Here is a 72,089-nt window from a genome sequence, read left to right on the forward strand (position 1 = left end):
GTTTGTTTTCTTTTACCTTTATTGTAACCTGGTTCAGTTCCCTTAACCACATTGGGAATGGGGACATGATAGGGGATGGGATTGTTCCGTGTAGGCGGAAAAGGAGCCTGGAAAGATGGCTGAGGTGACTTGCTAGAAGTGCTAGCCTTAACCTTGGGATTTGGCTTTTTCCTGGAAACCAGCAGCCAAGGCCCAAAAGAGTCCGGCACGGCTTCCCTTGGCGAGCTAACTCGGTCCGAGGAAGAAGGTTCAGATGAGCTAGGAGATGGGGAAAAGATAGGCACTTGGGTAGAGTGGCTTCCATGCTCATGGTTGACATGTTTAGTGGGCTCTCTAATGGTTTGAGGGCATGCATCCTTCTTCTGCCCAAGCCGACCATAGGAGAAGCAAAGGGAGTGAATGCCTTCATAGGTGATTGGCTGACGGAACTTGCCAATAATGACATTCTTAGCAAGAGGTTTATCAAGACTTACTTGAACACCAAGTCTAGCAAAGCAGCCCCGGGCGTTGGACGCAGTGTGTCCATCAATTCTTAGGACAAGTCCAATCTTTGATCCAATCTTTTTGAGAATAACCGAGTCATAATATTCAATAAGGAGTCCAGAAAGGCGAATCCATATAGCTACTTGGAAGAGGTTGGCCGAGGAGGCTTTGAACTCGGGTTCCCAGGATTTAATGGCTAGGAAATGCTGGCCAATAAACCAGGGGCCATCCTTGAGTACGTGATCCAAGTCTGCATCCAGTTTGAAACGTGCAAGAAAGTAGTCATGGCCAAGGTCTACCAAGTCTAATCCTCCTACAAGGCCCCACAGTTCTCTGACTCTTTGTGAAAGGAAAAGATAGCCAACAGTCTTGCCAAAAGTCTTAATAATGAGAGCTTTGGACCATTGGGATCTGATGCAGATTTTTTCGTCCTTCGTGAGAGCAAGAACCACTTCTCCTTCATCCACATTCTCTTCCTCAGTATCCGATTCAACATCTTCTTGCATCTGTTCAACGAGGTTAAAAGCAACTTCGTAAGCTCCGGGTAACTGTCCGGCAAGCTTAGCCTTGTAGCTGGGGGCTTGGAATGGGGAGTTAGGCAATGGAGAGGTGTGTCCATCCTTAATCTTTTTAGTACTACGGTGAAGGGCGTCCTCTTCTTCTTCAATGGAGGAAGGGGAAGGTTGAGAGCTTTCTTTCATTTCTTCATATTCGTACATGTGCAATTCAATTTAATATTATTTGGCATCAATTGTCCCTAGTGTTGGGTCTCTTTTTCTTTTCTGTTTTTTCCTAGTTAATAAATAAACTTTTTTCCACACGAAAGACTGACAAATCATGATGTGGGGCGCAATTTTTATGTATTTATTTGATAAATTGACCATTACAATGAGAGTTTAAATCTTAAAAATCTCTATTGAAAATATTAAAAAATATTTGATCCGGAGTTTTTTTATTGTTCAACGATGAGCTCCGTATGGACCGTATCTGAGTTGTTTTGCTTTTGCACAGTACCAAAGCGGTTGGTCCTCATATTTTGAAACTGCACAGCACCGTGCTATCAATGGACTAGGCTGGTGCAGTCGATTGGATGATTTGGACCACAGAAGTTGCTTGGGACTAAATGGACTAAATGGACTTTTTATAACCTAAACGGATTGGGTCTGATATTAAATAATATAAATGCATATTTTACAGAAAATTAAGTTTGTATCTAATTTGGTCTTTTTCTTTTTTCTTTTTTTTTTTGAGTATCTAATTTGGTCTTAAGCTTTGAATCAAGATTGGATTTGATTTTTTTTTTTTTTAACCCAAGCTTTGTGTCAATATTTGGACATTTTGTCATTAGTATATTATTTTTAAAATCTGATTTATTATTCCCTTACAAAAACTGTTTATTATTGAAACTTTGATATTGTGACTAACGATATAAAGGTAAAAATACAATAAGAGAGATAAAGGAATTGAAACAATTTTGCTATATCTATATATAATACTAGTCATTAACCATGCAATGCCCACAGTATCTAAATAAAAATGACTTGAAAATGAAGGAAGATAAATAATTCAGTTCAAAATAAAGGTTCAAATAAAAAATTGGAAAAAAATACTATTAGTTTTATTTCTTTGAAATTGAACATATAAATAGAACTGAACACATAGGCTAGGACAATGAAAATGATATTAAATAAATAATGAAGGAAAATAAATATTTTTGGTTAAAAATAAAGGTTCAAATAAAAAATTGGACAAAAATACTATTAATTTATTTCTTTGAAATGAACATATAAATAGAACTGAACATATAGGCTAGGACAATAAAAATGATATTAAATATTATCTACGCAATATCAAAATTCATCCTAAATCAAAGTGACAACATACCAACTTATTCACAACTCCTACCTTAAATTTGAAGAACTAAAATATCTATTTCACAGCATTATGGAGAATGATGAAAGCCCTTAATATGAGCGAGGAAATCGCAAACTTTTGCAGACCAAGAACTGAGAGTAATTTGACAGAATTGTAAACTAAGGCTTTCTTCGTATGTAAAATATATCATCCAAAGTATAAAGTGTGTCAGTCTAGTGGAACCATAGAACATGAAAGTACATGTTCTTGTCACTAAGATATAAAGAGCTTAATTAACTTTGTGACTAATCAACAATAGCATGGTGTGGAAATTTTTTACAATAGGAGTCGTTGGCAGGAAGAAAGTTAAATAGATCCAATTGATGTATCTGACCATAAAGTAACAACTTGAGAATCTGGTTCAGAGCGTTAAAACATTAAATAAATTATCAAATTCCCTTTATATATATAATAATGGTGTGCTACCCCAGTGCCCCATCAACAGTGATAAGGCCTCACCTATTCCGCACATATTGTGAGAGTCCTGTGTCCATTGGAGGAATTCCTAGAATTGCATATACATATGTAGCACTAAAAAAAGAGTCTTGTGTCAACCTTTTTTTTTTTTTTTTTGATAACCTTCAATATATATTTCAAAAACAATTAGAAAAAGACAAAGCAAGGGCATCTTCCTTACAAGCAGAAGCCACAGAGGCTGGAAGATTGCCCGGACAAGAAGAAAAGAAGAACAGGACATCAGTGTGTACTTTGCTGCTTCATGAGCAGCAGCGTTTCCACTTCTTTTAACCCAAAAAAACAAACAAGAAACAAAGGATTTAGCCCACAACCAAATGTCAGACACCAGAGAGGAGATAGCCCATTGGGGGCAGCCCGAGTGGTCAAGGATAGAGTCAATACTGAGTTTTGAATCACTTTCCATAATGATCTCCCTCCAATTTTCGCCTCTGGCTAGATGAAGAGCCCATAAAATAGCTTCAGTTTCAGCTACAATTGGTGATCTCTTTGGCAACAACTTGGACCAGGCCTTCAGTACATAACCATGCTCATTTCTAGCAACCGCCACAATAGCTGAGTTGTTTTGAGCGATAGCTGCATCCACATTGATTTTGATAAAACCCAGGGGAGGTGGGGACCATTGGATCACTGGTTGTGTCGTTAACGAAGCTTGAGGCTTGGAGAACACATTAGCACATTCCTTAAACTTTGCCTCGATTCTACCAACAGTTGCCTGAATGTCAACGGGACCTTTTTGGTGGATGACGGCATTACAGATACACCATGTCTCCTCCAAAGTGAAAGCCATTTTAAGAGATACCAACCAAAGATCATGTGGTTGACATAAGGAAGCTGGTGGTTCAAGGATTAGCTTGGTGATGTCCCAGAGCTAATTGGACTTCCTCTGACTCGAATCCCTAGCAAGCTGCGAACCAAAGAGCCTTGGCAGCCAGGCATCTAAAGAAAAGGTGAGATGCAAATTCAACCTCCTGGTCACAAAGAACACACCGTGGTTCAGGAATATCCAAACGGCTCATCAAATTTTCCCTTGTGGGGAGTACATTAGTAGCAACTCTCCACAAAAACTTTTTAATTCTTTCAGGGCCTTTTATCTTCCAGAGTTTTGACCAATTAATTCCAGTGGTAGCCTGGGAGAGGGTGCTAGGCAGAAGCTTTTTATATGCAGATTTGACTGAGAAAAGTCCTTTTGAGTCCAAGATCCACATGAGCTTGTCAGGGCTTGGCTTAGCAGGGATTGGAATGGAGAGAATAGCATTAGCCGATATGGGGTTGAAAGTATCCAGGACAATGGATGTTCTCCAGGCACGGTGGTCTTGCTCAATAAGTTGAGCTACTTTCATTTCCGATTGAACAATTGACTCATCTTTTGGGGAGGGGGTGAAACCATCAATCCAGGGAACCCAAGGGTCCAGCCATACATCAACTGACTCCCCATCTCCAATAATGAAACATGCTCCCTTCTGCACCACTTCCCTAGCTTTCTCAATGGCTTTCCAAATTGGTGATGCGTATCTAGCAGCTTCCGTCCTCAACCAATCCTCTTTTACCTTATATTTTGCTCTAAGGATCCTCATACATAGGCTATCTCTTTTAGATGCCATCATCCAAGCCAACTTCGCCAGTAAGGCAGAATTTAAGGATTTGGTTTTTTTGAAACCCAAGCCACCAACACTACTTGGGCAGCATAAACTATCCCAAGATTTCCAAGCCAAAAATCTGCCTTCAAGTTTGTTTGGTTTCCACCAAAACCTTCTTGTAAGGCCATCCATTTTATCGCACACCTTATTTGGAATAGGGAAAGAGGACATAGTGTAGATCGGTATTGATAGTGCCACTGAGTTTATTAAAGTCCTTCTCCCTGCCCATGAAAGGCATTTGCTTCTCCATCCCGCAAGCTTTGCTTCAATCTTATCCTCAAGGTAAGCAAAGTCCTTTGAAGGTGCTCTTGACAAGAACATGGGCGCTCCTAGGTAGACCGCTTCCTTTTTTAGGTTTCTTACTTGGAGGATGCCTTTGATGGACCTGCGAGTTTGGCTTTGGGTATGTTTGGAGAAAAATACACCCGACTTGCTTCTATTGATGGCTTGGCCCGACCACCTACAGTACTTCTCCAAAGTTCTCACTAGACTTTCTGCATCTTTTCTAGAGGCTTTTGAGAACAAGACGACATCATCGGCATACATATCGTGAGAAATAGTAGGACCACTGATACTAGTCTTTATGCCAGCAACATTTTTCAGCCTGAGTTCATACTCTATGAGTCTGGATAACACTTCTTGCCCCAATATGAAAAGGTAAGGGGATAGCAGATCTCCTTGCCTCAGCCCCCTACCTAGTTTGAAGCATTCGGATTTGCCTCCATTTACAACCACTTCAAAGGAAACTGAGGATACACAAGCCATAATCCATCTAGTGAAGGTTTCGTTGAATCCAAAGTGAAGGAGGATGGCAGTCAAGAACTTCCAATTAACTCTATCATAACCTTTTGGAGGTCAAGCTTGATCACCATGAGTCCTGGCTTTGTCTTACGAGTTTTGAAGCTGTGGAGGATTTCCTGGACAATGATTTGATTTTCCGCTATCCACCTATTTGGTATGAAGGCCGATTGAGATAGGGAGATCAATTTATCTAGTAGTGGCTGAAGCTTCCCTACCAATAGCTTAGATATGATTTTGTAGACCACGTTACAGAGGCTGATTGGTCTGTAATGATTGACAGGTGAGGGGTTAGATAATTTTGGGATAAGGACAATTAAGGAAGAGTTTACCTCTTTTGGCATTGAACCCACGGTGAAGAATGAAGTAACTGCCTTAATGACGTTTTTTCCCATAGTCGACCAAAGTTGTTTGTAGAACAGAGCCGGGAATCCATCAGGACCAAGGGCCTTGCATTTGGAACAAGACATCTTTGATTTCCTCCGGGGTTGGGATGCATATTAGTCCCTCATTTTCTTCTTCAGTGATGCAAGGCAACACCAAATGATCAAGGTGCTCAGGGAAATAAACCTCCTCTTCTTTGAATAGATTTATGAAATTTTCCCAGAATTTGTCTTTGATTTGGCCTGACTCATGGATCCATGTTCCTTCCTCATTTTTTATGGCATCTTTATTGTTTCTTCTCCTGTGAATGATGGTGGACAGATGAAAAAACTTTGAGTTTTTATCACCCAGTTTGAGCCATAATTCTCTGGACTTTTGTCTCCATACCACTTCACTTCTAAGGAGCCATTCCGAGAGCTCGGTTTGAAGATCTTTTTCAAGAAATCCATTTTCAAGTGAAGGACTTCCTTGATCTTCTTTAGAAGAGAGTTTATTCTATCCTGGCAGCGTCTGAAAACCTCCTTATTCCATTTGCGAAGTGCCTCTCTGGTTACCGCTTGCTTTTTGTACAATTTAACAAACTCCGAGCCCGATACCTTTCCCTTCCAAGCTTCTTTAATAACAGCACTACATCTTTCATCCCTCAACCAAACCGCCTCGAACCTGAATGGTTTGTGAGCAAACCTTTCACAAGGGTTTGTATCCATCAGGATTGGGGCGTGGTCTGACTTGATAGCACCTAAATGCGTAATGGTTGCCCTTGGGTAAGCCAGTCTCTATGAAATGCTTGCCACTCCCCTGTCTAGCCTCCTTTTGATTGAAGCTTTTCCCCATTTACCTCTGGCCCATGTGTACTTATTTCTTGAGTACCCCAAATCCACTGCATTGAACTCAAACAGCAGTTCTTTAAGATAATTTGTAGCTGAAGGACCTCCCTTGTTACCTCCCAATTGCTCTTCTTCATTAACAATGTAGTTAAAATCTCTCATAATAGCCCACGGTCCCTGGTGAGATTCAAGAAGAGCAAAAAGATTCCCCCATGCTTTCTTCTTCTCTGAATAATATGGTGGTCCATAGAAGCCCACTAACATCCAGTCGACACACTGGTCAGAGACCTTAACTGCAATTAAATCCTTATTGAACTCCACAACTTTTAAATCTATTCCAAATTTCCACATAAGGCATAAACCACTTGCATTACCATTTGCCTCAACAACACAAGATTCATCAAACTTTAAATTTTTTTTAAAAAACTCCATCCTATATACATCAGCTTTAGTTTCAGAGAGGAAGACCACCTTAGTCCTTGCCCCTTTTATTTGAGCCCCCAAGGCTCGAACTGTCGAGGCGTTGCAGATACCTCGACAATTCCAACCCAAGATTCTCATGGTGAATTTGGAGGCATGATAAGGCCCACCTCCTCGGCCGTAGAAACAGAGTTAGAGAAAACACAATCAAATACCATAGGGGTGGAATGGAGAAAAGGCTTAGAATGGAGTTCACCATGATTTACAACTTCTCTCCTTTCTTCCAAAATAAAAGATTCCAATCCTGAACACGGAATAAAAGACACTAAGATTGGGTCGAAGTATACCTGCTCTGTACCCATGACTGCTTTCTTCAGCTTCTTTGAGAATTGTTCAAGCTCCGGTCCAGATATTTTCCTCTTCAGCTTTGCGGACTGATTTTCTGGAAAAAAAATTGGGCAGCTTTGCGATTTGTTTTCCAAATGGAGCTTTTTTGCTGGTAGCGGTGAAGGAGTTTTGGTTTTGGGGATTTTGACCACTTAGATCAGAGTGATCAGTATCAGAAGGGTGTTGTTGGTTAGAGTTTATTTTTGGGCTAGCTGGGTTTAGGCCATGAATTAATTGGTCCTTGTTTGAAGGTGGGTCCTCAGATGGGCCTTATTGCTGTGAAGAGAAAGGCTTAGAAGAGTTGGATCCAATTTGAAGCCCAATTGTCACCGATGTCAACAAAATTAGATTCCTATTCACATAGCTATCCAGGCCCACCTCATACTGGGAGGATAAGTGCTGCGACTCAGACGCCAGCTGTGATAACTCCATTCTTGAATTTCCGGGTTCAGTCCTTGCATTGTCCTTTCTAACAGTATTCACGTTATCCACAGGTGTGCACATGTCAGTCTCCAGGACAAGACCACAATCGTGGTTGCACTTTGCCCTTTGCCAGCTGTTTTGGCTGTCGGTTTACTGCCGATATGGCTTAGGCGAGCTAACCGAGTCTGGAGTTGCACTTTGGGCGACGATTTCATCAGGGACATCATCATTTTCTACTCTGAGCCAAAGGCTTGCTGCCTTGAAACTTTTTCCAGATGGGTTATTAAGATGAAACATCTCGGCCGAGCAGTTCTTTTGGTCATGTCCAATAGAATCGCAACGGTAGCAAAGATCTGCAATTTTTTCATATTTTAAACCAATCCATAAATCACTTCTGTTTGGTCGAGGAAGGAAAACCCCTAGAGATAAAGGTTTGGCTATGTCCACTTCAACTCTAATTCTAATAAATTTTTTCCATGCTCCTCCAGGTTCACTTGTCAGGTCCACTTCCAAGACCAAACCCACTCTAGCCCCAATCCTTCTAAGATTCTCCTATGTTTTCCAGAGGGGAGGTAGTCCATGAACTTGAACCCAGATTGAGGATGTTGAGAAATCTACTTCCTGCCAAGTGAGATTTGGACTCCACCTCTTGAGCACTAGATGACCGCCTTTGATGGACCAAGGTCTCCTCGTGTAGACTTTGTGAATGTCTACTTCATGGTGAAAGATGAACATAAACACTTCTTTACTGAGTCTTTTGGTTTCCATTGGGTACACAGGCTTCCAATCCTTTTCAGTGATATCTTTTACCATATTGTAGCTGATGTTTTTGGGGGTTATAATTTTGGCTAGAAGGATAAGTTCCGAAGGAAGGTTTGTATTTTGGTTTGGAGGGAGCTCTAATTTATTTTCATTGCATGAGCATTTCTCTGTCCTAGCCACCAGATCTGAGACCTGCATGAAGGAGACTCCGACCTTTGGGATGGGAAAGGTTCTAAAAGGTAATCTACTAAAAAGGAAACTTGAAGGTGAGAGGGTAGAAGAAAGAGGACGGCAGGTGGAGGCGGAAAGGAGACTAGCTCCGATGAGAGGGGAAAAGGAGAAGAAGTACTATACTAGTACAGAGAGAAAGGAGACTAGCTTCGGAATTTTTATATTTTGATTATTGTCTTGTGTCCACCTATGATAACCCACCAGGTTTTCTCTATAACCACCACAAGGGAAAAACGTTAGCTTTCCAGAAGCCACTCTTTCTTTCGGATACTAATAGTGAGCTCCGGGTGAGGATTATGATTATCCTATGAAAAGATGAACAAATGAAAATCAATAAGCTTATTTTTATGTATTGAACACTATTTTGCAACAAAAACCTCATACACTCATAAGCTAGGAAGCACGAACATGGGTACACGTATGGGTACAACACGGCGTGACAGCAATTTAAAAAAAAAATACAGGTACCATAGGGGTCATACATATATTAATTAATTATTAAATATATTTATAATTTTATATGTGATTAAACATTTATTTTACATATAATATTAAACAAATATCAATTTAAGAGAAATAATGAATATTTATTTAATTAAAGTCTAAGAGTCTTGAAGTCAACACTATATATATAATTGGGTTCAAGTTACACCTAATGTAACTAAGCAATGTTACACCATCCAATAACTTGTTATAGAATTCATATTTTGAAAATCCACCGTTAAATTACATGTTTTATATGTTCTTAACATTTATACAAATTTTCACGTCAATTAGATGTTGTTTACCATTCAATCCATAAACTCATCTTTTATGCATTTAAACAATTGATTGATGACATAACTATTAATCTTTGATCACTTTGAAATTTTGTAAGTATGGAGAATGTATAAAGATAATGTAATCTAACAGTGGATTTGTCAAAATTCGCATCCAATTAAAAAATATTGAGTGGTGTAACATTACTTAAAGTTACACCTAGTGTAACTTTAAAGGTGTGTTTGGTAGACTGTAATAGACACTGTAATGTAATGGCTATTCCTTTGGTTTAGCTATTCAATAGTTTGGTTATATTTTTATTATAGAGAATAGCCATTCCTTATGAATAGCTATTCTTTAAAATGAAGAATAATTATTCCTCTCTAAAAGGGTTGAAATAACTATTCCTTAGTAGATGTAATAATTTCTAACATTAATATATTTCCAAATAAATAAACTTTCCATATCCACCTAACAATTATGGAAATAAAAAATCATCAAAAAATAACTCATCTCTCTAAAATTTAAAATATATTATATTCTAGGAAATATAATTTTATGAATTAGATATTTCCTAAAATAGATCATAAGTTTTATTCTAATGTTACAACTTTTATTCCCAGTAATAAAGATTATCATTCCTATTGTAATCCACATTCAGTCTACCAAACGTACCGTAAGTAATATTACACCACCCAATAACTTGTTATAGAATTTATATTTTGAAAATCTCACCGTTGCGTGTAATATTGAGTGTTGGATTGCTTTGTCATGGTCTCCTTTTCTATACATTTGATTTATTGTTACTTGCTTTTTATGGTAACAAACTTACCCATGAAGCCTATGCAGATGACCTTCCCTTTTGACGAACGTGGTTGTTATACTTCAACTAAATCATCATCATTTTTTTACCCCCTTCTATACTATACAATCTCTTCTTCCCTTTTAAAGTCTCTTATGATTAGGCTTGCAAAAGAGCCAAAAATTTATTCCTCACCTCTTCTGGCACACTATGACAAGGCTCACAATTACCCCCCCCCCCACCCCCAAACAACGAATAATTTTGCAATAATTACATTGAACCCACCTTGTAGCACTATTTATTTCAACTGCATGCTCCCATCCTAGGTCTGACCTATTTCCAACTACATTTTTGAACTTAAATCTTCTTTCTAGCAAAAGAAGACATTGTAGATTTGTATTGGACATTGGGGGGGGGGGGGAACCTTAACAACATTTACTAAATTTACTTTAAGAAAAAAAAAAATTTAGATTACAGCTTAGTCTTTAGAGTGAGCTAAGTAGCTAACAACAACCAGGGCTGTCCACGGGTCGGGTGGGTCAGGTTTGTGCCCAACCGGCAACCGACTCGTAAGAGGGTCGAGTTTCATAGGTCGGTTTTCCGTCAAGTGGGCATCGGTTTCAAGTGAAGCCAAAACCCACAAGAAACCACTAAAAAATGGCGAAAATCGGCAAGATGTCGCCCGATCTATCCAAGATCTGATGAGATCTAGCTGAATTTGGCAGAGATTTCGTCAAATTCGATGATTTTCCCCGAAATCGTGCTAAGAATCGCCGAATCTGGTGTATTTATGCCAAATCTGATTGTTTTGGTCACTGAAATCTGCCAAATCAAGTTGAAAAACTCGTCGGAAAGCTTGAGAATTTGCCAAAATTTGATGTCTTCGAGCAGGTTGTGTTTCATGGGTTTTGAAATAGGGAACTCGAAATTGACCTGTCGACATCGGGTTTCGGAGCTCAGGACCCACATTCGACCGCCGAAGCAGTCAAATTGAGTGGCAGCGGGTCGAGTACGAGCGAGTTAGGTAGGTGGGTTGGACAGCCCTAACAACAACAGCTACACATAATTATAAGATGTAGTAGTATAGTGTTTCTCTCTCAAAAAAACACAACCAGAAACCCTAATTTGAAACAACAATTTTAAATCTCGTACATCAGATTCACAATGGGCTAAAAATGATAACACTTTTATATCGGATCGAGTCATAATCCAAATCAAACACAAACTAGGCTCCACATAGCCTAACAAAATAAACCCCCACATTCTCATAAATCAATATTACTTTTAAGCATGAAAAGAAGAAAGAGTTAAGGTGCTTTAAAGGAGTAAGTTCCCAAGAAAAGGAAAAAGAACGAAAATGAGAAATAACCATGTTGAGATCCCATTCCAAGGGTTAATGACAGAACCAAGAAAAATGGAGAAAATGGTAATTGTAGGCTTTTCGACACCAGTATAAAAAGAAAGGACAAGCAATTAGAAGGAAAAAGCACTTTCACTCTAAAGAGAAATAGAAAGTTAAGCCTAAGATCCTTCGAGAGAAGCACGATAGAAATAGAAAATTCATTTTGTAGTAGAAACGCTTGAGAGCTCCACATTGATCTAGAATCCCAAATTTCACAAGTCTTGTTTTGTCCTAAGACCTACTTAATTCTATGAAGTTTGGGATTCAAGAGCTTTGTGGCTTTCCCCATGGGAACGTGTATCTAAAGTCCCTCCACACACACACACGCACACGCACAAACATTATTGTGCCTTGAGTTTGATTTAGACAGATTGGTTCAATAGAATGATTTTATTTGGTCGCTGTGAAACCAAGCCCATTCTCCATTACTCAATATCTCTTCTTCAACTCCCAATAGGCTCATTGCTCTATATTGGACTTGGGCCTAAGGAACTATAAAAAAGGGGCCCACAGTTTCCATTAATGAAGTTTGCACCGTCAGTCTTGTTGTCAATGGAATATTTACCAGACGAAATATGAGTTTTCACTTATTTTTGAATTCGAGTAGCATTACCTGTTATTCTTTAAAAATAAATAAATAAAGAGGATAAAATATTAGCAGACTACATGTAATTAGAATGAAAATCTGCCAATTGTTTTAGGGTGTCTATAATTCTAAATCGACTTATATATTTGAAAGATAAAAATTCTAATTCAACAAATTTAACACAAACATACATGCCAATGGATTCAATAATTTACCATTTTATTTTTATGAAATTACGGCGAATAATTCACATCATACTAGTTTAAAATTCAATCCTACGGCCTTGTCCCACCTGACCTGGTCTGACACAAATTATTTTACAAAATATTGATATGGCCAACCTCTTATTGGTTTTCATCTGAGCCCACTATTAATATCACTTTTTCATTTACTAATAATTATTTACCACATCAACAGTTTGTAAAAAATTTTGTAAAATTGTTTGTATCTCTAACATTATTTTTATTTCTTTCATTCGTATTAGCCTCCCCTGCTAAAACAATCAAGTATAACAATTATGGGGCGAATATTCACAACTTACATATTTTAGGACAAATGAATCGTGAAGTACGTATGATGCTCTATTTATACTTCAGTTCCAAGTGATCAGATCACTTCATAAAACACTGCCTAATAATCAATTTGAATACTTTCTACTTTCTTGCACTATAAAGCACCTTCTATAGTTTGCATCCAAAATGAACTGTTATCATCAAATTCTACTCCACATCCAGTGAATAGATTACAAACGAGAGATGCAGAGAGGGAGAGGAGGAGAAGGATATATATCTTGCATAATTGGTTGTATCCTACAAATTTATTTTCCAATTCTTGTCACAAATCAAATTTTCAACAACGCGACTTTAAAAAGAATGAGTGCCTCAAGACTGAAGCAGAATGCATGCGCAGAACACATACATTTGTGATCATAAAAGGTAAAATTTCAGTCTCCCATTCATTCTTTTATACAAATCACTGTCATTTGAGTGACAGAAAGTAATCCTTCAGTGGAATTTTTTTAGCCCTTCCAATAATATTGGAACGTTGTTCATTATCCTTTGAAAGCACTAGATTTGATGCCAACTTATATCGAAAACGTTCCGACTCGCCCTCCTACAAATAATTAGACATGTAATTAAGAAGTTTAAACAAATTATGTGAAAACTTGTAATTACTTCCAAGAAATATATTACCAGAAAGGGCAAATGGGAGTTGAAAATATTTGTACATATGTGTTTAATAACATACATGCCACAATCATACCTGAAATATGAAAAAGGTTAAAATTGTAAAATTTGAAACATGCCCACAACACTTATCCATATATACTAGTATAATTAACACTTGCCCATTATTTTGTCTAGGATTTGAGGCGGGTGACTTCAATGCAAATTTGGTTATACTATCAGTATATTTGTCTTTCTCCAAATAACTCAATAACTTATCAAAGCCTGTTACCTATTGCAAAGTTGAAATTCAACACAAATCTTTAGTACAAAACTTAACAAAATCAAATAACAAAATTATTATTGAGTAGAAAGATAAAGACACAATACCACAGTTTTCACGTCTTTTGTTCGAATGTCTTGCTTAGTTGTGCTTGGCAAAGAGTCCAATATATATATACATTTATTTGGTCTTAATTCAACAACACATAAGTACCAGTGACTATCATTGTCATTCATAGGGATAAAAATCTACAAGTACAAATGAACAATGTATTAGCATGTATTAGTGTAATATACATATGTGTGTTAAGTAAAATTACCTGTTTACAATTCACCAATTTTGACATATATTTGTCATTGTCCCTAAATGACTTTTTAAACCATGAAAGTGTGGGATTGCCATCTTCATACATCATTCTTTGCTACAAACATATATAAAAAGAAAAAAAAAATTAAGGTATTAATTAAACACTATAAGAACAACCCAAAACATATAAAAAAGAAAAAAAAATGTATTAATTAAACAATATAAGCACAACCTAAAATATAACGCAACTTACTGAAAAACGCGTTGGCAAATACCATACATGTATTTTTGAAAACCTTTTCTCTTTCGTCATTTTGCAAATGACCAAGTTAATAATCTAAAATACAACATAATTGTTATAATTAGTGTATAATTAAAAAAACACAAATATATAAAAATGTATTTAAATTTCATACACTAACCTCATCAGTTATCCATTGGTTAGGGAGCAAGGCATTGAAAGCCGCACGTTCACCAAACTCATATTTCATGTCAACAAGAACTTCCCTAAACATTATTCATTGATGTTATTAAGTTAGATCTTATCCAATAAATTCATTAATATTAACTTCTATAAATAAAAAATAAAAAAATAAAAAAAGACAGAAAAAAGAGACAAACCTCCCATCTAAATCCTCATTGAAAATGTAATTACATATGATCTTCTCAATTTCAGTATATGGTTCGAACACATTCATAATCTCCTCATCAACCAGTCCAAATTCCTAAAAAATTATAGTATATAAAAATTAACATATATAAATATGTTGTATTTGCATGCCTATATATTAATGTACACATCAATGGACTCATCTACAACGTATTTTTTATTTTTATTTTTTCCACTTTTACAAATTTGAAACTATAGCTTGTAATGTGACAATTGAGTTATGTTTTAGCAATCTAGTAAGTTTAGGCTTACCAGAAGGCGTAACACATGATGCACTAATTTGATCGTCATAAGGGAAAGTTAATTGTAGCAAATCCATATCCTATGCAATAAATAACCCAAAAAAAAAAAAAATCGTGTAGCTAAAAACATTCTAAACACATTTCAAATAAATAAATAACAAATAGTATATATCACTTACCATGTTGTGAGAGGAGTGTTTTGTTGCCAGGTATTTGATTGGATTGGGTTAGCCCAACAATGTGAACATTGTGGTCTCTCTCCAATGTGTCTTGGATTGGAGATGGTGACACTGTCTTGGATTCCTTTTTAATGTGTACTATATCATTTTGGTTCATTTTGTCTTGTATTGAAGATGTAGACTTTATCTTAGATTCTTTTTTAATAAGTATTGTATTATCTTGATCCATTGTGACTTGGATTATAGATTGAGATACTATCTTCACTTCTTTTTTAACATCTACAATATCATTTTGATCTAGGTCATTGGTATGTAAAGTACGTTCCCTTACTACATTGCTAAACTTGAAAACAATATCATTCTTAAAGATTGCAATGTCTTTAATGGCTTAATGCAAGATTAACTAAAAAGACTGCTTCTACTCAACTATAAGGGGATCCAAATCTCAGTTCTCCTTATAAATGATAGTAAGTAATTCTGGTCAACTATGAGGTTCGTGACAGTTATTTGTTCAATTCTAATATGCTTGCATTCAAATAGTTAATAGCAAAAGAATTTGCTGCTATGGGACTAAACACCTCAATATAAAAAATATAGGTAAAAATTATAAAACTTATGAGTGTTGAATATGTTTAATCTAAACCTTAAACTTTCAAAATGTTTCATTTAAACATCAATTTTTTTTTAAAAAAAAGGTTTTATTTAAAAAATCTATCACAAATTATGTTAACCCATCATTAAGAATTATGTGACCATCTGCTTTAATTTAACTGAATTTTATTTCAAATTTGAAGGTTTAAAGGAAATATTTTGAAAGTATAACATTTAAATGACACATGTCCAAAACTTTAGAAAGGTCTAAATAAAAGTATATGAAAGATAAAACTATTAGGGGTAATAAAAACTATTTGAATCTATATGGTTTAAATGAAATTATTTGATGTTTAATTCTTTAATAAAATTTCGCTTACCTTTTTCTCAAAAAAAAAAAAAAAAAAAAAAAAGAAATTATTTGAAATCATTAGGTTTAAATGAAAAGAGTAAACATTCAGTCAGGCGCTGTAGAGTAAAACTAGTGTTTTACGCCGGTTAATAGGAGACTGCCACGTCATCTCTTTTAGTATTTTTTTTTTCTCTCTCATTCTATTCACTCCCTCTTTCTAAACATCTCTCTGTCCCTCACTCTCTCTAACTCAAGTCTCTAACTCTCTCTCTCTGTTTCTCAGTCTCTAACTCACTTACTTAAATCCCTCTCTAAGGAGTCCAAACAAAGACCAAATTGAGAAAGAAGCCCAACAACCCTCAAACCGAAGCTTGCCCGAACCTCCACCACACCACACACCGAGTTCGCCGGAGTTGTGCGTGGAGCTTGGAAACATACTGGAACAGAGACCGAATTAAGAAAGACCCACAGCCCTCAGACAAAAGCTTCCTCCCTCTTCCATCTTTGCTTGCCCAAACCTCCACCTCAGACTCTCACCTCTCTCACAAACCCAAGACAACCCATACAGCCACCATCATCCAACCACCCAACCACCATCATCAAGCCACACAACAACCCAGCCACTATCCCATTCAACCAAGCTACCATCAATGAAATTCACATACCCATGCAAAAATCCAAAGATCCAATCACCATCATCAAGCCACACAACAAAAATCCAAAGATCCAAAACAAAAACAAACCAAACTCATTCTCTCTGTAACCCCAAAAAACCCAAAACCATGACTCCCACTCTCTCCCCCTCCTTCTCCTCATTTCCCTTCTTCTCATCTCAACCTCAACCAGCTCCTTCGACTCGGACCGAGTCTCAGAGCTCCAATCCCGATCCAAAATTGGCATAATCCACCTCGACGACCACTCCGTCTCTTGCTACCTCACCTCCACAAAAACCCCAAGACACTACTACCTCCTCATCTTCTTCGACGCCACCGAGCTCCACGACAAGTCGAACTGAGAAGCTTGAGTTAGAGATTGAGAAACAGAGAAAGAGTTCAGAGAGAGTGAGGGACAGAGAGATGTTCAGAAAGAGCAAGGGAGTGAATAGAATGAGAGAGAAAAAAATATTAAAGGAGAGATGATGTGGCAGCCTCCTATTGGCTGGCATAAAACACTGGTTTTACACCACTGACCGAATGTTTACTCAAATGAAAATTACCTAAAGCTTGTGTAATTTTTTTTTTTTTTTTTGAGAATCAGCTTGTCTAATAAATGAGTGTTCTGAATGGTATATGAGTGTGTCCAATATATTAGAGAGATCTTTTTTATGAATTGATTACAATAGGAACAATACATTTTTCTTTTCATTTTTCTTTCCTAATACATACAATAGGAATTTTCTTTACATTTTTCTTTCCTAATAATTTTTTTTTTTTTTTTTGTTTCCATAATAAATTAAAAGGAATATTGTTGACGTGAAAAGTATTAAGGAGAAAAAAATGCTCATAAAGGATATAAGGTTTTAATTAATATCACAATCCTATCATTTTTTTTATTAGGAAAGTTTAACGTAATTTTCATTTTTTTTTTTTTTTTTTTTTTGAGGAAACCATGTAAAAAACTTTTATTCAAATAAGCCTAATAAATCGGCTTGAAGTACATCATGAAATTGTGGGGGAATATCTTCCATCCAAACTAACAAATCTGGAATGCCAACGGCATGTCTAGCTAGATTATGAGCTAAAACGATACAATCCCTCTTAGCATGAGAGTAATGTAATTCTTCAAAATGTTGAGATAACTGTATGGCCTCCTCAATGAGCAAACCCATTGGTATTAGCAGCCTTTCTTCCTCCATTAACCCTTTAATAACAGTCAAGGAGTCACCCTCTAGTACAACCCGTTTCACCCCCACTTCCAAAGCAAACAAAAGAGCCCAGGCCACAGCTTTTGCCTCAATATCCTCACTGCATAACTCCTGGTGTACCGGTTTTGAGCATGATGCAATCACTGATCCTTGGTGATCTGTTATAACAACTCCAATGCCAGACTTTTTATCATGTGGGAAGACGGCACCATCGAAATTAATTTTGAATAGCTCCAATGGTGGTGGCTTCCAATGAATTCTGGTACGACGAATCTGCTGCACTGGAGTAGCAGTAGGCACTTGTCGAGCATGGTATTCAGCTAACCAAGACTTCTAGATGTTAGGAATTTGGTGAAGTGAGTCCGCTGGTTGGTTGAGGCGAACCCGATTCCGCTGGTTCCAGATTATCCAAGCTGTAACTGCGAAGAGCTCTATTTGATGGTTGTTTTTTATTAACCACGATAACAGCTCTTTGAAAGTCACGAACTGAACTGAAAACCGGAAGCTCCATAGCTCCATATTCGACCACACTGAATCTAACTCTGGGCAAGACCACAGGGCGTGCATTGAATCTTCAGAATGGGCGTGGCATCTAACACATAAAGAATCCATTGAGATGGTTCGACAGAACAGTGCACTCTTCGTCGGCATAGCTTCACGGCATGCACGCCATAACAGCGTTTTCACCTTGGGAGGAACTCGCATTGACCAAACTCCATTCCACAGCTGCTTCTCGTCATTTGTGGATACTTGTGGTTTAGCAGACAACTCTTCTTTCATTTTTAAAAATCTATATCCGGTCTTGCAACTATATTGGCCATTGCTCGAGTGAGGCCAAAACAGAACATCCTCTGAAGCTTCACTGCTTAAAGGAATAGTCTTGATCAGCTTTGCTTCCTCCGTATTAAACAGTCTGTATAACATCTCATCATTCCACAGCCTCCTACTTGGGTCGATAAGGATATCCACTTTAGAATTCTCAAATTCTGTCAAGGGAAAGGATAATACATGTGGAGGGTGCTTTCTTGACAGCCAATGATCTTGCCAAATTCTGATTTTTTCTCCATCACCAACTCCCACCTAGCCCCCCTTTGAATAACATCCCTCCCTATAAGTATACTCCTCCAAGCATATGATCCCATCCTTGAATCCTTGGCCTCCATAATGGTTGAATTTGGAAAAAACTGAGCCTTGAACACTTTGTAGAATAGGGAGTTATGATTATGCAAAAGCCGCCAAGCTTGCTTTGCTAGTAAGGAGTCATTGAATTTTGCTAAATCTCTAAAGCCCATGCCACCCACTCCTTTGGCCTTAGTCAAGTAATCCCACTTAACCCAATGGATCTTCCTACGATCTCCTCGTTGTCCCCACCAAAATTTTTTAATCATGGTCTCAATCTCATTGCATAGACCTATTGGAATTTTGAAGCACCCCATGGTGTATGTAGGGATGGCTTGGATGACTGATTTTATCAATACCTCCCTACCGGCATGTGAAAGTAACTTCCCTTCCCATCCTTGAAGTTTTCTCCACACCCACTCCTTAATGTAATTGAAGCTTGCTTTTTTCCTTTTCCCCACAAAAGATAGGAGACCCAAGTATTTCTCATATTGCATAATTTCTGGTACACCCCACGCCTCTTTAATTTGCTCCTTTAAAGCTCCATCAGTTGCTTTGCTGAAGAACAGTGCTGTCTTGCTTCCATTTATTTTTTAACCGGAAGTAACTTCATAGGCATTCAACATCTCCAATACTTTGCCACATTCCTCCATTGTTGCCCTGCAAAAAAGGAGACTATCATTTGCATAAAGCAAATGTGTTAGTTTTGGGCCTCTTCTACAAAGGGAGAAACCATGAATATCCCCATTCCCTTCTGCTTTTTTGAGCAACCCATTCAACCCTTTAGTGCAAAGCAAAAAAAGAAAAGGGGAAATGGGGTCGCCTTACCTAATACCCCTTGTAGGGTGAATCATTCCACAAGGTTCTCCATTCACCAACATTGAGTAAGTAATAGTTTTTACACAACATAATCAGATTTATCCATCCTTTATTGAACCCCATCCTCCTCATTATGCCTTCCAAAAAAGGTTATTCCACCCTATCATATATCTTACTCATATCAAGTTTAACTGTCATATAACCATGCAAGCCAGATTTATATCGTTGCAAACAATGTAAAGTCTCAAATGCCACCATTATATTATCAGAGATAAGTCTATCTTTGGTAAAGGCAGATTGGTGTTCTGTGATGATTGAAGGTAAAACTTTTTTTAAACGGTTAGCTAAAACTTTAAAAAAAATTTTATACAACACGTTACACAAGCTAATAGGGTGAAATTGGTGGGCATATTCAGGGGAGTGTGTTTTGGGGATCAATGTGATAAAAGTATGATTAATAGATTGGGGCAAAGTACCTGAGTTTAGCCACATGAGGATGGAGGTGGTAGCATCATGACTAACTGTTCCCCAAAAGTGTTGGTAGAATAAAGGTGGCATTCCGTCTAGACCAGGAGCTTTAAGGGGAGCCATTTGTTGCAAAGCCACTTCTACTTCATGTGCTTCAAATTTTTGGCTTAAAAGGACATTCATCTCATCAGTAATCACCCTAAGCACACACCCCCACACTTGTGAAGACTCCAAATGACCCATAGAATTGAATAGTGAGTGGTAGTAGCTTACAAGAATTTCTGTAAAGTCTTCCGGGTTGGTTTCCCATGAACCCTCTTCATCTCTCATGCCTTCAATCAAATTTTTCCGGTATCTTTTCGTGGCACAACTATGAAAGTACCTCAAATTTTTATCCCCTTGTCTTGCCCATAAAATTCTTGATTTTTGTGCCCACATTGTAGCCTCCTTATCACGCCACTCTTCAATTTCTTTTTTTAATTCTCTAACCCTAGTATTGTCACCCCTTAGAATGGCCTCCTCCTCGGCCTTAGGTAGAAGTTTTTTCAATTTTTCCAACTCCCTTCTTACATTCCCATACACATTTTTATCCAACCAACTCAAATCCCTACCACATTTTTCAACTCTACCTACAATCCCTTCCAAAGATTCGTTTTCACACCTATTCCACACGGCTTCGACAATATTAGAACAACCCGGATTTGACAACCACGTAATTTTCATTTAGTTTAAAGTTTATGCCTTACAATTTTGCATATTTCATTTGTACCTTAAATGGGGTATATTTCATTGAATAATGCTAAAGATATAAACTATTTTATAGAAAATTTTACAAACTGTTAATGTAATGAGTGATTATTGATAAATGAAAAAGTGATATTAATAATGGACCTAGATGAAAATCAATAAGAGGTTGGCTACATCAACATTTTGTAAAAATATTGTAAGATAGTTTATACCTGTAGCATTACTCTATTTCACTATACCTTAGTTGGAAGTGGAATTGGCTCAGGACACAAAGTTGCACTACAATTTGCAAGCATGAGTTCCTTGTCAACATTAGAGAGATCGTGTTTCTGCAAGTGGAAGCAGTGCCAACACAAACATCATTTCTTAAATGAAATATAGAGAAATATAGAGAGTGAATCAAATGATAGATTGAGATTGTGCCTCTTGAGGTTCCAAAGTCCCCGACCAAACATGTAAAGTATCACCAGTTTGAAGTGGCTCGGGACCGGAAGTTGAACCAGGATTTTCAAGCATGGGTATTGGATTGGCAATAGAGCGGTCATTGTCCTTGTTAGATGTGCTGAAGTTAAATAGAATGAAATGGGAGTTAAGGAATGCATAGAAGGCATATATAAAAGGAATTTAAATTCTTAATGAATGAAAATCGTACTTACATCCTTATAAGATTGTCCAACCAGTCCTTCCCACAAAACAATGCCTCTATAATGTCAGGATCCAAATCATTGAAGATTGGATCGAGTGTCATTGTTTCAATACAGAAAGCAGAATTTGATGTAGAGGTTGACATTGGAATTGCCAAGATATCACGAGCCATCGTCCAAAGAGTTGGAGAATCTTGACTCTTGGTATGCCACCAACCCAGTATGTCAAATTCTTCATCAGGTTGAAGAGGCCCTTGTAAATATTTTTCGAGTTCTGTTCTCTGTCTTTTCGATTTTTTCCAATAATCTAGTATATTGCAAGGATCATCACCATCTGAGGAAGAGCTATTATCATTATTAATGAAGGAAGAAGATGACCTCTGACTCGTAAGGTTTTCGGCATATAAATCAAACATATAGCCAAGCGTTATCCGATGCTCGGAAGTGTCCTCAAAGTCCTCCACAAAGTCCAATTTTGTTCGTGGGTCAAAAACTGCTACAATTGCGCAAACATAACATATGTCTTCAAAGTAGCAATCCAATTTCTGTATCATCTTATATGTAATGTCACTTCCTTGCCATTGATTCAAACTACCATAAATATCAAAAATCTTACAAAAATACACATTTGTACTAAGACATTTGCTTCCAAAAAAACTGCATATGGCATCATAGAAAACAGTCAAACATTTGTGCGCGACTTTTGCCTTATCCCATTCCTCCACAGATAAATTCATAGGGAAGACACAATCACTACTCTGTTGGTCAACAAATGCGTCCCCCTGCCTTCTTAACTCCAATGCAATTCGAAGCATGAAAAAGGTGGAATCCCACCTTACAGGAACACCTTCTGAAGTAATGTCCTTGCCTCCTAAATTTAATTTCTTTACAACCTCTTCAAACTTTTGTTTTCCAATTGTTGTTACACTCATGTATTTGATATCCTTCCTTATCTTATGAAGAATATAATCTATCTCATCCAATCCAACCTTAACAAGGAGATTTATTACATGTGTAATGCAAGGGATGTGAAATATTTGCTTTCTGAAAGGATTGCAATTACCTTGATCACCAAGCCATCTATCTAAGATTTTTACCATTTGATTATTTGCATAAGAACTTTCAACGGTTATAGAAGCCAATTTCTTGTCAATGTTCCACTCCAGAAGCACACCTTTTACTATCTCAAAAAGGGTTTCTCCTGTATAATTGTACTCCACATTTTTTATGGCAATATTCTTCTTCTTCAGTTTTGGACCATCTTCAATAAATTGCAAAGTAAAAGAACAATACTTGCTTTTTTTTCCACAATCTGTCCAAAAATTAAGTATTAAACTGAAGCTCAAGACCTTATCAAACTGTTTGCGGAGTTTTTCCTTTTCTTCTCTGTAGAAACGAAGAATCTTATCCTTTAAAGTGTCTTGTGAAGGAAGTTTGAACGTTGGTTGCAAATTCTTCATAAAAATTATAAATTCCTCATGCTCAACCATATTCAACGGATATCCATTCTTAATAATCATTCTTACCAAATCCAAGCCACTCCTTTCTTCATCAAACACAAAATTCCCATTGGTGACAGTTGGATTTTCTGAACCACCAGTTTCTTTTTGTGATCTTTTACATTTTGAGGAATTCAAGTGATTTTTCAAGTGTGTGGTCCCGTCTTTGCTTAACCCTGAAAAGCACTTCCCACAATGTTTACATTTGGCCTGAACCTTCCCATTTTGATCTGTTTCCTTTATGAAGTGGTTCCAAACATCCGATGTTGACTTTCTCTTTTTAGAAGAATTCGGGGGTGCTGAAGTTACCTTATATGATGCTGAGATCTCTGGACGTTTCATTTTGTTTACTTCCTATCAAGACATACAAAAGTAATAGAACAAATGGTCAAACATATTTAAACTAATTTAAGCTTAGAAGATGGACATTTAAAATGTCCAAAATGTACTAATAAAGATTTGCATGTCACAATAATGAAGGACAAGCTAAAGAGCGAGAGGCAGATAGGTAAATAAAGCATAGTGAAATTTTCATAATTGTAAAACATAAAAATAATTTAAGTAATAATATTGTTGGAACTAAATTGTTATGCCTCGTTGAACTCTCTAAAGAGTAAGTTTCTCTGTGATAGACTGATAGTTTAGTAACCATTTTTTTTAAAAAAAATAATTGTACAGTTACAATAATGGGAGGAAAATTTGAACCCTAGATGTCTTCGTTAGAAACACTAAGTACTAATTGAGTTATAAAGGTCTCTTAACATGGTTTAGTAACATTGGTTCTTATAAATATGCAAAATAGCATCTGTAAATGAAGTTTAAAGCAACCAAATAAATATTAATTGAAAGAGTTACGCATTTAGCTTTGAAAGATATTAGTTTTTTTTTTTTTTTTTTTGAGAAAAAAAGATATTAGTTATTGATTACAATAAATTGGAACTAAATAACTTCGTAATCAGTCAAACCACTACCAAAAAAAAATTAATTTAGGAGTAAGTAAAAATATTTGGTAGTAGATAATGAGCCATTTTAATAACCTTCTTTTGTGTGTATTTTAAGCTTTAGGAAGGACACATTTGACATGTCCCAACTGGTCCTGGAAAAAAAGCAATACTAAATTTATATTGTCCGCTATTTCATATATGATTACAGGTCCAGCCATGATTTTATGAATTGATCACAACACAGGGGAACCAAAATGGCGTAGAAGTTTGCGGTCCAAGTAATAGATCAGTGTTAGTGATAATAATAAGTAACTACATGCTCGCTAAATCAATGATTCAATTATTGGAATTAAGAATGCTTTTACATAACAGAAAATATTTAATCGATAATGATACTAAATGGTAAAGTCACTTTTTTTTTTTTACAAGATAGAAATTCTACTCTAACTTAATTTAGATGTATATGTGTGTAAAATTTTTTCTTAAAGACTTAAACCGGCCCTCCCCCCACCCCCCTCCAAACTTTTTCTTAAAGACTTAAACCAGCCCTCCCCCCAACAAGAATTTTGTATTTGTAAAGTAACTATCATACCAAGAGTGTGCAGTAGTGTAAAGTCATCTTGCTAATGGTGAAAAAATAAATAATAATAAAAAATGCTACCATAACAATTTTTTAGGTGGAACTAGACACTGAAAACATCCAAATCCCAAAATTTTAAAATTTTAATTTTGGATCCCTAAAAAAGATAATCACAGCATTATGCCAAAGGAATAGTTAAAATGCACAAGTTATTTGCTTCTTTCTTAGCGAAGATTTTCTTATCTGGGATTTGTTTATATTTTATTAGTAAAAATGGATTTTATTTTTTTGGTTGCTTTGTTTAGAAGGGTTGCTAATCACAAATATGGATTTGATTATTTTAATTTTTGAGTTTTTTGGGTTAACTTTAAATTTTAAGGCTCATTTTTTTTTTTTTTTTTTTGGACGGGATCATGTATGATTTTTTTTTAACAAAAAGTTTCAAATTTAAATAGATTAGTATATACTAGTTAATTTTTTTAGTGGGGCCATCCCTAGATAAAAAGAACCCAAAACAGAATAGTGCAAAACTCTCGTTCTCCCAAACACCCAAAAATATCAATAAGAAAAGGATTACAATTTTTGTTATAAAAGGCTTACCAACTAACATAAATTGCATGATGTAATATATATATATATATATATATCATTGGTGTTACGCTAATAATATATTAAATAAATTACTTAAGACATGATATAATAAAATTTGTAATATCCTAAAAGAAAAGCAAAACAAAAAATGTCAAAAATCAAAACAAACAAAAAGCTAATCTTTTAGTTTCATTTTGCAAACAATCAACCTGCAGTCGAAAAGAAAGAAATGCAATTGAAACAATCATCAAATACCTTTAAACTCAGTGCGAAAGAGAGCCTTAAATTTGGAGGTAGTGATTTCTACTCGGACACTTCAGTCAGGGATGTGCTTGATTGACTTTTACGTGCTCCTGAAAATACCAATTATGTGTACTTAATACCACTTGTTTTCTAAAATAGTAAAATGTGAGCAAATAAATAAATTGTATAATCTTTAAACAATAAATATTTCATGGCCACTTTTTTTAAAGATAAGCTATCTTTTTTTTTTTTTTTTTCTAAGAAACAAGATAGGCTACCTTTAAAATTACTAGTCACATGTTCTTTTTTAAATAAGTAAGCTACCTTTAAAAATACAAACCAATTCATGTACTTTTTTTTTCTTTTTTTATGTATAATAGTTACAATGTGGGGGGAAGATTCAAATTTTGGATGTTATAGACACACCTGGAAATGCCAATGAGTTGAAGTACAACGTTCTGGACAATTGGCACCAATCACATGTACTTAAAAACACTCCTTCAACTAATAATAGAATTCGGGCAAATAAATCAATTTATAAATTATTTGAAATAGAGTATTTAGCTGTAGCTCTTTAAAAACATATTTATTTTTTATTGACACTTGTCTCATACAAGTTTTTTATTTTTTTGAGAAACAGACAAACACACACACAAAGGAGAGAGAAAATAGTTTTAACACAAAAATATACCACAAACTCCACTCAAAAACTATAATAACTTTTAAGGAAGGTTGAGACATGTTATATTACACACAATACACTTTTTTAATCAATATGTGATAATTACCAATTATTTTTTTGAGAAACAAACACACACATATTTGCTAACCTAATTCAAAAAAATTAAAATTGTTACACACTTTAGACCTACTTCCAACTCCAAAACTTACACATCACATTCAAATTTTATTTTATTTTATTTATTTTTGACTTATGCTCTAGAAAACTTTTATGTTTGGGTTCCAAGAGGCGGTACAACTTAGGAACACTAATTCAAAAAAAAAATTAAAATTAAAATAAAATTGTTACACACTTAGACCTAAGTTCTCAACAAAAAAGAAAAAGGAAAAAAGGCATGAGCTCTAATAGATTGGGTGTTTGATAATATTGTTCTAGTAACGTTGTTTATATTTTTTTAAAATACATGTGGGTGAAAAAATATGTAGAAATTCATGTAATGTTGTTTAAACACTGAAACCGTTGTTCAAAATACCCAACCAAACACCCCCAACTCCAAAACTTACTACATCACATTAAAAAAAAAAAAAAAAATTATAATTATAAGCTTATAGTCTAAAAAAATTGGGAAAAATTACACTTTACCCCCTCTAAATTATATTTTTATACTAACTCCCAAGTGAATATACACTTACTTTGTAACCCACCGTGTAGTTAGCTCATGTGCAACTGTGCAAGTCACTTGACAATTTAGTGACATGTGCAAGTCACATGACAATTTGCAAGACCAAATTGCCCCGTATTCACTATCTCATAAACTGATTTGGTCCACTGTTGTACATCTTTCCCATGAAACTTCTCATCAACCAAAAAAAGGTAAGAATATTTACAACTGAAAAAATGAACGAACACCACAAGGGCAAACTCGTTTTAATTTAATACTACTTTCTTCACTGTACAATAACCATAGCTCCTTCCAAGTTTCAACAACTCCAAATGCAAAGATTAATAACAAACAAAAAGCATCTATAACAGCTTGGAGGTTATTAATAGGGGTATAAGGTGGCGGGTTGGAAATGGGAAGATGATTCATATATGGGAGGACAAGTGGCTACCTACTCCTACAACCTACAAGGTTTGCTCCCCCCCACAAGATATTGGTGATTTCCCAATGGTGTCTTCGCTAATTGATGAAGAAACGAGGCACTGGAAAGTGGACATGGTCAGGAGGTTCTTCCTTCCTTTTGAGGCTAACACCATCTTAAACATCTCTCTCAGCTATAATTTGCCAGAAGATAGTATAATCTGGATGGGGAACAAACGAGGCGTATTTTCTGTCAAAAGTGCATATTATGTTGCTCTTTCAGTGGTGGAGAAGGCTGAGGAGGGTGAGAGCTCAAGTGGAGATAGTAGGACTCGCCTATGGAAGAAAATGTGGCAACTCCAGCTTCCGGCCAAGATCAGAATTTTTGCTTGGAAGGCTTGCTTGGATGGGCTGCCTACGAGGCTTAATCTAGCAAAGCGAGGTGTAAAGGTGGGGGCCAAATGTCCACTATGTGAGAAAGCAATGGAAAGTACCAGCCATGCATTAATTTATTGTGCTAAGATATGGGAAGTTTGGTGGAATTGGCAAGATTGTCCAATTAATTTGTTGGCTGGGAATATGTGCCTTGTGGATTTAGCCTTAAAAATTTTGGATGCATTTTGGATGCTGGATCTCCTCTGGATCTTGAAACTTTCTTTGTCACTGCGTGGGCCATTTGGTTTAATAGGAATCAAGCGGTTCATGAGGCTAAATGCAGTCCCCACTCTCATATATGGAATCTTGCAGTGTGCACTCAAGAGGACTATAAGAATGCCATACTGTATAGTCATCTTAAGCAGCAGGCCCCAAATGTTGGTTGGGCGGCACCTCCTCCGGGTTTTTATAAGATAAATGTAGATGGTGCCACTGCGGGTTTTGAGGGTCGATCCACTGTGGGTGTGGTTGTTAGAGACAGTAGGGGGATGCTTGTAGCTGCGGCCTGCAAAGTTTTGAATGGAAATTATAGTGCTGCTGTTACAGAAGCCTTTGCAGTGTTTGAAGGAGTTAGGTTGGCCATGGAGTTAGAGCTTCAGCAAGTCATTGTGGAATCTGATTCGGCTGGGGTGGTTGAGGCTTTTAATGAGAGCAACTGCAATGATGAGTTTGGGATGGTTATTCAAGGATCTCTGGAGCTGGTTCGGTCCTTTAGGATCTGGAAGGTGAGATATCTGAAAAGGGAAGACTGAGCGGCACATGAGCTTGCTCAGTTTGCTAAGGCAGCAGGTTCTTCGCAGCAGTGGACAGGAGTGGAGCCGCCTATGATCCGGCAAGTGTTGCTGTTAGATAGGGCCAAAAGTTGAGTTTGTATTGTTCTGTTTATTTTTGTCCCTGTTGCTGTGTTTTCTGTTGTACTCCAATTTCAGATTAATGAAATGCAAGCACAGTTTCAAAAAAAAAAATAACAAACAAAAAGCCTAACTCCCATTTAATTTGTCACATCTTACAAACATCCTCTTTCTCTAATTTTAGCTCTCCTTTTTGAATTTTTTGTCTACTGTGTCCCCAAAAAAAAAAAAAACTTGATTAATTTCCCAAAGAACAAAGAAAATATCAAAGAATTCAAGACTGGGTTTTCTTGAGCATATTTTAAAAGGAATTTCGTTTCCTTTCCTTCTTAATTCTTACAAACACATATGCCTCTCCACACCATAAATTACTATTTTCTTCTTTAAACAGTCTGGTTAAAATTCTTTTTTCATTGAAAACCTTTCTGGGTATTTTGCCATAGAGGCAAACAGAGCTTTAACAAGCACTTACATCACCCAAGCCCACAAATTAATTAAAACTCATATCAAATATCAATTTTAAATTTAAAAATCTAAGCCAATTAATGGTAAAAATTCAAGCTTTGAAATTTTAGTAATGATAAAAGCAAAACACAAAAATAAAACCTAGAAGACATACAGGAGAAAGAAGAGAACAAAAGAAGAAAGACATGAGTACAGAGTAATTCATATTCATTAACCTGAAATATAATAAAATAAAACAAATATATCGTATATTTGGCCAACAACAGCCACGGAAGGGTCGTACTTTGACTTGAATTGGGAAGATAGAAACCTCTGTAGTTGATGAAAGCCAGAGACGGTAGGAGGAAGAAGACGCTAGACACTGAGAGGGAAGTGAGAGACACTGAATATCACGCGAGGGAGTTTTGAGAAACTGTTTTCTATATTTTTTTTTTTTTCTGCGTTAAAATGCTTATGAAGATACAGATAAAAAGAAAACTTTTGATGAAAAAAAAAAAAAAAACCAAAGAAACTTACATTTGTTTGGTTACGGAACACAAGAACTTGTTTGAGCTCCCTTGAGGCACACCCACTCCACCACCAGCACCACCGCTCTTCAAAAAGAAAACATAAAATTAAAATTGTAACATTTTTACGCCTAAGATCTGAAATTAAAAGTCGAAAACTTACCATAAGAAACAATATTTAGAGAAACTTTTTTCTATTGTGTTCTGCATTTTCATGAGTATAGAGAGTAGAAAGCAACACCACGGCCTTCGGTAGACAGGCGATACGGGGCTCCCACGTTGTCTCCGCCACCAGTCACCGCTCAATCTGCCACCAACACCACCGCTCTTCAGAAGACAGGCCTCGTGTTTTAATTTGCTCTGCTTCTGTCTTCTCAAAGATATATTTATTTTGCAGACATAAACAAAGAATAAACTTGTATTGGTTGTTCTTCTCCGACTCCTAGAATATTTATTATTTATTTCCTTGTTTTATTTGGATTAGTTGTTCCACATCATAAACTCTTAAACGATCTTGACCGTCTAAATAAAAGGAAAAGGAAAGGAGGAAAAGGAAAAGGAAGTAATAAAAAGTGAAAGCTGAATGGTATTTTCAAAAGAAAAAAGAATTACATCCGGCTCAATTGTCAATATATCCGACTCAAATGTCAACATATCCGACTCACTCCGATTACTCAAAATAATTCTTTTAAAAATAAATCCGACTCAATTTGATCTAAATTATATAGGTAGGATAGGACTCATCAATACAAATTTGCAGTGTCCCTAGTGGCCTTGTCATCTTCCCCTCCTTTTCAAAAAGAAAGCCTGGTGGGTCCCCAGAGTACACGGTTTCTTTAACTGAGCTACAATTAATTTTCCACATGACTCGTGTCATCTTCTGTGTCCCCCTAAGGCGAGAAAGTATGTGGACACTACCTACACGTCAGCACCGACTATCCCATTGGGCATGTTTGGTAAGCGCACGTTTTGGACAAAAAATATTCACTTTTGCAGCCACTTGCATTTCGGAGCGGATTATATCCGAAAACCAATCTGACCACTTTTGTGTAATGTGTAAAATTAACCAGTAGATTCATTCTCATTCAACCAAAACATAATAATAAAATTAAAAAAAATTAATAATAACCGGTTCATAGCGGACCCTAGATCCTATTGTCATAGACTCAGATTCGAAGGAATTATATCAGAGGAAATTGTCTGTTTTAGAAGATATTTTAAATATTATTTGTCACTTCTTTTCTTTTCTTTCTTTCTTATTTTATTTTATTTTTTTCTGATAAACAAAGGAGTAGCATATATTAACTAATTAAAGCAGAATTAGAATAAAAGGGTTCACAATAATTATCCACAGTGTCGGGTCAAAATGGCTATATATCACTGTTAAAGGAAATATGTATGAATCTACTACGATTTGTAAAATATTTAACAATTTATCACTTTTTTAAAACTCGATTTTGTGGAAATCGAGTTTTTCATGGTGCTTAAGTTTATGGAACTCAAGTATCATGAAAATTTTTTTAAAGCCTTTGAAGTAGAGTTCCATGAATTCAAGTTAGATTAAAAAATTTCAAAAATTTTTTATGGTACTCGAGTTTCATGAACTCGAGTACCATGAAAAACTCGATTTTCAGAAAATTGAGTTAAAAAAAAGTGGTAAATTACAAAATATTTTTAAAAAAGTGGTATTTGGCCATTTTTACCCGCAATGTCATAATAAAGTAAAATATAAACATCTATAGGAGGACTATTAAAAACAACTAATTCCTGTTGAAAATTCATTCATTTCTAGCAGAAGCATATATGCACATAGGTTCACCTCACGAAAGCGATGTTGTTTGTTTGAACAGGTTCTTGCAATCCAAGATAGGAACATGCATGATGTAAATCGTTGCTATAAGTATCACTAACCCAACCAAGAACTACATAAGCATCAATTTCAATTTCTGCCGCAAGCAAATTAAGGTTTAATTATGCACGGCTTAAGGACTGCTCTAAGATTCCAAAGCTCCGCATCAACATTAGTAGCCACACTTATATATGGATCAAGTTTAATCATTTTATTTAATTTTTTTTTTCCTTCACATGTGAGCTTAAACTATTCTCATTAAGTGACCATTTTTTTTAAATAGGAGGTAAGATGAGGACAAGGTTTGAACCCATAATTTCATACTTTGATATCAGAATAAATTACTCAATCTCCAAAAAGATTAAATTGTTAGGAAATGATGAATTTAATCATTTAATCTAACAACCCACAATCCAAAGGCATATGTGTTTCTAGGTAACACCTCCACCACTAGCTAGGCCGAGGTTACCTATAATTAAAGAGATATCAATGTTTAATTTGTACCACCCTTTATCTATTTTGGTCTATTTCACTCTCAGTACTTGTTTATTCTTTCTCACACGAGACCGAGTAGTGTAAAAAAATATTAGGCGAAATTATAATTTTGGTAGTAGTTGATTTGTGTTTACCAAAGTTGAAGAGTAGTAAATTTGATTTGTGTGTGTGTGTGTGTGTATTTTTTTTTTTTTTTTTTGAGAAAGTGCTAAAATAAAGCTATAATTTAATGATAAAGACCAAATTGACTACAAGTTGAACTTAGTATGAATCAAATTGACTACTACTAAAATCTATAGAACAAATTAAAAGTAACTCCAAAATACAGAAATCAAAATGATATTTTCATCAAAATATTACATGGTTTACTTCTCTAACATGCTCACAGGTTCACACATGAATTTAAAAACAACCTTGTTTCTATGGAGTCAAATTCTCAAAATAATGAGGCTGAGATAAGCTCACTTATCTAGAAGAATGTTACCTTCAGTCTCTAACGCACCAAGGAAGAAATTAATTAAAAAAGTGTTGTGCAATTTATTAAATCCGATTACTTAGGAAATAGGGTCAAATGAGATCCGCTTTAGTTATTTTCTCCGAGTTCACACTTGAACCGATAGGGTCAAATCGGATGTAATGAGATCCGATAAGTGGTAGTGGTGTACATTTGTTCACAAAAGCACTTGGGAAACTCTTTTTAAGATTTGAAATTCACGTTGGCGTCTACAAAAGTTAATCTTGAAAACTAGAACCCATCAACTATATTAGTCAAGTTTGGGAAATTTCTTACCTATATATTTGTTAAAAATTCAAAGCGTACGTGTGTACTGTATACTCCTTAATATGCCTTGTTTTTGGGGTCATTTGCATTTCGGAGCAGATTAAATCCGATAAAAGTTATAAAACCAATCTCAAGGCTTTTTGGGTACTGCGTGTAAAATTAACCGGACTCATCTACCCTGTATGCGAGCAAAAAATTGAAACAACACATGCGTAAAACTTTTGTAGTTTGTACTCTTGTGAATTTGCAAAGCAAGTTTTGGGTGGCTTTAACGTTGAAAGTGGACCTTTTCTGGCTCTTTTCGTAGCAGGTGGGTCACGACTCTCTCTGTGGGGGGACCCAGGTACTGACCCCTAAGGGTTGTGTATTTTTTTTTTTTTCAATTTTTTTATTAATATTTCAACTCAAAATTTGTTTATTGATAATAACTTTTTATATCCAAACGACCAAAAAAAAAAAAATTAACATGTTATATTATCAAGAGCTTTTTTTTTTTTTTTTTTTTTTAGAAAGTTTCAACATATGATGTCCGATCCCGATAATAGCTCATTATCATTAGAGGCTTTACCAATTAAGCTAACTAAAACCCACTATCAATGTAATGTATTCATGCATTATACGTTTTTAGACCCCTTAAACACTAACAGATTAACCTAGTTATTTAGCCAAGTGATTAACTTAGATAAATTATTCAGATTTAGGTTAACACAGATAGATCATATCATTGAAACAGTGCAAAAAATAAATAACACAACGATATGATAACCCAAGAAAACCAAACCGGTAAAAAACTTAGGGAGGATTTAACCTAGCTATCCTCAAGGTAAAACAAATCCATTATAAAAGAATTAAAGTTTACACAATATCGACTTAAACCACTAATATCCTATTGCTACCTCAAGTAGGAAACTTACTACCATGACCACGTGACAGCTTCGAGTCCACGGACTACCTCTTTCTTAGATTCACAGCAACTACAAGTACTCCCACTTGTGTTTCTTTAAGCTCTTTATGCAGCAACTAAAACAATCATCAAGCTCTCAACATAATCTTGATTCTTAATAACCCTAAGTATGTGTGAAGGCAAACACCTCTAGATTTCACAAGAAATTCATACACATAGCATAAAACAACAACTAAAACGTGGTTAGAGTTTTTTCTTTTATACTTAAGGCAAAACATAAGATCCTACACGACATACGGGCTTGGGCTTGAGTTGGAAAATTCTGCAGAAAAACAATTTGCACGAGCTTCGATCAATCAAGTCTAATTTTCGATTGATCAAGCCTTGCAGATTTACACAATAAATCATGCAGTACACTCTATTCTAACTTTACACATAAACATACTTTGAGCAAATCTAAGACAAGACTAAATGTTTTGATCATGGTTTGCCAAAATTACATAATGAAGTTGTAATATATTTAAACCTAAATTATTAGATACTAACATGCATCAAAGACTGATACTTCTTAATGTAATGTATTCATCCATCAAATATTCAAATTCTTCATCACGTTGTAATTATTGAATCGTCACAACAACAAACAATCTCCTAATCAATGTACTTACTAGTATATATATTAAAATCTTTTACAATGTTATTTAATTTTTAGGATCTTTTACAAGAAACTCTTTTTTTTTTTTTTTTCCTTTTAAATTGGAAATGAAGTCTAAGATGGTCAAAATCAAACATTGATATCTTAAAATTAATTCCAAATGAAAAATTCATTAATATCATTAAAAAATCAAGGCATACACAAAACATTTGAAATTTTCAAATATATGACAATATTTTTAATATTTCTAAGTTAATTTAATTTTTTTCATTTTACTTTTAAGTATTCAAATGACTATTTATTGATTACTTTATATTTATTTATTTATAAATTTATAACCAACTTATTCTATGAAGTAGCTTAAGCAATGCAATGATTATACTTACTCTAATACGAAGCTCGAAAAAAATGGAAACTAAGGGAAAAAAAAGAACAAATTATAAAATATGGAGTATTTATATTATATTTTCTATGTTAATCAAATATTTTTTTAATAAAAGAAGTAATTTTTTATATATTAATAATCATTATTGAGTTAATTTTGTTTTCAATATTTTAGCCTGATTTTTCCTCTTTAAACCAAAATCTTTATACCAAAAAAAAAAAAAAAAATCCTAGCTCCACCACTAATAAAGTGACTTTTGGTTCTTTAGTCATCACCAAATATATAGATACTTTTTACTATAGCATGGCATATATGCAGGGACGGAGCTAGAACCTAGAGTGGGGGGGTAGATTTGTTGCTGGCTGTGTGTAGCGGCTCTGGCCTTCGGCTCAGCTGCTGCTTAACTGCTTTAAGGGTTTTTTTTTTTTTTGGTCTTTAATGTGTGCGTCTGCTATTGGGGAATGAAAAAATTATTTCATTTAAAATTTTTTAAAGGGCTAGGTTGTTTGTTTTGGTAGAATTGGTTGATTGGACTTAGTTTTGTTTATCATTAATTGTTGTTGGACTAATGTTTTTGGATTTGTATATTTTGTTTTTGATTTTAGATCTATTGATTTTTTTTATTTTTATTTTTGGTATAGTCTTTAAAAGGAAGAAAATGCTAGAGTTACAATTTTTTTTTTTTTTTTACAATTTGGTGATGTGGTGAGTGATTATTGATAAGTTAAAAAGTGGTGTAAGTAGTAGGCCAAATGCAAACTAATAAGAATTTGCTACCTCAATAGTTTGTAAAAATGTTGCAGAAATGTTTGAGGCTATACCATCACTCTTAAAAGAATCAGTAATAAAGTTAAGAGGGACAAAGTGTAATTTTATAGAATAAAATGCTGATAATAGGTGGCTGGCTATTGTTGCTAGTGGGTTTTTTTTTTTTTTTAATAAAAGGTAGGAGTTTTTTTAAAGTTATTTTAACAATTGATGTGCTAAAATAAGAGATGTGATGTAGGGTGTATTATAAATGTTATACTAAAATAAACAAAATAATTTTTGATGTGTTGAAATAAAATTTGTTTTTAGAACAACTAATACTAATGCTCTTGCAAAGTTCTTTTGTATGGAAATAAAGACTTCGATTTTTAGTTTTATTTTAAATGAGTTGACTGAAGTGTTCAGGGTAAAGAATTTTTATATTGGTAAAATTCATAAATAGAGTTATCAATAGAAAGATTTAAATGATTAAATGGAAGAATATTAAATTCATAACACAAATGTTCATATTACTTAACAATCAAATCAGCCATACCTTGTTTTTTTAAGTTTATATTAAACAAATTATAGAAACGATATTGATCTTGAAATTTGTTAATTTAAAATTCTCGGATCTAAATACAACCTTATAGATTAAGAAGATCCGACTTTATATAAAAATAAAACAATCCGATTTTTCATCCCAAAAAGAAAAAAATCCGACTTTCAACCCGACGGCCTATTAGACCTATGCATTTCTAATAAGTCAATGGTGCATTTATCTTTCTTCGATGCTCTATAAATAAAGCATGTTATTATAAATCTACATGCATATCTACATCACAACACGAACATTGTCCATAGTTTCAAAGAATTCCTTCTATCTATCTTAAACACCTATGTCCCAACTCGTACCTAAATCATCTCACTCACCACCAACACAGCCACAATCTTCACAAACCACAGACCTGGAATCTCCACCAGTAAATCCAGTTCCAATTGTTGCTAGGAAAAACATGGAACAGCGAAACCTACAATGGCAAGACTTAATATTCGGGTTTTGCTTCACAACAGCCCTTGGAATTGCACTCCAGTCCACACAAGCTCCGTCCCAACTTCCTTTATCTTTCCATTTGCTTTCTCTCACTGTGATACTCGCCTTCTCTACTCTCTTTGTCGCCAAACTAATCAGCTCCAAGTTTCCGGTCCAGGCTCAAGTGGTAGAGAAAGTTGCGGTCTTCTTTCTGATCACTGCATTCTTCCTTGCAATTTCGATAGCCATGCCGCTGAGCCTCAAGTTTTTCACTTGGGCTATGTATGGTGTCTTATTGCTCACCGTTTTCGTATTCCGCTTCTTCTAGTCAGGTCTGATACAGTTATGTTGTTGGGAGATTCCATGCTTTTGGTACTTGTAGTAATATTTTTATCTAGTAAGAGAAAGGTTTCGTTCAAATCCGTATGGAGAAATCTACTCCAATCCATTACATAAACATTTTCCTATCTCATAAAATGCTTGTGTGTTTGTGTTTGACATCAAGTTGTTTATTTCCTATATATTTGTACGGTTTTATTGAGATTGTATTGTCTCCATTAATAAAATGCTTGTGTATTTGTGTATGAAAGGAAGTCGTTTATTTCACATATATTTTGTATGGTTTCGTTGAGATTTTACTTTCTTCTTCTTTTTTAATAATAATTAGAGTCCAAGTATCTCATTCTCCACTTGTTTTAATAATTAAATTATTTTAGAAATTCTATGTTCCAAAACATAATGAGATATCTATCCATGTTAATTCAGGGCTCTTTCACAAGATAACAATCTATGTTTTGTCTCATCTAATTAATTAATTATTTTAAAATTTTTTGAGCCACATAAGTGTACTAAATCTGCAAACAGTCAATTATGTAAGCAGATTTTATCATTGAGATAACGGTAGAAATCAAAATGAAAATTTGTTAAAAAACTCATGAACGAGTTAAAAGTCTTCCAAACATAAAAACCAAAATGAAAATACCACAAAATATTTGGGCCAAAAAGATGATTTTGTCTAATTTTTACAATATTATTTAATTAACCTGTACATGGTATATGTAATTTTGTATTATAATTTAGTATCTCTCAACTCTTATTTTGCAAGTTATAAGGATTAAGGTTTAGTCGGTAATAAATTTGTAGAAATAAATATCATTTGAAGGGTAACCAATAAAAAAAATCATTTGAAACATTTGTCCATTTTCTAGACAGAATTCATTGCGTATATGACAGGAGAGACAAAGCCAACGCACTAAGAAAAGAAAAGAGACTAGATTTTGCATTTCGGAGCGGATTAAATCCGAGAACCAACTCAAGACTTTTGTGCACTGCCTAAAATTAACCTTGTAGCGGGTCCTAGATTTTGTCTTGTAATTAAGTTTTTAGTAACCTATATTAGGGGATTTCAATTCCTACTAGGTACTTAGGTAGTTCACTAAAGAAAGAAATTTCCATCAAAAAAAGTTCACTAAAGAAATAATTTTTTTTCTAAGAGGATATTTTATTAAATTATTTGTGGCTTCAACCAATCATACACATTAACAAGTGGCAACTGAGATGAGTCTCACTAGTCACCATCTCCAACGAACCGAAGAAGAAGTTAATAATAATAATAAAAAGTGGTGAGGCATTTGGTATTTTGGTCCCACGAGAATGTACGTAAAATGAGATCGACTTCAATTACTTTTCAGGAGTTCATACTTGAGCCAATAGGAGTTCAACATTACTTAACCAAAGCACGCGCCAAAGCATTCGCTTAGCATTTTACATGGGAAAACTTTATACTACCTAAACCAACTGCCAACAAACTTGGCTTTGGAGATAAATGTGACCTTACATTGATAAAATAGGGGCCTAGTTTGAGGGATACTTCACAACCAGTTTAGAGTAATGGGTTATGTGAAGCTTGGTTTTATGTTCAATTTCGTTTGAACCTGCCAATCTGACTTGGAAGTATTACTATTTTATTTTATATGAGGTTTTTTTGTGAGGCTAGTTTAATTGGTAACGAAATATTTTATTTCTCCAATCAGACCAAAATTATGTCTGGTATAGCATTGACTCTCTTGATATTTTTGCCTAACATTTTTCCTTGACTAAGGGAGTTCTCACATGTGTATTGATGTGGTAAGGAGTAACTCTTATAAAGGCTTGGCCTTTTCTGGATGGCTTAGGACATCCCCTCCGATGCCCCCCAACCAAAAATAAAGAGAAGGGTTTCTTTCAAAATCTAAGGAGGATCAACACAAACTAAGAACTAATAAATGTTCTTTGTCAAATTCATCAACTTGCCTTTGCCTCTCTCTCTCTCTCTCTCTCTCTCAATTACGATTGCTTATATGGGAAAATTATTGTGTACTCTCGGAGTACCATAAATCTGTACTCCCTCCTCTCACATGAATAGTAGATCTCACTAATTAAATTCATGGTGAGACCCACCATTCATGTGAGAGGGAGGACTACGCATTTATGGTACTCCGGGAGTACCTAATAATTTTCCGCTTATATGGAATTTCAAAAAGATAATAAAATGTTTTATTCTACCTAAAAATAGATTTAATTACATGAATGTGCTTTTTGCCTGTATGTGCTTCTTTGGACATTGCCTTTTATAATCTTAATTGATAATTTGTTAAACCCATGAAAAATATAATTTATTTACAAACATTAAAAGTAAATTTGCAATTCAAATTAATGAAATATTATAGGCCTAATATTTTATTTGGATGTATTGATTTGAGTATTGAGATCCGCTTCAATTATTTTCCACAAGCTCATACTTGAACCTATAAAATCAAAGCGACCGAAATGTTAAGTTTATGCTTTTATGGGCTTAATTATGTGTAAAATTTATTTGTATTTATGCTTTCATTTATATATATTTTTATAATCAAAATTATATCTATGTACTATCTATAACAGGATTATCCTCTTTGGATTGAACTTTTATTTAGTTCAAAAATAACCCTAGATCCTAGGTTTAATAATGACAAAACTTAAGAACAACTTAGTAAAAATATATCTCCAACTTTACGTAAAATGCGTACAAAATAAGACACTCTCTTACTAATTCATGCCTTCAAAACAAACTTATCCAAAAATTAAAATTAAAAAAAAAAAAAAAATTCTCAGCCCATTTTGATATTTCCCACAAAACCATGTTCCAACTTTAAAAAAAAAAAAAAAAAAAAAAATAAAAATAAAAACTTTATCAAGACTCAGCAGTTTCTTTTATTAAATTTTCAATTTTTTTTAATTCCTAATTTCATATACACTAGACCCAAAAAAAAAAAAAAAAAAAATTGAAGAAGAAAAAGAAAAAGACCTCGTTGCACATAACAATGCTAACACGTCAATGCTAGTTTGAAATAGATGTACCTGAGCTGGATGAAGTGGCTGTAAAGTGAAAAAATTATGTAAAAATATGTATAATATTGTTTAAATATTAAAAGCTATTGTTTAAACAATATTACTAAATATCCATTAATGATACGAGAAACAATGTACTGCCTCAAATAAACGGAAATCCTCATATCGGATCCCAGACCCTGTTATTGTCATCCGAATAGAGTCAATGGACTTTTCCAACACAAAATTGCGGTTTCCACCAACTTGGTAATAAGTTTCACTAAAGAAAGTGATGATTCTTTATTTATTTTTAAATTATTTGTCGCTTCAATATATCACTTTCATACGCATTGATTAAAAAAATAAGGTGTTGAGCTATTTGGTGGCAATCGGATTCGGATGTAATGAGATCCGATTACTTGGGGAGTAGGGTCACAGACCTCAGCGGATGTAATTCGATCATTTTCCACCACTTCATACTTCATTCTTTAACCTACAATAGAGTCAAAGATGTAATGAGATCCGATAACAAAGTGCACCTTTCAAAGTCTACATCACTACTACTTTAGGACTCAATAGTGGTACTGCGTCTCATTTTTGTCCTAGTTAATAAAGAAACTTTATTCCACATGAAAGACAATACACGTCAAGATGTGGGGCTCTTTTATTTTCTTTTTTTATTATTATTTTTTTTTATAAATTGAAAAATTACTATGGGGAGGGAGGATTTAATCATGAAAATTCTAAAAAGTACTCTTGATTTTTGGTTGGCTATTTTGTTTGTGTTGCCAACTTGCCATGGGCAGGATTGTTCATCAATGAGCTCCGTATTTGAGTTGTTCTAATATTGTGAAAGTTGGATTATTTGAGATCCCCTAGTTGTTCTAATATTATGAAAATTAGATTATTTGAGATAAAGCTAAAACAAAAAGTTGTGTAGGACTTGTAAATAGTATATAAAATAAGAAAAAAACTAGTTTATAATCTAATGTCAAATGCACATATAATCTTTTTTTTTTTTTTTTGAGAAATAATAAGCCCTCTTGAATATAAAAGAAATTGAATGTATTTCAATAGGTTGGACAGTTGAGGATCTCTAGATTTTCTCCAATTTACCGTGGGAAGGGTTATTGGTAAGGTAGTACATTAAAGAAAGAAACTATTGGTTTAAAAGTAAAGTAAATTACTAATTTTAGAATCACATAAAGAGTTACAACTTTTGGCATAACTATTTTAGATGGCATACTATGACAATTATTATTGCTTTCACATGAACTAACCATTTTTTCTTCATCATTCAGCCTATCACGTGGATAATTGGGTCAAAAATTTTGGGTTTTTTTTGTAGTCCTAGAATTTTTTTTTAGTAATGTGTTAGAGGGGAGAATTTTTAGGGAAAACATTTTTTTTTTACATTTTATAGAATTTATTTTTCTCTTTCTAGGTTTCTCAATTATTGGTAGATCTTCTTTTCAAAATGTTGAATAAATGATATCCTCAAGATTTACTCTTTGAAAATTGAAGAAGCCATTTAAAATAGAGGAAATGCATAACATTTTTCCTTGACTGAAGGAGTTTTCTCAATCTTTTTTGATAAGATAAGGGATATCTCTCAATTCTTAGTCTACAACTGACCTCAAAGTGAATGTTATTATAATGTCTTTTTTTTTTTAGAATCATGTTAATATAATATCTGAGATAATATTTTATTATTATTGTACTACAACCGAAAATAGTGTAGCTAAAATGATACCCAATAACATGAGTTTTTTTATTTTTTATTTTTATTTTTATAGGACCCAATAACATGAGTTGTTTTGTAGTCATTTACAGTTCAGAGGATTAAATGATCCGAGAAACAGTCGTAGGACTTTTGTCTACTGCCTAAATTAAACCGAACTCCTCATATCGGATCCTAAATCCTATTATTCTCATCCGAATACTTTCCGACACAAAATTGCGGTTCCTAGCTACTAGGTAAGAACTGGGAAGTTTCTTTTATTTTTTTAGGAGAATATATTATTAAATTATTTGTAGCTTCAATCAGACACATTGATAAAAAAAAAAGGCATTGAGCTATTTGGTGGCAATCGGATGTAAAGAGATCCGATTTCTTAAGGAATAGGGTCACAGAGCGAATGTAATTAAATCCGCTTCAATCATTTTTCCACCACTTCATACTTCAATCTTTCAACCTATAATAGATTCAAAGCATTTGTAATGAGATCCGATAACAAGTGTACCTTTCAAAGTTTACAACATTATTACTTGGGAAAGTCTTTTTGACATGTGCAATTCAATTTAATATTATTTGGCATCAAATTTCCCTAGTGTTGGGTCTCCTTTTCTTTTCTGTAAACTTTTTTCCACACGAAAGACCATACACATCAAGACGTGGGGCTCAATTCTTTTTCATTTATTTCATAAATTGACAATTACAATTGGGTGAGAGGGTTTAAACCCTAAAAATCTCAGTTGAATATACTAAAAAGTATTTGATCCGGAGTTTTTTATGTTTGTGTTGCCATGTGTAGGATTGTTCATCGATGAGCTCCGTATTTGAGTTGTTTTGCTTTTGCACCGTACCAAAGTGGTGGTCCCTCAGATTTTGAAACAGCACTGCACCGTGCGATCAATGGACTAGGCTGGTGCAATCGATTAGATGATTTGGGCAGCACAAGTTGCTTGGGACTAAATGGACTTTTTATAACCATAGTGGATTGGGTCTGATATTAAGTCATCTGTATAGTTTACACAATTAATATTGTATCTGATTTGGGCTGCCCACACCTTAGCCAATTGGTCCTCTAGGAACAACACGTTTGGGTCTTTTGATGTGGGATTTGGCCCTCCTTGTTTTGTTTTTTGTTTTGTTTTTGTTATTAAGGATGAGGCCTATTGGCTCCCCATTGCAATCTTTTGTTCTGAATAAGATTTGCACTTCATAAAATAAAAAAAAAATAAAAAAAAAAGTAAAGATCTGATTAGGGCTTAAGCTTTGTATCAAAATCGGACTTGTCAGGTACACTCCTCTCCAGCACCTGCCCTTCATATACAACGGTAGAACACTCCTCTCCTCCATATATTCCACATAATACAATGTGGAATGGCACCCAAAATAGAAGTTGGTCTATGCCAGCCAAATATTCCAACCTGCTAACAACTCAACCACTCATTTAGGCATAACCCATGAAATAACAAACAAGCTAAATGCCAATTATCCAAGGTAAAAATTCCTCTTTTTCAAATTATCCACAGGTTAAAGGCATAAACAATGAAGGAGAAGGTGATCCATCGATTCCCAATCATTCCTACACATGCAGCATCTATTAATAACATAAATATTCTGCTTAAACTGTCCAAGCGAAAAAAGCTACCTTAGAAGGAACTTTCACCTTCCAAGGGAGAGTGTGGCTATTTCTATAGGATAAAACTATATAATATGACTTAACTTCAAAAGAACCACTACAGGTAGCTAACAACAGCAGAAAAAACTTCCATGCTATCCAATTCCCAATCTTGAAGCAGTCTAACAAAAAGTGCATTCCAATTAGACATGGCAAAACGGGCGGGTTGGGTCAGGTTCGGGTTGGGTCAATCGGGTTGCAGGTCAAACGGGTCACAGGTCAAAAAACGGGTCATTTTAAGCAGGTTAAAAAGGGGTTCGAGTCAATCAGATTGCGGGTTGAGTCGGGTTGACCCGTATTTTTTACATGATTTTTTTTTTTTTTAAAGAAAACAACATATATTTGCCATTTGAAAAGTTATGCAACAAATTACTTGATGTAAAATGCATTATTTTGAATTCACCACTTATATTAAGAATGAACTCAGTTAAACTTATTAATACTTATTCAATAATTTTAAAATTATACAAATCCTAACATTGCTATCTAAAACAAAATAATACAAAGATAAGTAAAACAAATATACAAGTTTTATTTCTACACAATATCAACATTCCAAAATATAAAACAAAATTACAAATGACTTATTTGATAACCCATTTGATAAAGAATATAAATATATAAGAAATTTATAATCTTGAAAATTAATTTTATAATCTATTATCAATTGTGGTTGACACTCTATTTCAATTGAGATATACGTTAAAGTTTGATTGCTTACTTATTTATACATGGTCTCTTTTATGAATATCATATCATTGTTAAGCAACACACATATTAGGAAATATCATAATTTATTTTGGAAAGCCATTTATTTTGGACATAAATTGTTAAAAAAATAGGTATAAGCATTCATAATTTATGATAATTTGATACTTTGGCTTCACTATTTTCACACTTGTGAATGTTTCTCACACATGTTTACAATTTTAAATCTATATTTTTAACTTTATTATAACCAGATTATCTTGGCATGTATTTTACTATTTGATATTTAAAAATCTTTACTCATTACAAAATGCTCAACCATTTATCTTTCAATTAATTTGCATGTAGTTATGTAAATGCATCAATTGTTTCCTTAAAGCTCACAACAAACAATTAAACTAATATTGTCTTAATTTTACTATTTTTTTTACCAAAAAAAGAAAGTTTTAAAAAAATAGTTCGGGTTGGGGTTGGGTCACGGGTCGGGTCGGGTTGGGTTGACCTGCAAAAAAACATGGGTCGAGTCACGGGTCAACCCGTTTTTGCTTCAGGTCAAAAAAATCGAGTTCGGATCGGGTATTTTTCGGTTCGGGTTGGGTCGGGTCAGAAAATTCTGACTCATTTTGCCATGTCTAATCCCAGTGAGCAATCCCCATTGTGCCAACACAAATGTTCAGCCACATATGCATTCCTATCTCTTGCAATGCGATACACCAACGGAAAAGCTTCCTTAAGAGGTAGCTAGCTCCCCAAACCATAAGTTATCCCAAAAACGGATCCTAAGGCTAAGTAAGATCCCTTCCCACCACAAATATGGTGTTTTGAGAAAACCTCCCCCAACCCCCATCAATACCATATTTATTAGCTATCACAGTTCTCCATAAAGCCTTTGGCTCCATATAGCAGTGTTAAAAGAGGTGAACTTTTTGATACCTAAACCACCCGATTGAATTGACTGACAAACATACTTCCAATTTACCAAATGCAATATAACTTCATCAGCCAGGCCACCCCACAAAAAGCCCCACCGTTACTTTTCCAATCTATGAGCCACACTAGTTGGGATTGGAAACAAAGATAGAAAATAAATAGGAAGGCTAGAGAGGGTACTTTTAATGAGAGTAATTCTCCCACCCTTAGATAAATACCTTTTCCTCCAGCCAGCAAGTTGTTTCTCCATCCTTTCTAGTATTGAGGTCCATATAGCTGTGGATTTAAATTGAGCCCCCAACGGCAGCCCCAAATATTTAATAGCAGTAGACTCCACTTTACAACCCAATATTGGCGCCAGATTAGCTATATTAGGCACTGCTAATTGGAACCAACTCAGACTTAGTTAAATTAAAAACAGCTTCAAAGCACAATACAATACATCTCAGGCCACCATCAAGGGGTTCTTCCTTATAATTACTTGGTGTGTATAAGGCAAGGGACTACACACACCTAGAAGAATAGTGAGGAGCTCAAAGAGCTCTAAACAGCAAAATCATCCCCACCCCCCAACACACACACATGTGTGCGCGCACACACACACACGAGATCCTTTGAAACTTATGTAAATTCATTATTTTTTTCACAATATCTGAATGAGAACATGTAGAAATTCAAACTTAAAGAACATTATAAATTATAAAGAAAAAATGACTATACTTAAAGAATAACTAACAGAGCTAAAAAAAAGTGTAAAAAAAAATGCCATTAAATTCGTTATCAAGGAACAAATAATCAATTAATATCATGTTAATAACTTGTGTTGGAAAACCATAAGCAGCTCAACAAACAAAATAAGGGGAATGTGCATGACATATAGAACGTTCCTAAGGAATCAACTAATTAAAAATGCACTCATGTAAATTAGGTCCATTAAGAGTATGAATCGACCACTGTCCTTGTAGGCGGAATGGTACCTCCCTAAATATAAGCTATGTGGGTGTTTAGGGGGAAGAGGTTCAAGCTGCAAGATCAGCCACAATAAATATTTCTAACCATCTCAAAAAAATAAAAAATAAAAAAGGATGAATCATTGAGAACAAATAAAATCTCCTTGTAAATCATCTGAAACTGCACTAATATAAAATCAGAATCAATTAGAATGGTTGCTCAAATTAAATTTCATTCATTAAGTATATTATAACTGTAAATTGAAATATATCAAGACTTCAATTGACCTTAGATGTTCAATAATACTCAACCTCGGAGTGATGGTTGTACAACCTTCACATCTCTTCCTTCTTGATAAATAATAAGGGAAGGGATGGATGTTCCTATAAAAGTCAACCTTAGATATTGTTTCTATATTCTTAAAAATTACTTACAACTGATTTTCAAGAGATTCAGCTAGATCATTTTTCTGGTACAGACTACAAGAATCCAAGAAATCAGATCAGCTGCATCAGCATGCTGTTCTTTTTTTGTTTTTTATTAGAAGAATCCTAATGCCTTTAAACATCTTATACCTTCAGACAGTTGACCAATAAATACCCAATAGCAGAAGCGCCATGTACTTCCTTGGGTTTTGACATGGGAAGCTGCAAATGGAAGACCCACTTAGCCATTTACACAACATTAGTGCAGAGATTCTATGCATATGGCTTTCTCTGCAGAGAATATCTTTTGAAGTGCACAAGGAAGATTTCAAGGAAAACAAAAATTAAACATACAAAGATTCAAGAATTGTGGTCTAAATTTGATGCAGGGCCTTCTTAGCACCTTTCATAGGTTATTTTAATTATTATTGAATCTAAGTATTATGTGCTTAATGTTAGAAAGTTGCTGATTTAGTTACGTCCACAACATTTTTACAGCATTTTCACAACAAATCATAGATGGTTAGTTGTTATTGATTCAAATTTGAATCTAACACTAAGATTACTTTTTTGTCCCAATAATAAAAACCAGTAACAAAATGTTGTGGATATATAATTTCTCTATAATAAAATAGAGGTAGTTCGGTATAAGAATTTTAGTAATCAAGTTCGGTGACATGTATTCTCTGTCGACATAAATGGAGCACTGAAAAGAAAAAAAAAAAAATATATATATATATATATATATTTTTTTTTTTTGTTTGCATCAACACAAATACACCAAGTATAACAAAGAATGTTACTTACCTGAAATTTGAATAGCTCCGCAAACAAAGCTAATTCCTTTCAAACTTTAATGCTACCACTCGAAATCATCCACATTCCCCCAATTCCACGTTACAGCGCAAACCTCAAGCTGGTACTATCCTCAATTATCAAATAGAAAATCGCTTCCTTTTTGGGCATTGTGAATCCGAATTTGATGGGAAGCCATTTTCAAACACACACAATTCTCAGCTTCATCGATGAGAATGGAAACATTGCTGCTCACGGAACCCATTAATCTCACTTTGCAAGAATCGAGTTTCGAACCTCGAATCCTCCTTCAAATTTTGTTTGTTTTTGATTCAGGAAGATATACACTTCAATGGAGGATATACACTTCAATGGTGAATATTATTATAAGAGAATTTGTCCAAAGCTCTTTTATATGTGAGAATGTTGGGTTGTCCTCTATTAGTTTTTTAGCTTGAAAGTGGCTTTGATATTATAGGGAAAAAAAAAAAATTCCCAATGTTTAAAGATGCAAAGTAGGAAGAGGCTTAAAAGGAAAATAAGAAAAAGAAATATGGTGACAGGATGTTGTTAGGATTGAAAATGAAGAGAAGGGAGAAAGAAAAATATACAAAGATACACATAAACTAGAAACTAATAAAAACGAGAAGATGGCGAACGAAACTTCTTCTAAATATCAAAGAAAATAGAAAAAGTGAATTAGAGAAAGGGGTGGCCATCATTCTCAAACAAAGTTAATAATACTCTGGCCGGTTCAATTTTGTTACACTAATTTTTACATTTAAAAAAAGAAAAAGAAAAAAAAGATTGTGGATAAAAAGATCAGAGGTCTTTTATAAAATAAAATAAAAAAAGGACTTTTTTTTAATAAATACTTCACACTATATGAAAATACACTATCAAAGAGACTATAATAAACAGTTTTAATAATTTTAAAACACTGTACGACTCCCCAAATTAAAATAAGTACACTTTTACTTGATAGCCGAAATTTGATTCCTGTAAGGAGAATCAAAAAGAACTTCTGGGGATCTTAAAGTAAGACAATCGTATCGACTTGCAGCCTTGCTGCCATCCCACTTAGGCTACGTCTTCACTGCTCTTGTTTTGATCACGACATCAATCTATTAAAAAAAAATTTATTTAAATTGATATGAAAAAGATTTTGTTCTGACAAGTAATCACGTACCAATCAATCCCATATTATTATGGATACAATTTTCTTTTAAATTAGTTCGAAAGAATTTCTTCCAATCTCTTTCACGTACTAATCAATCTTCATATATACTTTTAGCCACATGAATATATGATCTATTAATAATTCATTATGTGACTTGTTTAAATAATACAAATACATGATTATATAGGGAAAGTTGGGCTCTAAACTAGTATGAAGATATTTTCCTCCAACTTGCTATATGGTAATTAAAAAGATTATTTATTTGTAGTTTTAGTAACAATAATTCTTTTTAAAGAGGAATGTGATTTGCTTAAATAATACACATAGATGATCTTATAAATCGTCATGTAATGATTTGAAAAAAATAATTTAAAACTGATTTAGTGCCAAACTTTATCCTTATCAACCAACACCTAGTGAGTTAGAGGAATTTTCTTCAAAAATAATTTGAATGTAAACCTTTTCCTATTATTCTACTTCATTTCAATTTGAACAAATTATGATTTTCTAAAGTTTTTAGAGTAACTTCTCTAAAATCCATGTATATCTATTTTTAGATTGTTGGATTAGATTTTCACTTAAAATATAATTTTTTAAAATCTCACTTATATACAGGGATGGAACTAGGATTCGAAGTCAAGGGGGACAAATATAATTTTTTTGAGAGGGGCAAATATAATTTTTCATGATTCGAAGTCGAGGGGGACAAATATAATTTTTTTGAGAGGGGCAAATATAATTTTTCATGGACTTATTTTCTAAAATCTTAAATATATACCTATTATTTAATATTTTAAAAAAATTTGGGGGGGCTTTTCTTGAACATAGTTCCGTCCCTGCTTATATATTTTCAATAAAATTTATTTAAACCCCCACCTACTAAAGTGAGTTTCACTTAAAAATAAAAAAAAAATCAAATAAACCATAAAAGTTTACCTAAAAAGACCATAAAATGTAAGATTTATCTTTTATTAAATGTATTTGGGGGATATTTTATTTTTATCAAAAAAATATTTTAGGTAAAAGTACAATTATATATATAAATATATATATATATACACACATATAAATGAGGTTTTGAAAAGTTGCATATAGGGTTACTTAAAAAAAATCAGCATATAAACTATATCAAAGAGGCCCTTAACCAACCAAAAAATTAAATGAAAAATAAAAACCAAAAAGAACAAAAATATTAGGACATATAAAAATACTAAGAATCTTACGAAACAAATGTGCGAGGATAGATTCTTGGAGGGTTTCAAAACTTCAAGCAATGAGGAGATCTTAGTTTTTAGATTTTATCTTATAAATCAATACCGTATAATTAATGAAATCCAAGTAATTTGCTGTTTCATCTAATGATAGCAACAATTATCCTTACAAAGAAAATACGTATAACATTCACACTCAACTTCCCCTCTTATTAAGTACACAAGATTATAATTTAATTATTAAGTACAAAAGTTGCATGAATTTGATAACAATATTATTTTTTAGTAAAAACCATATATTAGTTGTTTATGATGCTAGAGAGCAAGGACGGAATCAGGATTTGAACAGGGGGAGGGTGTGGTGGGGGGGGGGGGGGGGCAAAGCTTAAAACTTTCATAAAAACTAACATCTATTTCATATTCAACAAAATATTACATAAAAAAAAAAAAAAAAAAAAATTTCTTAAACATTTCACTTTATAAGAATATCAAGAAAGTATAACATACAAAATAAGTGTTTCTTAAACATTTGAACACATTTATCAAAATGGAACTCGATGCTCTTTTAAATCTCTAAATAGAGAAACTCGACTTTCTCAAAATGCCCCTCTTTTGAGAAAGCCGAGTTTCAAAAGAGGGGTGTGGGGCTAGAGAACTTGGCGACCCCGGCCCACTTTGTGCTGGGCCCAAGGCCCACGCTGAGGAGATAAACGTCCGAGAACGTACAATGAAAATCCAAATGGCCTAGAGATGTTGCCGAGGACGATCTTGTCGTCAGCATTCCAGAATCCAATAGGAAAGAACAGCATGCTATCAAAGGCAGCCTCCGAGAGCGCTCCCCGAAGAAAGGACGAGTACAATAGGACGCACACGGGGGTATGGTGTAGGGGCAGTTTAAGGAAAAGCTGTCACCTCCATATTTAATGTGCCCAACTAATGTCCTGGCTGCATTAATGATGAAAGGACCCATGAACAGTGCGGCCTTGGTTGCTGCAACTCATAGAGGGTTTGGAAAGATGGCTGATGGGACGAGTACTCGAATAGTGGCCTGTACAATCAACAAATGGAGGGTTAAGATCGACTGGAAAGTAATATATAATGAGAGAGACCCCCAAGAATGGGGGATCGCAAAGAAAGGGGGAGGAAGAGAGAAAAAGGAGAAGACTGCAACAGTCTGCATGATCTTGAAAACAACGGTAACCTAGTATTGAAAGTGGAAGAAGCAAAATACCAAGCTCCTTAGACGAAACACCCGGGGACAGTACTTCATGCCCGAACCCATTTCCTTATTGGTCCGTCCACACCTAACCATGTCCAACGATTGTGGTTCAAACTAACACCTAGTTCTTAACCCCACTCTCTAAAAATTCATTGTATTAGGCCAGTTGGGCTTGAGACCTTTCGCCCAACCGAAGGAGCGCTCAAACCAACATCCTACAATTGGCGCCGTCTGTGAGGAGAACTTGTGTGTTAGTAAGGACAATGATCCAGCATGGTAGGATCAGGCCCCCATTAGCTCGAACCATCCAAATCCCAGCAACAGGGCAACTTCCCCAACCCTGAGCGGGCACAAAACGAAGAGAATGGAAAGTTTCGAGAGGGAAGCATAAATAACACCCAAACCACCAGGAGCCACTCTTGCGCGGGCAACCACGTGCTTCAGAGACGAAATAACTATTGGGCCTCGCAACATGAGGAAGTTAGGAGCCATATGTCTCAGAAACAGAACGATAGGCAGTCCATGCGGCAAGAGATAGACGATTTGAAAAGAAAGCTGCACCATGCACAACAAAGGGAGTCTAGTTCCAGACTCGACACGCCCTCCGACGATGAAAGTGACGATGTCTATAGACGAAGATTGAGGACTCCCCCAAGTGAGACCTTCTCCCATGAAGAAGAACACTACCGGAGGCGTAGGCGCAGAAGCCCATCTCCCAGGAGCTTGGGAAATGACGCCATGAGTAAGGCACTAGATCAACTCTCCAAGTCGCCTTTCACACATCACATAGAAAGGGCCGTACTTCCTCGACAATTCCAACAGGCAACCTTTACCATTTACAACGGTAGAACAAACCCGATGGAGCATGTGAGCCAGTTCAATCAAATGATGGTTATCCATTCTAGGAACGAGGCATTGATGTGCAAGGTTTTCCCGTCCAGCTTGGGACCAATGGCGATGAGGTAGTTTAATGGTCTAAAGACGAACTCCATCTGCTCGTATAGGTAGCTAACCCAAGCTTTTGGCTCCCGCTTCGTTACGAACCGCAGAGCCCCTCGGCCTTTGAGCACTTTGTTGTTGTTATCCATGCATGACAGAGAAACCTTAAAGGCCTACTTGGACAAATATTGGGAGACGTACAATGAAATGGAAGACAACTTTGACGACGTCGCCATTATCACTTTCAAAAATAGTCTCCCAGCCGATCACGGCCTGCGAAAGTCTCTGACTAGCAAGCCTACCACCAGTGTGCGTCAACTGATGGATTGGATCAACAAGTACAAGCGAGTAGAGGAAGACCAGTTACAGGGAAGAGGAAAAGAGAAGGTTATCCCTCAGGAAAAGAGGGATTTCAAGTCGGACCAGTATAGTAGCAACTGCCTGAGAAGGGACTTTGTAGGGCGACCCGAAACGACCAATGCACAGTCTGTTAATGCCGTATTCCAAGAACCAATACATCGGGTTTTGGAGAAAATCAAGAACGAGCCGTACTTTAAATGGCCGAGTAAGATGGCGAGAGAACCCTCGAAGCGCGATCAAAATCTTTATTGCCAATACCACCAAGACCATGGCCATTCTACGGAGAACTACAAGAACCTCTGGAACCACCTAGACCAGCTAGTCCAGGAAGGAAGATTGAAGCACCTTCTGTATCATTCTAGTGGTCATCAAGGCCCTCAAGAGGCCAGGAGGGATGCTGCCTTGAGGCCACCAACAGGAATGATCAACGTAATCTTGGCCGCGCCAGGGAGAGCAGGCACGCACCTTACACAAGTGTTATCGGTGGCTCAACTGTCTACCGAGGAGTCCCAACTAGGGCCGAAGAGGGCCAGAATGAGCTTTCATCCCGTTTTGAGTTTTTCAAAGGAAGACAAGATCGGGACCATCCAGCCCCACGACGACACGCTGCTAATCACCCTCCGAATCGGGGACTACGATGTGAAAAGAGTGATGGTGGATGGCGGCAGCGCAGCTGAGGTTATGTACCCTAACCTATACAAGGGGCTGGGGTTAAAACTAGAAGACTTGACGCCCTACAACTCCCCCCTCATAAGATTCGATGGAAAGCTTGTCATTCCAATGGGCATGATTAAGTTGCCCATCCAGACCGGCTTGGAAATAGTGGAAGTGAACTTCATCATGGTGGACAACTCTCCCTATACAGCCATTGTTGGTAGGCCTTAGCTCCATACCCTAGGGGCTGTTGCATCCTCGTTACACCAGAAGGTGAAATTCCTGTCAAGAGACCAAGTCCTTGAAATCCGTGGTTGCCAACCCACGGCAAGGCAATGCGTGGTAGCGGTTGTCTCACATCGGCTCGACGTAGAGTCCTCAGCCTCCGCTGAGGAGAATTTATAGCAACTAAAGACCTCGGTTTTGCCCCCTGACACAACTGTTAGGGAGGCAAAATGCGAAGATCTGGAAGAGGTGGTTATTGACGACGACCCGAAGAAGTTCTTCTGAGTAGGGTCCCAACTGCCCTTTCAGGAGAAGGAGGAGCTGATTGAGTTCCTTAAGAGGAATATTGACGTATTTGCATGGGATGCCTACGACACCCCCAGGATCGACCCAGCCTTCATCTACCATTACCTCAATGTCAACTCGGCCATCATTCCCAAGAAGCAACCACCTCGCCACCCGTCAAAAGGGCATGCCAATGCAATTAGAGACGAAGTGGCGAAACTTAAGTGTGCGGGGGCTATCAAAGAAGTCTTTTGCGTCGAATTGCTGGCCAACACAGTGGTGGTCAAGAAGAAAAGTGGGAAATAGCGGGTTTGCGTGGACTTCACAGACCTAAATAAGGCATGCCCTAAGGACCCGTTCCCAATGCCTTGGATAAACCAGCTAGTTGATGCGACAGTAGGCCATCCTCAAATGAGCTTCTTAGACGCCTTTCAAGGCTATCACAAATAACACTGGCGCTGGGGGATTTGGAGAAAACAGCCTTCGTGACACCAATTGGAAATTACCACTACAAGGTAATGCCATTTGGCCTGAAGAATGCGGGATCCACTTATCAAAGGATGATGACAAAAATGTTTGAACCATAGCTGGGCAAGAACATCGAAATCTATGTCGATGACATGGTGGTGAAGAGTAGAGTAGTGTCCGAGCATTTAAGGGACCTCGGCGACACTTTTGGTGTCTTGAGGAAACATAAGCTGCGCCTAAATGCTTCCAAGTGCTCATTTGGCGTGGGATCAGTCAAGTTTTTGGGTTACATGGTTACCCATAGAGGAATTGAGGTTAACCCTAACTAGATCAAGGCCATTAACGACCTGAAACCACCACAAAATGCAAAGGAGGTCCAAAAGCTTACCGGGATGATCACAGCCTTCAACCGATTCATTTCCAGATCGGCGGATAGATGTAGGCCGTTCTATCTCTTGATCAACAAGTGGAAGGGGTTTAAATGGTCTGAGGACTGTGTGGTGGCCTTGCAGCAACTCAAGGATTACCTATCCCGACCACCTATCATGTCTAGCCCCGAGCCCGATGAAGTTCTGTATGCATACATTACTGTAGCCCCCCATGCCGTAAGCTTGGTGCTAATACGGGACGACAATGGCATCCAAAAGTTGGTCTATTAAGTGAGTAAGTTGCTACATGAAGCCGAGGTCAGATACCTACCCCTGGAGAAAGCCATACTAGCTGTGGTCTATGTCACGTGAAAGCTTCCCCATTATTTCCAAGCCCACACAGTAGTTGTTCTAACCCAACTACCCTTGAAGTCTGTGCTACGAACTGCTGACTACACTGGAAGGATTGCCATATGGAGCACAATTCTGGGAGCTTTTGACATCAAATACATGCCTCGGACCTCTATCAAGGGCCAAGTCCTAGCTGACTTAGTAGCTGAATTTGCTAAACCCCCAGTAGAAATAGTGGCAGAGGAGCAGAACATGGATGAAAAATCGGTTGGAGTGATCTCTACCCCAGGACCCCCATGCTGGAAGGTGTACGTTGATGGCGTAGCAAATCAAAGGGGATCTGGAGTGGGGCTGGTCCTAATATCTCCAGAGGAAGCCATCATAGAGAAGTCCCTGAGACTTGGGTTCTTAGCCACGAACAACGAAACCGAGTATGAGGCCCTGCTGTAAGGAATTGCCATGGTACAAAAAATGGGAAGAAAGGCAGTAGAGATGTTCTCGAACTCGAGGCTAGTAGTAGGCCAGGTAAAGGGAGAACTAGAGGCCAGAGATGTAAGGATGCAAGAATACTTAAGCCAGGTCAAACGCTTACAGCCGGGCTTCGACTTTTTAAACTTGTCGCATGTTCCCAGAAGTGGGAACACTCATGCAGATTCGCTGGCCACGCTTGCCACCTCCTCGGCAGGGGAGCTGCCTCGAATTATTCTCATCGAGCACTTGGACAGATCGAATAAAGTAGTCAAAGGCATGGTCCATGTTTATAAGGTCAGAGTGGGCCTTAGCTGGATGGACCCTATTGTGAAGTTCCTCAAAGATGACATCTTGCCCAAGGAAAAGTTGGAGGCGGAGAAAATACAAAGAAAAGCTCCTCGGTTCTAGTTGTTCAAAGACCACAAATTGTATAAACGCTCATATTCCGGACCATATTTGCTATGCATCCACCCTGAGGCATCAGAACTGCTGCTTGAAGAGCTACACGAAGGAATCTGCAGGAGTCACACAGGAGGAAGATCTCTGTCACACCGAGTCATTACCTAGGGATACTGATGGTCGAGGATGCAGAAGGAAGCCCTAGAGTATGTTAAAAAGTGCGACCAGTGCCAAAGGTTCACACCAAATATTCATCAACCTAGCGGGGCCCTCAACCTTCTATGCAGTCCATGGTCGTTCGCCTAGTGGGGCCTGAATATTGTAGGACCCTTCCCAGAGGCAACAGGAAATAAGAGATACATACTGGTTGGCACGGATTACTTCACCAAGTGGGTCGAAGCTGAGCCTCTGGCCAACATCAGAGACGTGGATGCTAAGAAATTCATCTGGAGAAATATTGTCACATGATTTGGAGTCCCTCGCACTCTCATCTCAGATAATGGACTCCAGTTTGACAGCAAGGCCTTCAGAAGATACTGCTGCAAGTTGGGGATCATTAATAGGTACTCAACTCCAGCCTATCCTCAGGGAAACGGGCAAGTCAAGGCTGTTAACAAGGTCATAGTCAACGGGCTTAAGAAAAGACTAGATGACGCCAAAGGGAGATGGGTTGAAGAGCTGCCGCACGTCCTATGGACCTATCGAACTACGTCACAGCGGTCGACAGGGGAGACGCCTTTTGCCATGACCTATAGGGCCGAGGCCGTTATCCCTCTAGAGGCAAACTTCCCGACGCTGAGGATGAGTTCGTTCACCTCGGATAGTAATGACGAACTACTAGAAAGGAGCCTAGACCTGATCGTCGAACGAAGAAAAAAGGCAATGGTCCAATTGGCCTATTACCATCAGAAGCTCAAATAGGGATATGATGCCAACATGAAGCTTAGACCGCTAGCACCAGGGGACTTAGTGCTAAGGAAAGTTGTGGGTGCTGCCAGAAACCCATCATGGGGAAAGCTTGGACCCAACTGGGAAGGGCCATATCGGATTACTTTAGTCGTGGGGATAGGAGCGTACTACCTAAAAGACTTAGATGAAAAAGCTGTGCCCCGTCCATGGAATGTAAATAACCTGAGAAGGTATTACTATTAATAAAAGTGTTTGTCTAGTTCAGATTTTAAGTCCATCTTGATTACACGTCTCATGTTTTGGCAATAATCTAAGTGCTAGACAGAACCAAGGTCTTGCATGGTCTTCAGACTTAAGCCTATAGGGAAACTAGTCACTCCAAGAAAATCTAAGTGATAGACAGAACCAAGGTCTTGTATGGTCCTCAGACTCAAGCCTATGGGGAAACTAGTCACTCCAAGAAAATCTAAGTGTTAGACAGAACCAAGGTCTTGCATGGTCCTTGGACTCAAGCCTATGGGGAAACTAGTCACTCTGAGATCTTGCATGGTCCTCGGACTCGCTACTTCGAAATTTGCAAAAGCTGTGAATACGACCTAAAAACACGCTCGACACCTCGGATCATACACTTAGCCCCTAGAAATATGGGTAGATGCAATCTAAGCATCCCCTTGATGCCGGTAAGACAGTATTCAGGGATTTAACTTCAAATATATTATGTGCACAGCCATTAATAAAAGTGTTTGTCTAGTTTAGATTTTAAGTCCATCTTGATTACATGTCTCGTGTTCTGGCAATAATCTAAGTGCTAGATAGAACCAAGGTCTTGCATGGTCCTCAGACTTAAGCCTATAGGGAAACTAGTCACTCCAAGAAAATCTAAGTGATAGATAGAACCAAGGTCTTGTATGGTCCTCAGACTCAAGCCTATGGGGAAACTAGTCACTCCAAGAAAATTTAAGTGTTAGACAGAACCAAGGTCTTGCATAGTCCTCGGACTCAAACCTATGGGGAAACTAGTCACTCTAAGATCTTGCATGGTCCTCGGACTCGCTACTTCGAAATTTGCAAAAGCTGTGGATACGACCTAAAAACACGCTCGACACCTCGGACCATACACTTAGCCCCTAGAAATATGGGTAGATGCAATCTAAGCATCCCCTTGATGCCGGTAAGACAGTATTCAGGGATTTAACTTCAAATATATTATGTGCACAACCATTCACGCCTGTTAGGATAATTAATTCACAAGCCACCAGATTTACAGTAATGGTAACATCGATAAGGGCAATAAACACATGATTCAAAAGAGAAAAGAAGAAAGGAATTTTATACACATAGTCGAGAATTTAGTTACAAACGAATCCCAAGGTCCTTAAAACAAAAGCAAATTAACTAAAAACTAAACTAAAAAGAAAACCAATATAAAGGTTGGCCGGAATCTCTACTTCTTCGAATTCATTTTGGTCCCTTCCTTGGGAAGTTAGACAGGATTGGCCTTGGGACCCTGGGAAACATCCCTTTCCTTGGGAAGTTGGGCAGGGTTGGCCTCGGGGCCCTGAGTGACATCAGCAAGGGAAATGGACTGAAGGGGCCGAAACAAGAAAGGTGGCTCCTCGGCATGAGAGTCCTGAGTGCCGACTATAGATTCAACAGCCTCCTGGGGTGCTTCAAGGTTGTAGCTCCCGCTTGTATCAGTCACCATAGGAAGCTCGCCCCCCTCGACTGGCTCGTTAGCGGTGGACGCGGTCAGAGTAGCCTCAGGCTGAGCAGCCCCAGCTTCCTTTAGAGCTCTCACCGTTTCGAGATTCGTCTCGCGAATGGCCGAAAGGTAGTATACCTTCTCCGCCTTCCACAGATCGGAGGAAGCCTCCACCCCAACTTGTTTGAGGGCTTCATTCCAGACCTGGGAGCAGTAGAGCCGACATACCCCAGGGATTTGAGCCTTAAGGATGGCCTAGGTGTCAGCCACACCAGAATCATAGGCCTCCTCCTTGGCTTTGTCCCTGGAGGCCTCGGCCTCTATCCTGACAAATTCAGCCTCCGTCATGGCCCTTAGAGCTTCATCCCTAGCCCATTCTGCAATGTTTTTGGCGTCATCCGCATCAACTAGCCTCTTCTTAAGATCAACAATCTACTCCTTAGCAATCTCCAGCTGATCCTCAGCTTTAAGTAGGCACTTTGTCTGGGTCTTGGCCTGTTTTTGGGCACCAAACAGGCCTACTTCAGCCCTGTCCCTCTGCCTGGTCATCTCCTTCATATCCTCCCTGGCCCTAGTAAGGTCAGCCTCGAAGTTCTTAAGGATACGAGCAGCGTCCAGGCGCTTATTACGTTCAGTCTCCAAGGATCTACTCTGCTCTTTAGCCTCATCCTCCAGCCTATAAGTAGCTTGGACGGCCTGCCAATTGGAACAAACACACTATGAACGGAAATCAAGGAGCAAAAATCGACGGAGTCATAAGTATCAGAAGCCTTACCATGGCCAAGTACCTCTTTATGTTGAGGAAGACCTCCTGCCTCCTCGTATTCTTCAGCTCTTTCATGTCAGTAGGAAAAAGCAGGGTCCTCTCCAACGCGTCGGCCACATAAGCACCTTCACCGCCTCGAAAGTCCCTCAGGGAGGCATTTTCCATTAATGGCTCCCCATGGAGCATTGGGCAGGAAGCCAAGCCTTGGGCGCAGATTGGGCATCAATCTCCTTGCCTTGGCCTTGAGGCCCAATCTTTAGCTGCTTTTGAGCTCGTGGGGCTTCGCCCTCCTCCTGAGGTGTGTGGGACTTCCCCTCATCCATCGGCTCTTTGCCTTTAGAACTCCTCTTCCTCTTTGAGTCGGTGGGCTCAGGCCGAGAAGGCAAAGTTGATTGGGGGGAAGCAGGGTGTTTAGGCCGCGGAGATGGTGTTCGCGAATAGGCAGGGGAAGACCTGGTTTGAACAGGTTGAGGCTATAGTGGAGGAGGGGGAGGTTTGGATTGCGACTTTCCTGGTGCCTCCTTCCCTGGCTGGCCCTCAATTTGGTCTTACAGGCTTGTCTGGGGTTCCTTTTAAAACCCATCTCCACCTGAGAGGATGTCCCTGCTAACAAGAAATCCGCCTCGGATAGGTCGGGGTCACCCAAGTCACCAACGGGATCCGCGGACGAACTAGCTTGGTCAAACGCACAGAATCCTTCTTCGAGCAAACCCGAATCACTCTCGGCTTCCGCCGCTTGGTGGGATGAAGAAGAGCCGGCCAACGGGATGCCCTCCGGAACAGGAGATCCCTCGAGAATCAGAAACCCATGCTCAACTACAGTGATTCTCTGAAGCTAGGGATCGTTAGCTCTGATCACGTACTTTGGATCGGCGAATGACCTCTGGATAGGATCGTACCCAAGATCTTGTGAGCGGCCCTGACTTGGTTGTTCGCCTCGTTTACAAAAACCACCGCCCTGAGAATAGTTTCCAAATCTTCCTTGTTGATCAGATGGAAATGCCACTGAAAGGCGTGTGGATCTGCAAAAAGAAGGCAAATTCATATCAGTAACCAAACCGTGCGAGACGTGATGGTAAAAAAAAAAAAAAGTGGGGGGGGGTCATCCCTCTCCCACTCTAGATACCCCACCTGGCTCCCCCTCCACCGTGGGGCAAGGAAGGCCATCATACCACTCCCCAGACACAATGAGGAAGTTCTTGTTTAAACCTTTGCTTGCTAGACTCGGGGAGGCACTGAATAAGCCGAACCTTATCATCCCTCGTCTTCAAGTAGTAGGACTTGCCTTTCAAGAGTTGGAGGTTATAGCACCAGTTTATGTCATGGTGGGTTAACCTTAGCCCCATTTTCTCGTTTAAGGCATCCACACAACCCAAGATCCTAAACATGTTAGCAGCACACTGGGTGGGGGCTAGTTGGAAGTGCCTAAGATAATCTCTCATCACTGGCCCCATAGGGATTCTCACGCCCCCTTCTATAAAGGCAAGTATGGGGATCACCACCTCACCTATTTTTCTCCTAAAGTGTCATTCCCCTTCCTCACAGTATCTCAGACCCACATTAGGGGGTATCCTATAATCGGCGATAAATTTTTCTATCGCCTCTTCGGTCTCAACCAACTTTTTTAATTTACCCATCTCTAAAAACTGCCAAAAAGACTCAAGGGATGACGAAAGAAAGAGAGGAGCAAGAGAAAGATAAACTTAGAAGAGGGAAAGCACAAGTTGAAGAGAGAAGAAAACTTACAGAAATGAGGAAAGACCCCTCGGACAGGCTTTTTATGCTGGAAAGAAACTTGAGTTTGGCTGGAAGTTTGACTGAACTCAAGATATATGCGCAAGAACTCTTAAGTGCAAAGGTAAAGAGACAAGTCCGTTCAAATGGGTATTTATATCCCCCATTAAAAATAACTGTGCGGGTTTTCCCGCCCATAAAGGTGAGGAAATCTCAATCGTCAAAATCACCATCGCACCATTGAATGTGGAGAGCACAGAGCCGCCAGCATTCATTGAAGACACGCTTCATATACCAAGGCACCAGGAACGTGTCTCGGGCATACGAAAAGACTCAAGCATTAATGAAGGACAGGACTTGACAAGCCATGATAGAGGCCTGATGTTACCAAAACCCTCCACTCCGTCCAAGGGTTCGGACAGCAGGATTTTTAGGGGCTATTGTAGGGCTAGAGAACTTGGCGACCTCGGCCCACTTTGTGCTGGGCCCAAGGCCCGCGCCGAGGAGATAAATGTCCGAGGACGTATGATGAAAATCCAAATGGCCTAGAGATGTTGCCGAGGACGATCCTATCCTCGGCATTCCAGAATCCAGTAGGAAAGAACGGCATGCCATCAAAGGCAGCCTCTTAGAGCGTTCCCTGAAGAAAGGACGAGTACAGAAGGACGCACACGGGAGTATGGTGTAGGGGCAGTTCAAGAAAAAGCTATCACATCCGCATTTAATGCGCCCAACTAACGTCTTGGCCGCATTAATGATGAAAGGACTCCTGAACAATGCGGCCTTGGCTGCTGCAACTCACAGAGGGTTTGGGAAGATGGTGATGGGATGAGTACTCGAGTAGTGGCCTGCACAATCAACAGATGGAGGGTTAAGATCGACTGGAAAGTAATATATAATGAGAGAGACCCCCAAGAATGGGGGATCGCAAAGAAAGGAGGAGGAGGAAGAGAGAAAAAGGAGAAGACTGCAACAGTCTGCATGGTCTTGAAAATGACGGTAATCTAGTACTAAAAGTGGAAGAAGCAGAATACTAAACTCCTCAGACGAAACACCCGGGGACAACACTTCATGCCCAAACCCATTTCCTTATTGGTCCGTCCACACCTAACCATGTCTAGCGATTGTGGTTTAGGCTAACACCTAGTTCTTAAACCCACTCTTTAAAAATTCATTGTATTGGACCAGTTGGGCTTGAGACCTTTCGCCCAACTGAAGGAGCGCTCAAACCCACACCCTACAAGAGGCATTTTCCTAATTAGTTAGGGAAAGGGGATAGAATGCTATTTATTTTGCCCGAAAAGGACAGAAGCCAATTTTATGCTTGATATAAAGGAATATGGTGCATGCATCGGCACCTGCGTAAATTATAGACTTTGTGTTGATTTATGCTTGATATAAAGGAATTGGTGAAATGGTAAAAGAGAGAATCCTGTTATATATTGTTGTTGAAATTGATTTCCGTAATGTTTGAAAGTTGCAACAAGTCCTATGGCTTTTCTCATTCTTATGGCAAATTGTTCAAAGTCATGTCATTAAAAAAATAAAAATTAAAAGTTTCTTTAGAATGTTGGACTTTTTTATTTTTTTTAAAAAAAATTGATGAATAGAATGTTGGACGTACTTGCTTGAGGCTGAAAAGTGTTTTTTTTTTTTAGAGAGATGATTTAAATGTTCCCTGATTTACCACGTCTTATAATTAATACTTACTTTGTGGAATTTTCTAATATTCTTCATATTCCATATTCATCATAGGTCCAAGTTTTTTTTTTTTTTTTTTTTTTTGAGAATCATCATAGGTCCAAGTAATTGTTAATACGAGAAAGAATTTAGATTAACATTAAATTTTATTGGGAAGCATCGAAATAGAGGTATGAGAAGTGATTTCTTTTTACTTTTTAATTACAATATATATCTTTCTTGTTATTTAATTGAACACAGGAATACAAGGATAGTGGTAATTTCTGGTAAAAAAGACAAAAGAATAGTGTTTTTTATTTTTTAATAGAAGAACAAGAAGTTAGACCTTAGTATATATGATATATAATTTAGCCCATTATACATATTAATAGCTTAAAACCCAAGGTAAAAATATATGAAGAGATCATCCAGCCATCCTAGAACCTCTTCTTCTCAACCAAAAAAAAAAAAACGTGTGATGGATCTGATAGGAAATTAGATATATCGCATTTTTCATTTTCTATAATCAAATTAGATTTAGAATTTTCATGTGGATTCTTTCCTCCTTTTGCAATAATTAGAAACTACAAAATACAAAAGCCTCTACCTTTAATCTTACTTAAACTTATATTTTCAAGATTTTCTTTCACATCTGATATATTTAATTTTTAAATTAGAAAAAAGCTTAGGTTTTCATCTATTTTATGGTTCAATGATTCTTATGATCATTGTGTATGATTTTGATACTATTTTTTTCTTCTTTTTAATTTTTTAATTTTTTTTGAGAAGGCTCTTCTTTTTAATTTAATAGTAATAATTGGATGAAAGACTAAACAAACCTTGATATCTCCATAAAAAAAAATAAATAAATAAAAAAAAAAAAAAAAGTGTTAGTTGAATAACTTGAATTACAAGGTTTTAGCATTGATACTGTGTATTTTTTAAAAGTAAAGTATATGAAGTTGCATAGTAAAAATAAAAAATAAAAATAAAATCATATGATGATTATCTTTAGCCGAATAATGATTGAGAAAAGGACCCAAGGACCTTCCCATCTCTTACAAAAGGGGGATGTAAGTCCCATATATTAGATTTTTTTTTAATAAAAAAAAATTATATTTAAGTTGTATCTGTAGATTTATACACTTTTACACTCTATCTATTTTTCCCTCTCTTGTATATTACCAACAACAGATGCTTCAATACAGTGATAACATAATTATTAAGCTAAAATTTATTAGGGGAAACTCTTTAGCACATCTGTGGAGTATAAGTGCCAACTAGGTAAAAGCTATTAAAATGGAGTACAACCGTGCAAGTTTATTTTCAATTGAGAAATTATTGTGTACTCTCGGAGTATCATAAATGTGTACTCTTTCTTCTCATATGAATGGTGGATCCCACTAATTAAATTCATCATGGTGGAACCCACCATTTATGTGAGAAAGGGGAGTATGCATTTATGGTACTCCAAGTACGTAATAATTTTTTCTTTTCAATTACAAAGAACTACATGAAGACTTAGCCAAAAAGCCATATTTTTACCATATACATTTTTTTTTTTGAGACGATATTTTTACAATATATATATACATGACACATGCTAAGATATGATTTTATTAATCAAAACTAGACTATATAATTTAATAATTAGTAAATTGAGAATTAATGCATGCCTTGTTTTCTTTAATAAACACCTAAGATTAATTACTAGTTACTACTATATATATTATATATATACATGAATCAGCACTTGTGAAATCTTTAAACTTTCTGAAATTGCATGCTATTGAAATTGATTTTTTCAATGTTGAAGTGCAACAACTTCAGGTGTGGCAGTTCATATTTTCTGGTAAATTAAATGTTATGTTATTAAAAAAATTGAAAAAACAAAGCAAAACAACAAGAAGTATGATACTTTAGAATGTTGCACAGCTTTTTTTTTTTTTTTGTCCTTCTTTAGTGATAGCTGTTTGTTTGATTAAATACTTTGTCGTTTATTGCATCCGTATATATTCTTTTGGGGGTGGGGGTTCTCCGTATTAATCCTTAAAAAAATCCATAACCTCGAGGTGTTTTGTTACAAACATAATTCACTATACTCCATCTTCTCAAAAAAAGAAAAAGAAAAAAAAATCTTTGGTCAACTATTAATTAATTCAAGTAACTACTACGTTCCCTTGTCGCGAAGATCACTCCACAAGTATAAGTGTTTGTAAGGTGTGAGGAGCAAGACTAGAGTTTCAGTATCCAGGAGAGAGCTTCACACACATATATAATTAGATTAAGTTAAAGTATAATTTTTATCTTATATAAAAAAAATAATAATAATTCAAGTAGATCAAAATTTTAACTATGAGAATGAATTTAAATTTACATAATATATATATATATATATATATATTTATATATATATTGTCGAAAGGATGGAAATAGAGGAGTGTAAGGAATAATATCTCTGCTTATTCTTTGATTCTTTGATTGGCAAAAGAGAAAGAAAAAGGAACATTGTATTTTTATTTATGCACTAAGAGAGTAAAGGAGAAGGAACTAGAATATATATGTATTTCTTTACCCATTGTGCATGATCAACATTGTAAAACTAAGGACAAAAACAAAATTGGAAATCCTAGCCTTATGTAGCACCAATCCCTACTTCAATTCGCCATGGTGGGTCCTAGTAAAGACTTGATCAAATCTCTTTTTCTTTAATCACATGTTTTATAGGATCCATGGTCTCTCTTTTTAAGTTTTCATTCTTTAACTTATATTTCTTACCAAACCTGTATGTTTAATTGTTGGACTATATTAAAAGTTTAGTATATTCAAATCATCTTTCATTCTTTTTCTCTTTCCAAATCACCCTCCATCTAAACACAAAGTTAATGTCAAAATAGTATCATACCTATAATTAATGGTACACTCCTAATACATTATTTGAAAATATATAAATATATATATATATATATATATATCCATCATATATTGATCTTATTTACAGTGTGATATGTGCAGACATATTTGTCCTTTTGATGTACTTAAATTACCAGTTTCAAAAATATCAAAAAGCATTCTTCTAATTTAATAGCTCAGAAAATTTTATGATTATCATTTGATAGGATTGAGTTGGAACCCATATAATCTATACTCTGTATAGAATAATGATTTTTAACCTTTTGTTTACTTCTTTTAATATTGACACGTAATGTTTTGAAAACTCATAAGTTTTTAGAGTTACAAATAATCCTAACTCACCTATTTTGGATAAAGTTTTCCAATACTAAAGTTTTGAGAAGATTATAATTAAAATAAGGAAAGTTATTTTTTGAGAAAATTCTATATTTTGAATTTTTATTTATTAATATATATATATATATATATATATGTATATATATATTAATAAAACATGTATCACATATAAATTTTTTGTGCAAATTACACCAAGAGGTTTTATAAAATGACATTCCTTCCAATCATTTCATGAAATGGCATTTTTCCTTGAGGTTTGTATAAATGCAACAATTAAGTTTTCATTAATGAAATATTCTTATTTAAAAAAAATTCCTATTAATTTATATATACCTCAACAGGGATAGGATACCATGCATTCACAAATCTCAAGAGATAGGAATGTAATTTCTTCTATAATTTAGGTAAAAATATTTTTTTTAAATTGGAATATTCCTTAAGTAAATTCAAAATTATAGAAGATGTGGACTTAAAAAATTGTATTTATATAAACCTCAAAAAGGGTGGTTTAATTTACTCAAATGTTTTTCTCTCAAACTTTCATGCACATTACATGAGTTAAAAACCAGTAATAATACATTAAAAATGAAGCTCAGTTAAGATTACTCAAATTAGATTTTAATTGCACTTCAATTTTGTGTCAAGTGTTATATGCTAAAAAGATGCCGATTGTCTTTAGATTTAATTAAACACACTCCAAATTGTTTTTGCAAATGGTTATTTTAATTACATTTTAATTTTATGTGAACTATCTTTACATGTAGATTCATGAATCTATATTTTAAAAAATATATATAAAAGCACTCTATTAGAATCTATTAGTGTACAACTTGTTGCTTATAAACTTCAATAAATTTTTTACTATACTTTAGTATGTCAGTTGATGAGAAGATGCTTAAAGCGTTGTCTTTGTTCAAAGCTTCATCTGGTGGGGGTATTTTGGCACAAGTTTGGGTTCCCATGAGGCTTGGTGATCAGCACATCTTAAGCACTTGTGAGCAACCCTATTTGCTTGATAAAATGCTTGCAGGGTATCGTGAAATTTCAAGATCGTTTGTTTTTCCTACTGAAAGGAGATCAGGTTCATTCCTTGGGCTTCCTGGTCGTGTGTTTATCTCCAAAGTTCCAGAATGGACTTCAAATGTTAGTTATTACAATAAGATTGGGTATCTGCGGGCAGATCATGCAGCTCATCATGAGGACCGTGGATCTATTGCTGTGCCAGTTTTTGATTCTCCTGAGATGTCATGCTGTGCTGTTTTGGAACTTATCACTACCAAAGAGAAGTCCAATTTTAATGCAGAGTTGGAAACTGTTTGCAATGCGCTCCAGGTTAGTATCCCTTTTCCTTTTCTTTACTGCTAGAATTTTCTTTTAATCTTTTTGTTTGTTATCCTGTGTTAAATCTTTTGGTCATGTTCAAAACCTCATAAATTACACTATTAGATCATCAGTGGAAAGTTCTCCTTCAATGCTATGAAGCAGCTCCTGTATCATTTCTTGTAGGCGCATTTCCAGAATATATACTACAAAATAAATTACTTGTATTCTTTGCATGAAATAGTATTAAATTAGAAAGGGTTTTCAAAATTATTATTAGATCTGCTCTGATTGCGGCACTCTGCAGGCTGTGAATTTAAGGACTACTGAACCTCCTCGACTTCGTCCCCAGGTACAAATCATTGTCTTTCCTGCCCTCTTTGTTGGGTGCACTACACCATGAGTCCAGCCCACATGTTTGTTGTCAAGAGCTCATTTAATGAGCATGTCTTTAATGTTTCTTATCTATTCTTCATCATGTACAAAAGTCAGCATTAGTAATTGGGTTGGTTGGCTTAGGCGTGTCCAACATGCTGAAGAAAGAAAAGAAAGAAGCAAAAGCAAGAGTTATTCTGCTATGGCAGAGCTGAAAGGAAAAAGGAAAGAAACAAGCAAGGCCATTCGGCCAATGAGAGCTAAAGAAAAAGAAAATGGTTGAAGCAAAGTCAAGATAAGTGGCTTGTATTTAATGTCTTGATGTGAAGAGTGTTAAAGGGAGAAAAGAAGTGAAAGTCCCAAAGTGTGAGGACTAGTGCAGTCTTGAAGAGCTGCGTGAGTGTGAGCAAGCAAGAGAGAAGAGAAAAATAGAGAGAGTAAGAGAAAATACACAGTGAGGAAGAGAGCAGTGAGTGAAAAGAAAAGGAGATTTTTTTTTTTCTCAAGTTATATCTCTAAGTGTTGTAATCTCTATTTTATATAGTGAAATTATTCGGAGTTTGTCCCGTGGTTTTTCCCTTCAAGGAGAAAGGGTTTTCACGTAAATCTTTGTGTTTTTGTGTGATTGTGCTTCCGCTGTGCTTGCTAAAATTTATTCACAGTAATATAGAATTTTTCCCAACACTCTTCCCTGCATATACCTGTTTTAGTATCTATTAAGTACAGTACAATTTTGTTGCTTCTAATAAGTAATTATGTTATTTGCAGTGCCTGTCAAAGAACCAAAGAGCTGCCTTAGCAGAGATAATTGATGTTTTACGAGCTGTGTGTCATGCACATAGATTGCCACTGGCTCTGACATGGATACCTTGTTATTACACTGAGGGAGCTGGTGATGAAATGACAAGAGTACGGGTTAGAGAGGGCAACACAAATTCTAATGAGAAATGCATACTGTGCATTAAGGAAACAGCTTGTTATGTGAATGATAGAACGATGGAAGGTTTTGTGCATGCATGCCTGGTACATCATCTTGAGGAGGGGCAAGGTATAGCTGGGAAAGCACTTCATTCAAATCATCCCTTCTTCTATGCGGATGTGAAGAATTATGAGATAAGTGAGTATCCACTTGTCCATCATGCGTGCAAATTTGGTTTGAATGCTGCAGTCTCAATCAGGCTAAGGAGCACCTACACTGGTGAAGATGATTATATATTAGAGTTATTTCTCCCTGTCAATATGAAGGGGAGTGCAGAACAGCAATTCTTGTTGAACAACTTATCGGGTACCATGCAGAGAATATGTAAGAGTGAGGACAGTTTCAGATGCAGAATTATTTGGGGTGGAAGGCTCTAAAGTTGCATTTCAGAAGGAAGAAAACCAAAACTTTCCGCTGATGGCTATGCCTGGGGAAAACTCTCAGTTGACATTATCAGATAATGTTGTGAATTCAACTGAGAAGATGCCATTGGAAGTGTCTAACCCTTCTGAAACTGAAAAGAGCATGCCTTGGTTAATGGCTAGTTATGTGCATAACGTTATAGCATTAATTGTTCCAAGGAAATCTATGGTTCCTAATATATTGCAATTGTACCGGTGGGATGTGGGTTTATCCTTGTATTACTAGGTTAACTATTGATGAAAGTAGTAGGATTCTTCATACTTGTTGCTTTTATACTGGGGAACAATTTATTTTTTATTGGGATCTGTAGAATTTGATAGATAACAAACTTCTTCTTTATCCCTTTGTTGATACCCTTTAATGATATGGATCAGACCAATAGATTGTCTGATTGAAAAGTAAACATATACTACTCTCCCTAGGATATCGTTTTTAGTTAATAAGCTGTAGCAATGTTGCATTAGGATTTAAACATACTGAGCTGATATTAGCTTTGCGGAGCTCACTAGGTTCAGCTTTGGTTTGTTAAACTTCTGAAGAGCCCAGCTTGGCCGTTTTGTATTTTATGACCTTGTGCTGGTTCTTGGTCTGAGCTTAGCTTTTCACTTAAGAGGTTCATTTGGGAATGTCAATAAATATTTTTGGGAAATGAACTTAGGACATGAAAAAACCAGGTGAGTATATGAATGCCTGATTTTCTTTTGCCTGATGCATATTATTGGGTTCTATGGAACACCATGAAAATAAAAGTACATTGCTTACTCTAGAATGCGACAGCAAGGGCAGAGGTTCATTTAGCACATATTAGGATGTGGTATAACTGGATAATGTGTTTTCGTTCTAGCTCTCTGAAAGTTCAAAAACGTGTAAAAACACCTTTGAACGTTTAGACCCCCAAAATACAACTTAACCAATTCAAGCAATATGTCAAACAACTAGTGTGCGGAAACTTAACATATGCTATAATATGAAATTGATTAAATACTATCTAAGCCATAACAAATTAAAATCCACAGTAGATAATGAAAAGGCAAAGATAGAGAGGAAGGAAGATGCAAACACAAAGACAACACGCGATGTGTTATCGAAGAGGAAACCGAAGCCCTCCGCGTAAAACCTCTCCGCCGCCCTCCAAGCGGTAAACAATCCACTAGAAAATACAGTTGGGATACAAGGACAGCAATAGACCCTCCAAGCCTAATCTACCCAGTGCACCTAAGCCCTCCAAGCTTCTTGCTCCAACGAGGTTGCGCCGAACCTTTTCTTTTCTAGCTTCCCGGATTCCGCTACAGACTGAGCATCAACCATATTGAGATTGGTTCGTTCCTAACTGCTTCCCAGAAATCCAAACAGCAGTCTCACAATGATGATGATGGGTGGAGAACCTGTTGGTATAATGCCCTCAGGATTTGACAATGGAGAGGAAGAGAGTGAGGAATTTGAGATCTCTAAGGTATAGATTGTGTGTGAATCATTCTTGTTTTCTTTAGAGTTTCTCATCTTCAAAATTTCTCTCTGGAAGCTCTCTTTCAATCGTGGGTATAGGGGTATTTGACTGGAGTGGGAGTACCGGAATGTGAACGTCAGGTTTTACAAAACAGGGTGGCTCGCGGCTTGACCTCGCGGCTTGACTAAGTCGCGAGATCGTCGCGAAGAAACCGTATGGGTCAGTTTGTCCTGTTTTGTCCTGTAGTGCTCCAGCTAGCATGACTGTTCATCTTCTAGCATGCTTGGCACGTGTCTGCTTCTGGCGGCTTGCAAGCGCCGAGAGTCACCCGCGAGTCCCAGCCGCGAGTCTCTGTTTTCTTGCACACTCTTAAGCAAACTTCACTCTATCTCACTCACTACCCTTACATCAAACCCACCTAAATACAGGGTTACTAAATGCTGAATTACAAGCAAATTTGGCACGGAATAAAGCCAATTAGATGGTTGAATAAATTCAACCTTACAATCTCCCCCTTTGGCTATTCCGTGACAAAACCCTAAAACAGACTCTAGACTTAACATGTGAGTTGGGAACAACTGAACAAAACTCACTCACACCTAACTCTAGAAACTGTGAAGCACTTGAATCATATGAACACAATACTCCTGAAACACAACAATACACCATGATCATTGTAAGCAGAAAATTATAAATGCATATGAAACAGGCAATATGTGATCAAGCAAAGATGGAGTTAAGAAACAAACCATGGCTTGATCAACCAAGTGAACACCACAAGGTAGTGATCACAGTGCTCATTCACACTTGGAATGAACACAAGGACATACAAGTTAACAAGCACAAGGCAAGACACTTGTATGTTCAACACTCAACCAATGCATAACACACAAGGTATATGCATCTAGGAACAATCCTACAAGGGCACAAGAGTGACAGTACATAAACCAAAATGCAGAATATTTAGATTAAAGTACTGATTTCAACATAGCATAAAGGCTGCATTAAGCAAGGTACATACCATAAAGCCTACAAACTATGCATAAAACATAAACCCTAAAAGCTTACAAAAGCACATGGGTACAAAACACATTATATTGAATAAAAACTTAAACAATATAAACTAAAAGTGCTTAAAGTTTCTCCCCTTCAAAATTATGAGAAGCTGTGATGCACTAGGAACATATATACTTGTAACCTGAAACATTTGCACAAAACACATTAGACCCTCAAGGTAAAGCAAGTAATAAAAGGACAAGTATAATGTAACAAGTAAATTGTGATCAAGTAAACATGATGTGAAACATGTGAGCAACTTGATCATACACCAAAACAGTCATATGGAAATGACTACAATGATCACATAGCAAAGCAAATGATCATCTGAACATGCATTCAAAGAAGCACAATAGCATAGGGATATATGCATGTCCAAAGCACAAACATGATGCAATGAGAACAACAAAGCATAACTCAAAGCACCATAAAGCCAACAAGAAAACAAACAGAACAAAGTTTTCTAGTTAACACAATGTCTACTCCCCCTTGGTATATGCATCTCCACTATCGAAAATCTCTCCCCCTACAAATGTGCACGAGAAATAGAATTTCTCCCCCTAAAGATGTGCACAAGAGTCATAACAAGAGTCATATAGAAATGACAAAATACTCCGATATACTCTCTAGAGTATACTCTCCCCCTTTTTGTCAGGAATAGACAAAGGGTCAAGGAGAAACGAGGGCAAAAGATGAAGGTACGAAAAATGCTAATGATGCATGAGAGGTGCGAGATGAATGAGAAAATGAAGCTCAAACCTAAGACAAAATAACATGCTACAAAGCATAAGGTAAACATGACATGCTAGGATGAAGAAAGATGAACAGTCACAAAAGTTCGAGGGAAAACTGAAAAAGATTTAAAAACTGCTCCTGTTTCTGCCAAACACGCGTTTTTCGCGACTTGATTAAGTCGCTACACAGTCGCCAGTTCAAGCCGCCAAAACACTCAAGGACAAAAATTTGAAAAAAATTTTCTAAGTGTTTTTCGCGACTGGAAGGTCTACCCGCGAGTGAGTCGCGAGCTGAGCCGTGAAAATCTCTGAGCAAACCGCATGATTGGACCTTCCACTCGCAAACAAGTCACCAAAAATGACCCGCGAAGACGCAACTGAGGTACGCAACTTGACATACCCGCGACTGAGCCGCCAAAACAGGGCAAAACTGGATTTTTGAAATTATCAGATTTTTCAAACAAAATACTTTCCCAAAAAAAAAACTAAAACCCTCAAAAAACTTTTTGTGCTTGAATAAACAAAGATTGAGCATGTGAAACACATTTCATCA

The 72,089-nt window shown here is 36.4% G+C and overlaps 4 protein-coding genes across 4 annotated transcripts; 2 read left to right on the forward strand and 2 right to left on the reverse strand.

Moving 5' to 3' along the window:
• Nucleotides 1-5,744: 5,744 nt before the first annotated feature.
• On the reverse strand, nucleotides 5,745-7,081 carry LOC115964930. Its single transcript, XM_031084157.1, has 3 exons — nucleotides 6,532-7,081; nucleotides 6,081-6,432; nucleotides 5,745-5,994 (listed from the first exon to the last, which is right to left on the reverse strand). Exons 1-3 carry the CDS (start codon nucleotides 7,079-7,081, stop codon nucleotides 5,745-5,747), a joined length of 1,152 nt encoding a protein of 383 aa, XP_030940017.1.
• Nucleotides 7,082-12,992: 5,911 nt separating this feature from the next.
• Nucleotides 12,993-29,798, reverse strand: LOC115963475 (zinc finger BED domain-containing protein RICESLEEPER 1-like). The gene is made up of 13 exons (XM_031082478.1): nucleotides 29,783-29,798; nucleotides 29,630-29,706; nucleotides 21,755-23,595; nucleotides 21,522-21,660; nucleotides 21,338-21,427; nucleotides 14,669-14,772; nucleotides 14,470-14,554; nucleotides 14,301-14,384; nucleotides 14,061-14,162; nucleotides 13,849-13,989; nucleotides 13,641-13,750; nucleotides 13,486-13,555; nucleotides 12,993-13,405 (listed from the first exon to the last, which is right to left on the reverse strand). Exons 3-13 carry the CDS (start codon nucleotides 23,581-23,583, stop codon nucleotides 13,271-13,273), a joined length of 2,889 nt encoding a protein of 962 aa, XP_030938338.1. The 5' UTR covers nucleotides 23,584-23,595; nucleotides 29,630-29,706; nucleotides 29,783-29,798; the 3' UTR covers nucleotides 12,993-13,270.
• Nucleotides 29,799-51,728: 21,930 nt separating this feature from the next.
• LOC115964931 lies at nucleotides 51,729-53,411 on the forward strand. The gene is made up of 2 exons (XM_031084158.1): nucleotides 51,729-52,811; nucleotides 53,130-53,411. The coding sequence occupies exons 1-2, from the start codon at nucleotides 51,729-51,731 to the stop codon at nucleotides 53,409-53,411; spliced, it is 1,365 nt and encodes a 454-aa protein (XP_030940018.1).
• A 12,664-nt stretch (nucleotides 53,412-66,075) lies between these two features.
• Nucleotides 66,076-68,524, forward strand: LOC115964932 (protein NLP8-like). The gene is given in 4 exon segments (XM_031084159.1): nucleotides 66,076-66,534; nucleotides 66,830-66,874; nucleotides 67,666-68,207; nucleotides 68,209-68,524. Coding segments are annotated over 4 exon segments (1,362 nt in total).
• Nucleotides 68,525-72,089: the final 3,565 nt, after the last annotated feature.

This window comes from Quercus lobata, chromosome 10 (genome assembly GCF_001633185.2).
Source record: "Quercus lobata isolate SW786 chromosome 10, ValleyOak3.0 Primary Assembly, whole genome shotgun sequence".
Lineage (NCBI taxonomy): Eukaryota > Viridiplantae > Streptophyta > Magnoliopsida > Fagales > Fagaceae > Quercus > Quercus lobata.

Bases quoted from the DNA above. Each gene is read 5' to 3' on its own strand.
- LOC115964930 (XM_031084157.1), bottom strand. From the start codon at position 7,081: ATGAGAATCTTGGGTTGGAATTGTCGAGGTATCTGCAACGCCTCGACA. The intron at 6,433-6,531 runs GTAAATGGGGAA...TTACGCATTTAG, and splicing joins TAAGTACACATGGGCCAGAG to GTGCTATCAAGTCAGACCAC. The intron at 5,995-6,080 runs GTATGGAGACAA...CATCATTCACAG, and splicing joins GGCTCCTTAGAAGTGAAGTG to GAGAAGAAACAATAAAGATG.
- LOC115963475 (XM_031082478.1), bottom strand. From the start codon at position 23,583: ATGAAACGTCCAGAGATCTCAGCATCATATAAGGTAACTTCAGCACCC. The intron at 21,428-21,521 runs GCACAATCTCAA...TTCCACTTGCAG, and splicing joins GGACTTTGGAACCTCAAGAG to AAACACGATCTCTCTAATGT. The intron at 13,406-13,485 runs GTAATATATTTC...AATTATTTGTAG, and splicing joins ACTCCCATTTGCCCTTTCTG to GAGGGCGAGTCGGAACGTTT.
- LOC115964931 (XM_031084158.1), top strand. From the start codon at position 51,729: ATGCATGACAGAGAAACCTTAAAGGCCTACTTGGACAAATATTGGGAG. The intron at 52,812-53,129 runs GTTGGTAGGCCT...CTGCCCTTTCAG, and splicing joins ACTCTCCCTATACAGCCATT to GAGAAGGAGGAGCTGATTGA.